This window comes from Gossypium hirsutum, chromosome A10, assembly GCF_007990345.1.
Source record: "Gossypium hirsutum isolate 1008001.06 chromosome A10, Gossypium_hirsutum_v2.1, whole genome shotgun sequence".
NCBI classification, from domain to species: Eukaryota; Viridiplantae; Streptophyta; class Magnoliopsida; order Malvales; family Malvaceae; genus Gossypium; species Gossypium hirsutum.
The window spans coordinates 99413684-99485772 of NC_053433.1; the positions used below are offsets into that span (position 1 = coordinate 99413684).

Consider the following 72089-nt stretch of genomic DNA (forward strand, 5'->3'; position numbering starts at 1 on the left):
GTATTTTTTATTATTATTTCATTTCAAATCTTGGTTACTTTATTTATCTTTTGCTTCATATATATATAACATAAACAAAGAAAAGATAAATACAAAAAAATAAAAAAAATACGTACTTTTCAGAGGTGGCCGACGGCGGCGAAGACGCGGCGGTGGACGGCGGTGGGTCGCCGGAGTTACCTCGCCGGAACCTGGACCTACAGAGAAAACAGAGAGAGAGTTTAATTTTTTTTAGAAACAAGTAACAAATGATTTTAAAACTAAAAACTTTAACTTATATAGGTATTACAAAACGACGTCGTTTTGGTCGACACCCATAAGCCCCAAAACGACGCCGTTTCACTCTGCCTGACCCGATCCGACTTTGACCCGCTAGGATCCGCGTGTTTTTGCTAATTGGGATAATTGCTTGCGCGGTCCTTCCGCATTTCCATTTCGTTTTAATCCAGTCTTTCCTTTTTTTTATTTTTGTCTTCTAATTTTAACTTCGTAGCAATTCGGTCCTTACATGAACAACGTAGTTTTGGAGGATAGGGATTATTCACTTTTCTGTCCTTCTTCGTCATTCACGTGTTCAAATTGGCCCGATTTCTTTTATCCTTTTTAATACTGCCCAAAAATTTTTGTTTTACATTTAAATTTAGTCCCTTTTTTATTGCTTTCTCTATTTTGTTATCGAATTGTCAAATTTAATATATTGTTATTTTCTATTATCATTACTATTATTACTCTTGCTATTATTATTTACCATTTTTATTATTCCTATTATTAATATTATGTTTTGCCATTTATTATTATCATGTTATATTTAGTTATATGTACATATATATATATGTATATATTTTGTCTCGTTTTTACTGTTATATGTATATATATTTACTTTTATTATTATTGTATCATTATTAATATTATTAGTACTAGTATTGATTTTCACTTAATATTTATACATATGTCTACATGTACGTATTTATGTATTGTACTAATGGTTTTCTTTTTCATATTATTATTTCTAATATATGTATATATTGTATATTTATATATATTATATATTTTTAATGTTATTTATTGTACATTTCTTTATTATTCCATGTATATATTTTTATATTTTTATACCATCTCATGTACATATTCTTGAATACTATGTTATATATATATTTTGATATTGTATTATGTATATATATTATTATTATATATATTTTATCCTTATTATATTTATTATTAATATTATTACATATACTCTGTATACATTGTATTATTTTTAACATTATTATATTTACTATTATATTTATTATTTTTAATATATTATTATTTATTACTTTATTTTCCTTACCTTATCATTATGTCATACTTTCTTTCGTATTTTTACTATTATTGTTATTATTATTATTATTTTATTTTATTTATTATTATTTTTTGTATATATTATTCATCCTATCATTATTATATTATTTTTACGACTGTTACATTTATTATATTAGCATTATTATTACTGTCATTATCATTATTAGTATTATTGTGTGTTTTCATTATATATGTTTTTATAATATTTAAAGTATTATTTCAATATTGTATTTACTATATATATTTACCCTTTTTACTATTATTATCTATCATTTTATTTTTAATATTATTAAGTTATATTTGTTTTTTTTATATTCTTTTATTATTATTATTACCATTATTAACATATATATACATATATATATTTTTATGTACATATTATTATTTTATATTATTGTTGTAAATATTTTATATATATATTTATGTACGTTCCTTAATATTTTCTTTTATTGTAAGTATTACTATTATTATTACATACATTTATTATATGCATATATATATTATTACCAAATATATCATTTTCCTTATTTTATTATTAGTACATGATTTGTTTTTATTTACTTTTTTAAATATCATTGTTATTGTTATTCTAATATTCTAGTATTCCATGTTAATATTATTCATTAATGATATCATTGTTTGCGTCGTTTATTTATTTTTCAATTCTCACTTTAGAAATATTTTTTTTCTCATGTTTTTTACTAATTTCAATAAATAAGGTAATGAACCGATTTAACATTAAGTCATTGATTTCATCGCTATGTTGGGTGAAATTCGTTGGCTCGTGTTAAAAACGGGACACCCTTTTTTTAAAAAACGAAAACTAAAATTTCTCATTTTTCAATTGAATCACGATTAAATGTCAAATTGAATTCGTATTTTTGAAAATCAAGATAACACGAGTTTAATAAAGATACCAATTTTGAGCGTCACAGGGGTGCTAATACCTTCCTCGTGCGTAATCGACTCCCGAACCTTATTTTTCTCTGAATTTTAACGTAGACCTAAACCTGGCCTTCTTTTTACCCAAAAAAATAATTCTTTTTTCTAAAAAGAAGATTTATTAGGTGTCTGATCACACCTAGAAAAGATCGGTGGCGACTCTCCTTTTTTAATAAAACCGAAAGTCTGTTTTCAAATTTTCAGTAAGTCACCTCCATTAGTGACTGAAAAGCAAAATTTTTACGTCGCTACAGCTGGCGACTCCACTGGGGACTTTTTTTGAGAGTCGAGTCGAATTAAACGCGTATTGTTAAAATTTTCAAAATTCCTTGTTCAAATTAATATTTAGTCATGATCCCAAAATTGTGTTTTTGAAAAGTCATGCATTTGCATCATGTTGTATGTATTCTTCTATCTTGTTTTATCTGGTTGTTTTCAGCTTTAAATTTTTATGGTTTTAGTTTTGGTTTAGTTTTTAAATAAAACTTAAAGGTTTGTGAGTTTCTCCCCACACACCGTGCACTTGTATTTTTGCATAACATGAGCTCTCTGCTCGGGCTCCGTCCACTTAAGTGGAAGTAAACGCTATGCCTTCGTGAGTTAACTCGTCCCTCCGCACAGGCTAGTTAATACTTCCGGGTTACATATGACTTATGCTTTCGTGAGTTAACTTGTCCCTCTGCATAGGCATAAGTAAATGTAATCCCTCGAATTGAACTCGTGAACCTGTGATGGGCTACGACCGAGGCTTCGTACTAGTCTTAGTAGACGATAGTGCGAACAATTCGAGTACTTGTCTAGAACCAAAACCGCATATAGTGAACTGTACGAGCCACCTAACTAGAGCCATGCCGAACCTTCGTCTGTTAATAGTCACCAAAATAAGTACATGGGAGAAACGCCTCTTACCTTTTATTTCTTTACACTTTTTATTTGGGTTTTTCGTAATTTTCCTCTGTTCATATTTGTCGTACTAACCAAGGTATTTGTCTTTGTTTTAATTTTGCATCATGCATTATAGGCATCATATTAGGAGGGTGTTGATTAAAGATCGGTTGTAAAAAATGAGTTTCTAATGGAAGAGTCGATTTTACAAACAACTGAGAAAAACGCTGTGGTCCGAGATTGGTCTCTAAGAACCCAGAAAGAAAAAGGGGGCAGTCTAATGGAAGAATGTATTCCCAATCTACCCGAGCACGTAACTGTGAAGGTTCATCAGAATAACCTTGATGAATTGACTCGGATTTGGAGACAGTGGGATTCGGACACTAGAGGCATCTTCATTGAAAAGTACGGGATATAGCCAGCCTGATCACCGTCAATATAGATGAAAGATTGATTCAGGCCATGATCAGATTCTGGGATCCGGCTTACTAGTGTTTCATTTTCAATCAAGAGGATATGACCCCAACCGTGGAGGAGTACGCTGCTTTACTTTGTATTGATAATGTGCAATTCTACAAGATTTATGTGAAGGAGCCCAAGCCGATAACTTTCAAGAAAAAGCTAGTAAAGTTGACTGGCTTGACCGACACATGAGCCGAGAAACAAATAAAGAAAAGAATGAAATTAGCTGTATTTCGTGGTTTTCCCTGCGGGATTTAGTCCTAAATCATCCCAATATTTTGAAGAGAGTGAATCTGTTCGCTTTGGCCATTTACGGATTGGTCATCTTCCCAAAAGTTCTGGGACATATAGAGGTTGCAGTAGTGGACTTCTTTGAAAAGTTAAAACAAGGAATCAACCCTATCCTAACTATTTTGGCTGAGACCTATAGATCCCTAAGCAGTTGTAGGAGGAAAGGGGAAGGACGCTTTATCGGATGTGCGCAATTACTTAATGTTTGGATTTTGAGCCATTTCTGGAAAGTAGAGTGCACACCATACTATATGTTTTCAAAAACCTTCGCCCCGTTAGAAGACTATCTTGAGAAAGAATGGCCAAAGGATGTCACCGAAGAGCATTGGGTTTCAATCTTTCAGAACCTTTGAGCTGAAGATGTAACCTGGAGAGCACCGTGGATCCGCCCTTCGGTTCTATTATACAAGGATGGAAACCAAGATTAGGTACCACTGCTCAGATTATGGGGGGAGTAGGTTATGCTCCGTTATTGGCCCAGAGGTAGTTTTCTTCGCGACAATTCATACCCGCCATTGGAGGATTAGCATAGTCTGAAATTGCTTTCGCAGGCGAGGGTTATATGAAAAGGGTCCGAGATACGACAAAGTCTTGAAAGAAAATTCATCTAATGGAATTGGCTCTATACGCTGATACTTTCACCCAGGATTATGATGTATGGTGAAAACAATGAGTGAATAGTCAGCAAGTCTCATCAACGAATTATACCTTCTAGAATCCTTTCTCGGAAGAAATGCCATCCGAGCTAGAAATGCCAAGACTGGAATTTGAATGAGAAAAAGCCACGATGTCACGGGACCTTAGTGCTCTTCAAGAGGAAAATTACCAGCTGAAGATTGATGTTCAAATTGAAAGATCCAGAGCCAAGAAAGTTCAAAAAGAAGCTGAGATCGTAAGAAATGACTTAAGAGATCTTCATCTGGAAAATAAGAAATTAAGAGGCATTATAAAGAATAGTGGTCTGGGCAAGTCATCAGCGGAATGGAAAGAAGAATTAAGCAACATCAAAGGCGGGATGGAATTCTGGAAAGGGAAAGCGAAAAAAGAAGAAGAAAAGGCTGCACGGGCTATGATGGAGCTAAGAAAGAAGAACGCCGAATATGAAGCTGTGTCTGACGAGGTAATGACTAGTCGATCTAAACGTCAAGAACTAAAAGAGAGGATACGGGATTTAGAAGACATGCTGCAAGATCGTCAACAACAGCTAGATACTCTCTTGGAGGCTTTGGAAGAAAAGAATAGTCAATATGATAGAGATATTCATGCTTACGAAGAGGGCCTCCAAGAAAAAGAAATGCAACTTAGCTATTTGATCAATGAAATTCGTCGGGTAGCCATGCATGTGGTACAACTATCGGAAGAAGCTGAAATTCTCATGTGCCAATTCCCTCTAAGTTGAAGATCAAACATATCAGAATTCTTAGCACGAGTAAAGAAATATGGTGATATAGCTAGGAAGTTTGTGTAATGGCTGAATCTAAAATGGAAAAATGTTTTGTAATGGACTCTTTTGATAAATGAAATGCCTAAATAGGGGCTATCTTGAAATCAACACCAAATTCTTGCATATGCATTCATGACTAACATTCATTTGACATTTATGCATTCATTCATTCATTGCATGTACATATCACCCTAATCATTCACTGAGGCTAAAACCATATAATCTAGAGCTGTGATACTACAAGCCTGGAATCACGTCACTCATATAAGACGCGTCGACAAGTTAGAGTGATGGAGGTTGAATTTAATGAAAGGATTGAGAGGATGGAAAGAATACCAAGGTAATTACAGGAACAGTTGGCAAAGTCACAACAAGAAACCAGAGATCTGATGGCGAGATCTCGAGAAGAATCACTCGAACAAAGGGACCAAATGTCCAGGATGATGGAAATGATGTCGGCTCTGGTAAAAGAAAAGGGACCTATGAACCCTAACATTGTGGAACCACAGTCAAGGGTTAACCTCGATCAGGATCTGCCTCATCCTCTAGGATTTACTCCACCACACGTCCACGCAACACAAAGAGGGTACACTCAATGGGAACCTACAGGCCTGGAGCAACGACCTGCGCCATCTGCTAATCTGGGGCAAGGAATGTTCGTATCAAACACGGGGGCTAGTCCTGCTGATCCACTCGTTCCAGATTTGGACGATCCAGCAGAGATATCCAGGTTGAAAATGGATGATCATGATGTTCAGGATAAATATAGGAGTTTAGAAGAAAGACTCAAAGCAATAGAAGGTACTGAAGCCTTCTCTGCATTGAGTGCCAAAGAGCCCAGTTTGGTGCCTGATCTAGTTCTGCCTCCGAAATTCAAAGTACCAGATTTCGAAAAATACGATGGCACGAGATGTCCAAAGGTGCACTTTGTCATGTTTTTCCGGAAGATGACCGACTATGTGAATGAAGATAAGCTGCTCATACACTGCTTTCAGGATAGCTTAGTTGGATCAGCTCTTTGATGGTATAACCAGCTGAATAGAGAAAGGATCCGATCATGGAAGGATTTAGCGTCAGCGTTCTGTGAACAGTCCAAACACGTATCCAATATGGTGCCTGACCGAATGATTCTGCAAATGATGGATAAGGAACCAACGGAGACCTTCAAGCAATACGTCCAAAGGTGGAGAGATATCTCGGCCCAAGTGGAGCCTCCAATGACTAAGACTGAGATAATGGTCCTTTTCATCAACACGTTGAAAGCGTCATTCTATGACAAGTTGGTAGGAAGTGCCACAAAGGACTTTGCGGATATTGTGATATCCGGGGAACTTATTGAGAATGCCATCAAGAGTGGAAGGATGGAAGGTTCTGACAGTTCAAGAAGGGCAGCACCCGTAAAGAAAAGAGAGCCAGAAACTCATATGGTGGGAGCTGGAAGCCACTATACTCCAAACCCGTACTCAAACCAACCACGACCGCAATATCACTCATCCCCAAACGTCTATTTTCCTCCCCAAAACCCTTACTACCAAGCACCACCTCATTACCCTTTTTACCCCGTCTACGCCACAAATAACCAAAGACCAGTCACTACGTTTCTACAGAATACCATGCCAGCTCGAAACCAACCTAAAGATGAACAAAAACCGACAAGATCCAATCCTGAAAAACCCCAGTTCACCCCAATTCTCGTGTCATACGGAGAGCTGTACCCAAAACTGTTGGAAAAATAATTAATATCCCCACATTATATGGCACCCCTGAAGCCTCCTTACCCAAAATGGTACGATCCTAATGCCAGTTGCATGTACCATGCCGGAAACCAGGGGCATTCTACAGAAAATTGTCTAACCTTTAAAATGAGGGTTCAAGGTCTTATCGATGCAGGCATCTTACAATTTGATGGTACTAGCAATACAACTAGAAATCCGCTCCCTAACCATACTGAAGGGCATGTGAGCGCGGTGACTAAAGAAGACAAGTGGCGAACCAAAAGCTACATTTCTGAAGTAAAGACACCTTTACAGAAGATATGGAAGGTGATGGTTGAAAAGGGGCTATTCTGTCACCCTTACAGAATATTTAAAGAAGGAAGTATAAAATGTCAATGTTTTTGTGACTTCCATGATATTGAAGGGCATGACATTCAGTCTTGTGAAGAATTTAGAAAGATACTTCAAGATATGATAGACAACAAGGAGATTGGGATCTTCAACAAAGAGGTCGATGAGGGAGAAGTATGAGCTTCTGATAATCAATCATCAGGTCTCCCATATAGTGCTGATTGACTATTCGTAATTTATTATGATGCAAGGAAGGAACCGGTGAAACCAAAGATGATCATTGAAGTACCATCTCTTTTCCTTTACAAGGACGACAAGGCGATACCGTGGAAATACAACATCAACATCGTCACACCTGAAGGTCAAAAATCTGAAGCTACAACTGGAGATATTGGGGAGGTAGGCCATTTTACCCGCAGTGGGCAGTGTTATTCTAAAGAGATTGAGCCGATAAAGAAGAACAATGACTGGAAGCAAAAAGGAAAGGCAGTGATGTACGAGGCCAAAGTTGAGCAGGAAACTCCACCCGTGCAAGAAACTAAAAAGCCTGTGGATGAGGAGGAAGCACAGGAGTTCTTGAAATTTATCAAGCACAGTGAATACAATATGGTGGAACAATTGAATAAGCAACCAGCACGAATCTCAGTTTTATCTCTACTATTAAATTCAGAGCCACATCGGAACGCTTTGCTGAAGGTGTTAAATCAAGCTTACGTAGCAAACAACATATCTGTTGAGAAGCTTGATAGGTGGGTGAATAATCTAAACGCTGACAATTTCATCTCTTTTAGTGATGATGAGATACCGCCAAACGGTAGAGGCTCAGTGAAAGCACTGCATATTACGACTCGCTGTAAGGGCTATATAATACCGAACGTGCTCATCGATAATGGGTCGGCACTCAATGTCATGCTTTTGGCCACGCTTTCCAGAATTCCGATGGATTTGCCCTATTTAAGGCCCTGTCATTCCATAGTAAGGGCATTCGATGGGACAAGGCGTGAAGTCATGGGAAAGATTGAGATCCCTCTAGAAGTGGGTCCCTACATTTATAATGCTGAGTTCCAAGTCATGGACATCACACCCTCGTATAACTGCCTTTTGGGAAGGCTCTGGATCTATTCTGCTGGAGCAATTCCGTCTTCTCTCCATCAAAAAGTGAAGTTTATCATGGATGGCTGTTTGGTCACTGTCGAGGGAGAAGAAGATATTGTCGCATCTATTTCTACCGATGCACCGTACCTGGAAGTGAGCAAAGATGCAATAGAATGTTCCTTTTGATCCTTTGAATTTGTCAATGCCACTTTTGTCACTGAGGAAAATAGAATTCCGGTACAAAAAATGTCAAGGAATACCAAATTGGGCGTTAAGATGACTGTGGGAAAAGGAGCCCGAGCAAGGATGGGTTTGAGAAGGTATTTGTAAGAAATAGTCAGGACTTTAAAGCCAGTGTACCACAAGGCCCGATACGGTTTGGGGTTCCAACCAGACATACGACAGAAAAGGAAATAGTTTCAGAAAGATCGAGAAAGGAGGATTGCAAGAGTCTTAGGCCGAGAATTAGAATGGGAGCCCATAACATACCCTCCTTTGTCAAAAACATTTACATCTGTAGGAATGATATACCCCAGGCAAGATAATCCATGAAGCACACTGTTATTAATTGAAAGGGGTCTTCAGAATGTCAGTATAAATGTTATTGACAAAGGAAGTGACGCAATTAAAGATGTTCCAATGATACGCCATTGTCCTCCTGGATTTGTTTTGAACAATTGGACTGCTGTGGATCTCCTTGTAGTTTCTAAGTCTTCTCCACAGTAATGCTCAATGTTAACACTCTTCTTTTTGTGTGCCCCTAAGTAATAGTAGGGATTCTTTTGTAAGAGCTTATGATTTGCTCTTTATCATTTAAATGAACATTAATGGAGATGCATTTTGTCATCGTCTTTTCATTCATAATTTTTTCCTTCTTCTCACAGCTTGTCATTGCATATATCTCACATCATGCCATGCTTGTTGGTCCCAATACTTTGATACTCCTCTATAGTTCTCTTTTCCATTCAACTTTCAAGTGCTTAGATATCAACGATATGAATAAACCCGTTACAAATCTTGAAATCGATTTCGAGAAGGCTATTTGTTTAGGAGAGTTCGAAGCTGAGGAAAATGTTAAAGATTATGTCTCGTCTCCTAATTTACTAAGAATGGTAGAACAAGAAGATAAACAGATTCTACCTCATCAAGAATCTGTTGGGATAGTAAACTTGAGAAATGAAGAAAAGAGGCAAGAAGTGAAGATTGGGACCTCCATTTCAGATAACACCAAACATGATTTGATCGCTTTGCTTCATGAGTACAAAGATGTGTTTGCATGGTCATATCAGGACATGCCAGGATTGGATGAGGATGTAGTGGTCCATAGACTCCCACTGAAACCAGAATGTAAACCCATTCAACAGAAGCTAAGACGAATGAGACCTGAAATGCTGTTGAAGATAAAAGAAGTCAAGAAACAATTCGATGCTGGTTTCCTACAAGTCTCCAAGTATCCACAATGGGTAGCTAATATAGTCCCAGTACCGAAGAAAGACGGCAAAGTACGAATATGTGTGGATTATCGCGATTTGAATCGAGCAAGTCCTAAAGATAATTTTCCTTTGCCACACATCGATACATTGGTGGATAACACATCCAAGCATTCATTGTTTTCGTTCATGGATGGATTCTCGGGTTATAATCAGATAAAGATGGCTTTGGAAGATATGGAGAAAACTACCTTCATAACGATGTGGGGAACGTTCTGCAATAAGGTGATGCCATTCAGATTAAAGAATGCTGGGGCAACATATCAGAGGGTCATGGTGATGTTGTTTCATGACATGATGTACAAAGAAATAGAAGTCTACGTCGATGATATGATCGCCAAATACAAGGGGGAAAGAGAGCATGTTGGGAACCTCAAGAAGCTGTTCGAAAGACTGAGAAAGTTCCAGCTAAAGCTTAATCCAGCCAAATGTACGTTTAGGGCTACCTCGAGAAAGTTACTAGGCTTCATTGTCAATAAAAGAGGTATCGAGGTTGATCCAGATAAAATAAAATCCATTCAAGAGTTACCACCTCCGCGCATGCAAAAGGAAGTCAGGGGATTTTTAGGGAGGTTAAACTACATCGCTCAATTCATCGCTCAACTGACCAACCAGTGTGACCCAATTTTTCGACTCCTTCGAAAACATAATCCGGGAGAATGGAACGAAGAGTGCCAAGTGGCTTTTGACAAGATAAACTGGTATCTGTCTAGTCCGCCGGTGCTAGTACCGTCAACTCCAAGAAGACCGTTAATATTGTATCTGACTGTGTTCGAGAATTTGATGGGTTGCGTACTGGGGCAACATGATGAGTCAGGGAAAAGAGAAAAGGTGATTTACTATCTCAGCAAAAAGTTCACAGAGTATGAGGCAAAGTACTCATCAATTGAAAAGTTCTGTTGCGCTTTGGTTTGGGTAGTTCGGAGGCTCAGGCAATATATGTTGTATCATACGACATGGTTAATTTCAAAGCTGGACCCAATAAAGTACATGATGGAATCACCTGCACTCTCAGGAAGAATGGCACGATGGCAGATCTTACTATCGGAGTACGACATCATCTATGTGAGTCAAAAGTCGATAAAAGGAAGCACAATAGCTGACTTCTTAGCAATTCAAACAACGGATGAATACGAGCCATTGAGATTTGATTTCCCAGATGAAGACTTGATGTGCATTACAGAAAAAGAGGGCGAGTGATCAAAAGAAAAGTCATGAAAGATGAGCTTTGATGGTGCATCAAACGCATTGGGGTATGGGATTGGAGCAGTCTTAGTATCGCCAGAGGGGAACCATTATCCATTCACTGCCAGATTAAACTTCTTCTGTACTAATAATATAGCAGAATATGAGGCCTGTATCATGGGACTTTGTGCCACAATTGAACGAAACATCAAAACTTTAGAGGTATACGGAGACTCAGCGCTGGTGATATACCAAATCCGTGGATATTGGGAAGTGAGGGATTCGAAATTAGTCAAATACAGCGATCTAGTGGCAGGACTGATCAAAGAATTCAAAGAAATAACTTTTAATTACTCCCTACGAGAAGAAAACCAATTGTCTGATGCCCTGGCCACTTTGGCTTCAATGTTTAAAACAAACAGAGAAACAGAAATAATGTCTCTTCAAATGAGCATATATAAAGTCCCTGCACATTGTTTCAGCATTGAAAAAGAGCCAGACGGACGGTCATGGTTCCATGATATATTAGAATATGTCAAGAACCAAAAGTATCCCGAAAAAGCAAACGAGAACGATAAAATAACAATACGAAGAATGGCAGTAGGATTTGTTTTCGATGGGGGCATTCTGTACAAAAGAGGAAAAGATCAAGTGCTCTTGAGATGCGTAGATGCTGTTGAAGCTAGAAAAATACTTGAAGATGTCCATGAGGGAATCTGTGGGACACATGCCAATGGTTTTACTATGGCCAGGAAGATTATGAGACTTGGTTACTACTGGTTGACGATGGAAAGCAACTGCATTAGTTTTGCAAGAAAATGCCACAAATTCCAAATTTACGGCGATAAAATTCATGCAGCCCCTTCGCCCCTTCATGTCATGACTTCTCCGTGGCCATTTTCTATGTGGGGCATGGATGTTATAGGGCCAATTTCCCTAAAAGCTTTTAATGGACACCGGTTCAGTTTTTTGGTTATTGATTACTTCACAAAATGGATAGAAGCCACTTCGTTTGCCAATGTGACGAAGACTACAGTTTGCAGGTTTTTGAAAAAGGAAATCATTTGTCGATATGGTTTGCCTGAAAGAATCATTTCAGATAACGCCTTGAATCTAAACAACAAGATGATGAAAGAAATGTGTGAGTAATTTCAAATAAAGCATCAAAACTCATCACCCTATCGCCCGAAAATAAACAGAGCTGTTGAAGCGGCCAACAAGAATATTAAGAAGATTATTGGGAAAATGACCGAGACATATAAAGACTGGCACGAGAAGCTACCATTTGCTTTGTATGCATATCGCACATCTGTACGGACATCTACAGGAGCAACTCCTTCCTTTCTGGTCTATGGAATGGAAGCTGTGTTACCTATCAAAGTTGAGATCACTTCTCTACGAGTCTTAATGGAGTTGAAGTTAGAGGAAGCAAAATGGGTTCGAGCTCAATATGACCAGTTAAACCTCATCGAAGAAAAACGTTTAAAGGTAATTTGTCACGGACAGATGTACCAAAAGAGAATGATCGCGGCTCATGACAAGAAGGTACGACCAAGAGAATTCCACGAAGGAGAACTCGTGCTGAGAAAGATTCTCCCAATACAAAAAGACTTACAAGGAAAATGAGCACCAAATTGGGAAGGACCATACGTCGTAAAGAAGGCTTTCTCAGGTGGAGCTTTGATTCTCACCGAGATGGATGGGAAGGAGTTACCGAATCCAGTGAACTCATATGTTGTGAAGAAATATTATGCTTAAAAAAATAAAATCAAGATGAAAACCCGAAAAGGGCATCTTAAAAAAAAGGGATCAAGGTGAAAACCCGAAAAGGGCGTCTTGATTACACAAAAGTTTAGGATGAAAACCTGAGAGGGCGTCCTAATGAAGTAACTTGGGCTTAAAGAGCAAGGCGATTTGAACGGTGGATCAAATGACAAGGCTATAGAATTTGAAGCATTTCTAAAAGCTCGAGATCTTCTACGCAAGAAGCCATGCTTGGAAAGATTCTTGATTAAGAAACATGGAAGAGTTCATACGTTGAAAATCTGAGCATTTGTATCCATTAAATATAATCCCCTTTTTTTCATGACGCTTTAAACTCTTCTTGGTCAACTTTCTTAGTTTGTTACTTTTGAAATAAATAAATGTGAGGTATTTCTTTGTCCCTACCTAACTATTTTCATACATCTCATTATGTGGTTTATTTACATGATAAATAGTGAAATGACACACTCTAACCAAAAGAAATGTTAAGCATTACCCGGATAAGAATTCGATAAATACAAGAGCCACAAAGCAAGGACAAAGTTCAACCAAGGGCAAAGAGTGATATTTGAGAAATGCAGATTGTTCGTGAAGCTCGAGGATGGGTACAGAGCATAAAGAGAAAGTCAAGAGCCGAAGTAATGAATGTAGATCCTCACAAAAATCGTGACGAAAAAAGACATACGACAAACATGCCTAAGGCGCATAGCATAATTATGTAGGCATAAAGGCATTTAAGACAAACATGTGCACATCATTATAACATCATGTATGACATATACAGGTACTTCAGTAAAGCAAGAGGATGTGATGATAGCTGTACTGAATCAAAGGAAAAGACATCTGAGTTCCACTAGATGACATGTTTTGGTATTTTGATGTTTTTATTTCTGTTTTCAAAATTCAACTCATATTGCGAGAAATGAGTTGAGCCTTAAGACACGTTGAGGTATTTTCAATTTTGGTCTTTCAAAAAAATCAACTCATATTGCGAGAGGTGAGTTGAGCCTCAGGACACGCTGAGGTATTTTCAATTTCTGTTTTTTCAATTTATATTTTTCAAAAATCAACTCATATTGTGAGAGGTGAGTTGAGTCTTGGCTCACGTGCTGAGCTATTTTCAATTCATATTTTTAATGTCTGTTTTTAAAGATTCAATTCATATTGCGAGAAATGAGTTGAGCTCAGGATCATATACTGAGTAAAGAATAAAGATTAAAGCTGATTGAAGACACCATATTTTGTCTCCCTGAAGTTGCAGTGGAGCTAATCGAGGATATCAGATCTTTCCCTTCTAAAAGGGGCAGAAAAGAAGACCAAAACCTTATCTCACTGAAGCGATAGAAGAGCAAATTGAAGCTGTAGAACTTATCTTTCTGAAGTTACAGTAAAGTAGATCGAAGCAACAAATATCATATCCTTTAAGTTACACTGGAGAAGATTGAAGCTACAAGGCATATCTTTGAAGATGCAGTGGATTGAACCAAAGCTACAAGATGCGGTGGACTAGAATGAGGTTACCTGAAGAAAAGAAGGGCACCAAAGAAGTCAAGACCCGGTAAGACCAGGCAAAATTGGTCTTCCTTTATGTCTTTGCTTTATTCTCGTTACACGATAATGAACAAAGAGGGGCAGCTGTTATAGGCCAATTTTGGCCTGATTATTTTTAAGATTCAAGAGTCCAATTACATTAAACCCGTTTACAACTAAAACCCAACAAATTAAACCCAAAATTTTACCCAAACCCGAATGGCCCACTAAAGCCTAAACCAACCTAAACCCAAAACCCCTAGCCCAACTATAAACTATAAGCCCAAATCAGAAAAAGAAAAGAAAAAAGAGAAACCCTAAAACTAACCCTCAACCACCCCTTGACCTTCGGCCACCTACCCCTCTGCCAAAATCCTGCTCCGCCGCTGTACCGGTCACGGGGGTGCTAATACCTTCCTTGTGCGTAACCGACTCCCGAACCCTATTTTTCTCTGAATTTTAACGTAAACCTAAACCCGACCTTCTTTTTACCCAAAAAATAATTCTTTTTTTCTAAAAAGAAGATTTATTAGGTGTCCGATCACATCTAGAAAAGATAGGTGGCGACTTCCCTTTTTTAATAAAACCGAAAGTCTGTTTTCAAATTTCCAGTAAGTCACCTCCATTAGTGATCAAAAAGCAAATTTTTTACGTCGCTACAATTGGATTTGCTTAATAGCCAAATTATTGAGGTATGTTTCGAGCCTTAAAAGACTGACAAGTTGACAAAATTGCTAGTTTGATAGTATGAATGTTTGATTGAGTTCGTAATTGCATATTTGAGTTATGAGATATGAGAATATTTGACTGAATGATATAATGTGTTGAGATGTTAAAATTATGTATGATTTAAACACATGAGATATTTGTTATATTGTGTATTGAAAAGGGTGTTATTTATGCACAATGAAAATTTACAAAGTATGTGAAATTGAACGATATTGATTGATACCTATACAATGGTAATTTGAAAGATTGGAGCACTGTTTCTATTTACTGAAAGTATGTGATTATAGAGGACATGCTGAGCATGTCAAATGAATGTGAAAAGTATTAAAATATGATTATGTCTTAAATTGTGTGACATATTGCATATGCATTGGGTTAGGATTTTGTGGTTGATGGAGGAGTCCCGTGGAGTACCAGCAGCATATTAAGTCAACATTATTCATAGTCAGTGCGCTGCACCTGGAGTATAAGGGGGATTGGCTATTTTATCGCATATTATATGTTATTGGCGATTGTATCGCACTATTTGATATCTGGCAGATTTTTTGCATTATTGATTATTTGGTGGTTTTACCACATCGAACTATGCTCATAATGTTTTGGAGTTTGGCAGACGGGTTTTGGGGAACTCGTGGTGTGTAGCAGATGGTATGGGTAGGAACCTTTTTGCATTGCATCATGTGCATGACATATTCAAATGTTATTGATTTATGCTACGCATTGTACTTTGTTGTATTAAATGGTATTGAAATTAATGATTGTTACTCGAATAAATGATGGCCTATGCTCATAAACTGTTTGACATCAATTTGATAATGACTATGTAATGACATGAAATTCTTATGATGGTTTTGTTTTCTTCTGTTGATGCTAATATGTTTCACTGTATTTGATGTTTTTGCTCGTTGAAATAATTATTCGACTCACACTGAGCTTTTCATAAGCTCACCCCTAATAGTGTTTAACTTTTCAGGTAAACCTCAAAATTAGGACTGGACTCGGCATTCGAAGAATCAACTTGGACCTCGGATTATTATTATTTTTAATTAAGTATTATTAAGTCTATTGGTTTTGGCTTATAATTTTTAATTATTTTTGGTCTGTGGCTTGGTAACTTTTCTTTTGGTGATTTTTGCATGCATGGATTACTCAACCATAATAACCGGATAATGCATGATATTAGGATTAAGTAAAATTTGATACTGTTCACTGTTCCCTAGCTTCCACTACATTGCAAAGGAACTATTTGTGGAAATCAAATTGATAAGGCAACTAATTTTCTAAAATAACTTGAAAAATGGTTTTTCCGCTGCAGTTTAACTTTGAGTTTTTTTTTTCTTAAAGAAGAGCGACAAGCAAATGGTTTTTCTAAAACAACACTATCAACAATAAAATGAATCCTAAGCATACACGACCTAATGAATGGATGCTTTTAAGCTAACTCAAAGTACAACTACGATTTTCTCAAAAATGAATTTATTTAAAGTCTTAAATAGTAACATAAGTTAGCTTAGCCATTTCGGTGGCTAATGTAGCCTTCTCAATCTAGCCATAATGTCTAGGCATGATTTGGGAGGTTATAGATATGAAGGACCATAGTTAGACTATGGAAACTAATGGAGTCCACCAAGACCTTAAACTTGGAAGGGGTATACTTTGTAAGACCATGGATAGACTATGGCAGCATAGAAAGTCCACTGGGGCGATAAATGGGTGAAAAATAAAAAGAGAAATCATGGGACAACCCGCATTAAGGAAAATGGGTGTATGGGCATGCATTAGATAACCATCGGTCGAAGGAATCCGCCAATAGAAGGGAAAATATAAAGAGGGAAAAGACTACTACAAAAGCAGTTGTAAAAGCTAGTAAAGCATATTGGCGGTGATTGTACTAGAAATAACATATGTTTTATCCCTACTTATTGGTTAATTTGTTCCCATTTAGTTACCCTTAGCATACATTTTAACATGTTCAGCTTTGTAAATTGCATTTTATAACTCAGTGAATCCTAGCCTATTTTATCCTTAACTATGTTATCTTATTGCATTAATGTTACAGCATGAGTTAATTCCAGATTGTGTCTAGAATTGTCACCGCAGTTGACAGCTGTCTAATAAGAGCCAACATAGCGTTAGCTGTCCAGTCCAGTGTAACTACCCTGTATGAACAAGGATAGAAGAATCCTGTGGGAAGGACACTTGTACTGTTGAGGAAAACATAAAAGGATAACGTAAGAAGAATGAGGGGAGGATTTTTTACTGGAGCACCATTCTCTTACCTTATTTTGAAGCTTGAGGCCATGGAAACTTGAGCCTCCTTTGCGTGAGCCAACGTGAAGACTGATGCAGATCCACTCTTGACAAGGAGATCTAAGTGCAGGACAATGGGAAATGGAGAGATTCAGTCGAGTAGCCTTGGAATAGTATTCTCCATTCGGTTTTTTCTCATTTCTTTGAAAACGCTGGTGATTACTCTATGTTTTCTACTATATAGAAGTACAATGAATGCTTTGTTAAATTTTATCTTATTAAATCTTATTTTTATTGTTTAATCTTGGTGGTTTGAATGTTCTAAACACGGAAGTGTTATTCCAATCACTAAGACTGGAAGGTGCAGTGGCAGTTAAAGCTAATAAGTATTTCAGTGGAAGTTGAGTAAGGACAAAAGGAATTTAGTCCACTTGTTCTTAATAGTGTCATATTGCCATCATCGGAAGGTGAGGTTAATGTCCATGGTTAAGTCCCAGATTAAATAAAATAGTGGCATTTGGTAAGATATAGATTAAATTTTATTGTGTTTACAATCACCTATCTTTTATACCTTGTAAGTATTTAGTATACTTCTGAAGATTCAAGTTGGGGATCCCAGTTTATCCATAGCATACTTTTATCTTATTGTTTTTGAGTTATTGCTTCAACAACTATCCTCACAATTTATCTTGTTACTATCTAGTTTTTGCACTGACATTAATAGACAAAAGACAACTATCCACATCTGTCTACTATTCTTGCATCGACAGTGTATGCTTGCACATTATTGCTGTGACATTTACAGCCAGTTAATTTTTTGGAGCTGTTGTCGAGAGTTGATGCACTAGGTGCTTGGTGTAAAGGCGAACTAAAGTTGGTATAACCAAGGATCATAGATAAGGATCCTCCATTACGAAACGTCATGGGCATTTTTGAGAAACCCTAACAGCTAGTGGTTTGTCATACATATTCCAGTTAGTTCATAAAGAAACGAGAGGTGAGTTAGAACCTATCAACAAAGAAGGATACATCAAATGACAAAATGTCTATTAGGACTATTCCACTTTAAGGGGAAACCATTAAGGAAGTATTTTTATTTAATTGAATCCTGACAAGGCGAGGTACATCTCGTGTAATGATGAAATTCACTAAGTTCATTTGAACTTATGACGGTTGTTTTGCTATTGCAAGATATACATAATAAGAGACTCGAGGAGGGATCAAGCCAGATCATTTGGAATCGAAAATTCATTTAAGTAGAGTCAAGCACATAGGAAGGGAGCACCCTTAGGAAGTCTGCCATGGCGGTGAATATATTGTAATTATGTAGTTCCTTAAGAGTGGAGTAGAGACAACAAACTTTATTTAGAAATTTATGTATATGATGTAACTTAATTTATTAATAGGTAACAAAGTTTGATTTTGAAATAGTAAGATCATAGTATAAACATTAATACGGTTCTGTTGTGATGCCCGCACCCGGATCTGGTGATTGGGTCGGGTGAGGGTGCTACAATACAACTCAAATTCTTTGACTGTAATGAAAATGACTTAAGAAGATCAAAGCTCAATGAGCAAAACCACTCTTATTGAAACAATCAGATGACAGTTTAGGTTTTAAGATGAAAAAGAAAATATCAAAAGCACAACATTAAAATCCGACCCGTCTTTAAAGGAAGCATGAAAATTCAAAGCAACCTATATCTTAGTTGCAAGCATCGGGATTAGCTAAGAGGTAAGCTTCAATGGCTTTGTAAACTCCCTCACTCCCTTTAATGAGAGCCTTGATTTCATCTTCAGTGATTACATAGTCACCAACAGTGTAAAATTTCATCGAGCTCTTGCAAACAGTTCCTCCACCTACAGCTGCCTCAAACTTATTCTCGTAGTTGATTTTCTCAAGCTTGTCCCCCAATGGCCCACCTTCAATCAAACTGTAACTGTATGAAAATTTGTTTTCATCATGTCCTCCAATCTGGTGCTTCATATATTGGAATGGAAGGCCTAAACAAATAAAATACTTGTTATCCGACATACTCGTGTTTGACCGCATTTCAAAGAGACCATAGAAAGTGAAAAAAAATGAAAGAACTAACCTTCAACAAAGTTGATCTTTACGATACTTCCAGGGCCAGGATTAGCTTCAACCTCAATACTCTTGATTGCATGAGGGGCAGCTATGGGCCAGACCTTGTCAGCTTCAAGAACGAAGGCCTTGAAAAGCCTAGCGGGAGCGACTGGGGAGGTAGACTCATAGTTATAAGAGACAACACCCATGATTCTTGGGACTTTGAGTTGAAAGAAAAGAATAAATGGATGATTGAGTGAGAGTTTGAGGTGTGAGATGATTGAGAACCAAGATGCTATTTATAGACTAATATTTATTCTCATCTTTTAATTGGATTTATATCCAACATTGTTATTAATATTCATTGAATTGGTAATAGTCAAATGAGGCAGCCAGAACTTATTAAATCGCAAATTGGTGACTAAATATTTTATCAGTTTGTGATCTCCTATTTATTTGCTTTATATCTCTTCAAAATGTATTTTTTTTAAAAAAGAAATATATAATGATAACATATATTAGATATTCATTTAATTTTAAATAAATTTAAAAATATTTTATTAGTAATTATATATTTTAGAATTAAATTTAAATCGATAAATAGAAATTCTGGTGGAATCGAATTAACCTGAAATTAAATTTGCACTATTGTTCATTTTGCTGATGAATTAATCCTTTGTCAGAATGACAAGAAAACTTGTAGAAAAGAAATAAATGAATTTTTTCATTTCAACTCCTTTTGGTAATTAATATGTAAAATTTGGACGCTTAGGATTAGGGACTTAAAGTAGGGGTGAACAAAACTTGATTCGATTCGAAAAAATCAAAAAGAAAATCGTATTTTGAGTTAATCGAATCGAGTTATTCGAGTCGACTCAAGTAGGTAATTCGAGTTCGAATCAAATTGAATTTTACAATTCGAATAACTCGAATAACATAATGGTGTAAATGCCCCTTTGGTCCCTGTCAATTTTGAAAACAAACAAATTGATCTCTCTCTCAACAAAAATTACAAAAAAAAATTCAAAATATGTATAAAAGTGCCAAAATTTATATTTTTTAAAAAATTATAATATTTTTAAAAAAAATTTAGAGAATATATAAAGAAAGTTAAAAATTTAAACATTTTCTAATATAATAATATTAGGACCTAAATTATAAGTTAATTAAATGATTGAAGTTTATCATACTAAAGTATCTGGTTTCAAATTTATGTGCTTCAACATGGAATTAATTATACTGTAATAAGATTTTAATTTGACATGTTTAATTTTTTTAATTTAACACGAAAAATTTTACTCAATTCGATTCAACTCGAATCTCCTTTTACTCGATCCTATTCAAAAAAAATTTAAATCGAATTAGGATGATAAAATAGGAGTTGTCATCTCGATTAAATGGAAAATTTTCACTCGACTCGGTTCAATCAAATGCTCACCTCTAACTTAAAGCATAACTTTTGATACTTTTTTCTAATGTGATATTTGTGCTTTTTTTTTTGTCTAATGGTACTTATTTTTTACAAAAAGTATATATTTTGCCACTTAAAGAGAACAGTGTTAATTTTTTATATTTTAATTCGAGTTTTAGAGTTTGAAAATATAAACTTTTTAGTTGAAGTGCATTTGCATGTGGAGATTCAAATTTCAAAATATAAACTTATATATGTAAGGGAGCACCCTCTGAACAGCCTTAGGAAGACTTAAACTTATCTAGAAAAGGTTTTTAATTGAATATAATATAATATCAAGTTTGTTGAAATATATACTTTTCTTTAATTCAAAAAATTTGTCTCTTATGATACCTCGAGTCTCATTCTAGAAAAGGAATAATAGTAAATAACAGTCTATTATATATTGAATTGTTTTTGACGGTAGTGAATTTGAAACATTATTTCTCAATATTATTTTAAATGAATTAAATTATTAATATTAAATATGCATAGAATCATAGGACTAGTCGGTGCTTCATGTTGAGCATTTTGGATCAGTTGATTTTTTTGACCTCAACTTCTTTTCATCTATTCCTATAACAGACTAATATTTATATAAGCATTTTCCTCTCTCTCTCTCTATATATGAAGTCATCAATTGGCAATTACCTAGACATATCTGGGATGCTTTTTTTTACTAATAAAAATTAATAACATTATTGGATATAAATCCAATTAAAAATTGAAAATAATCAAGTTCTTAAGTTTCAATTTCAGTCTATAAATACTATCATAGTTTTCTAGCTTCCCACACATCGAAACACTCGCTCACTCACTCACTCATCCATTCATTTCTTCTTCTTTTCTTTCAGCTCAAAGACAAGACTACAAAACTCCAAATAGCTTTAATGGGTGTTGTCACTTATGAGTTTGAGGTAACCTCCCCAGTCGCCCCAACCAGGCTTTTCAAGGCCTTTGTTCTTGAAGGTGCCAAGGTTTACCCCAATGCTGCCCCTCATGCAATTAAGTGTTGAGCTCGAAGGTGATGGTAAGCCCGGAAGTATTGTAAAGATCAACTTTGTTGAAGGTTAGTTACTTCTTTAATTTTCACTTTCTTTTAGCTCTTTTCTTCTTTTGGTATCTGTTTGACATGAGTATGTCGGATAATAAGTATTTTATTTCCTTAGGTCTTCCATTCCAATATATGAAGCACATGATTGGAGGACATGATGAAAACAATTTGTCATACAGTTACAGCTTGATTGAAGGCGGCCCTTTGGGGGACAAGCTTGAGAAAATCAGTATGAGAACCAATTTGTGGCTGCTGCAAGCGGAAGAAGTGTTTGCAAGAGCTCGATCAAATTTTACACCGTTGGCGATTATGTAATCACCGAAGATGAAATCAAGGCTCTCATTCAAAGGAGTGAGGTAGTTTACAAGGCCATTGAAGCTTTCCTCTTGGCAAATCCCGATGCTTGCAACTAAAATATTAATTTGTCTTTCCATTGTTATATTAATAAGAGTGGTGGTCGTCAGGATTTGATCATCTTTATGTTTATTATACTCAAAGAGTTTGAGTACGTTGTATTATTTATATATATATATATAATGAAATAAAATTAACATATAAACTTGCAAAAATAACTGGGTTTTAGCCGGTATATATTTTGCGAACATTCTACAAATTTTCTTTCATACATCCGTTGTGTTAACGAAATCTCAAGGCTTTTTTTTTTTGGTAATTGAATTAGTATTTAAAATCGAATAGAAAGAATAAAAATTGTAACACTGCAATCATGATGTAGCCATATGTTTTCAACTTTTACTTATAGCTACAATCTACAAAGAGAATTACTTACGACACTATGTATAATATTTACATTACAAATCGAAGACACAAATTGCAACTGTCAATTGAAAATCATTTTATGGGATGTCACTCTAGTTTTATACTTCCTGTCATTTCTCTCCCATTAAATATAGTCGAACATGACTAATAATAGGAAGCTAATTATCAACAAGCTAAATAAGGAATTTACTATTTTGAAAGTTGGCGGTTTTTTATATGTATTTTTTTAAATAAGTTAAGATAAAAGAAACTAGTAAAACATAAGAACCCAAGATAAGAAATAAAGATAAATATTTGATAAAAATTTGGCTTTGATTCTAGCTAGCTAATATGTTGTGCGGAAGCGTGTAAAAGAGTAAAATTATTGTACTAAAAAATCACACTAAGTTCAATTCCCAGGAAAGAGAGGTGGATCGCAAGGATCGCTTAAGTACCAGGTCTTTCCTAGCCAGAATATCCCTCAATCGTAATTTAATAGCACAATAAATCACTGCAATCACACACACAATTCATGCAGAATAATACAATAAAGAACACAAGAATTTAACGAGGTTCAGCAAATTTTGCCTACGTCCTCGGGCACTACCAAATATATTTCACTCTAAAATACAAGTGAGAATTTACAAAGAGAGAGAGAGAAAACAATGCCTTAAGTAGAGAATGGCAAGTTTGAGATAAAGAATGAGAGATGGTTATGCCTATTTATAGTTGAGGTTCAGGGATCAACTTGCAAAGTCACTTTACAATTAGGGACCATATATTGCAAATATTCAGATTTTATTATGCCAATATCTCGATACCCATATCTTTGACTTTCCAATATTTGATACCCATATCTTTGACTTTCCAATATTTGATACCCATATCTTTGACTTTCTATTATTTGATACCCATATCTTTGATTTTCCATAAATATGGATAATTCCCAATAATCTCCACCTTGAAGATTTGATTCGAGTAATCTTATCTTCACACAATTCTCTCTGCCTTTGTCAACAACACTTGATAGTGCCTTCTTCAACTGTTAAACATGCAGAATATTGATCAAGTTCAAACAATGTTCGAACTTGATTGTTGTTACCACCTTGGTCATCATATCTGCGGGATTATCTGCAGTCTTAATCTTCTGAAGGTGAATTTTCCCCTCATCAATAATTTCCCGCACAAAGTGGAAACGTACATCGATATGCTTTGTACGTGCATGATAGACTTGATTCTTTGCTAAATGAATAGCACTTTGACTATCACAATACACATTAATATGCTCCTGGACCAATCCCAAGGTTTTAACCATACCTTGTAACCAAATAGCTTCCTTTACAGCCTCTGTTACAGCCATGTATTCAGCTTCTGTGGTTGACAACGCAACTGTAGACTGCAGTGTAGACTTCCAACTTATTGGTCCTCCAGCAAGAGTAAACACATAACCAGTGGTTGATCTTCGTTTGTCCAAATCACCGGCATAATCAGAATCAACGTACCCAACAACACCTTTACCAAGTGTAGTATCCTGCTTGAACAGTAATCTAATATCCATGGTCTTATGAATATACCGTAGAATCCATTTCACAGCTTACCAATGTCCTTTTCCAGGATTATGCATATACCTGCTCACTATACTAACTGCCTGTGAAATGTCGGGTCTTGTACACACCATTGCATACATCAAGCTACCTACTGCATTAGAATACGGAACTTGTAACATGTATTCTTGTTCCGTATTTGTCGAAGGAGATAGTTGTGCAGAAAGCTTGAAATGAGAAGCCAACGGGGTACTTACAGCTTTAGTCTGCTCGTTCATGCCAAACTTCTGTAGTATCTTCTTTAAATATTGCTTCTGAGATAAACTAACTCTGCCATGATCTCTATCCCTACATATTTCCATGCCAAGGATCTTCTTAGCTTCACCTAGATCTTTCATCTCAAACTCAAGGTTGAGTTGAGTCTTCAATCTCTCAATTTCAACTTTACTCTTAGATGCTATCAACATATCATCAACATATAAGAGCAAGTATACGAAAAATCCTTCTTGTAGCTTTTGAAAATACACGCAATGATCAAATTTACTTCTTGTATACCTTTGCCCTTTCATGAACTGATCAAATCGCTTGTACCACTGCCTTGGAGATTGTTTCAATCCATAAAGCGACTTTGTCAGTTTGCAAACCCAATTTTCTTTATCAGCAACCTTGAATCCATCTGGCTGAGTCATATAGATTTCCTCTTCCAAATCACCGTGTAAAAATGCGGTCTTCACATCGAGCTGAACTAGTTCAAGATCATATTGCGCAACCAAGGCTAGCAAAATCCGAATAGACGAATGCTTCACAACTGGAGAAAATACTTCATTGTAGTCTATTCCTTCTTTCTGAGCGTTACCCTTTGCTACCAATCTAGCCTTGTATCGAACTTCATTTTTATCAGGAAATCCTTCCTTCTTTGCATATACCTATTTGCATCCAATTGCCTTCTTTCCTTTAGGTAGTGTCACCAACTCCCAAGTCCTATTTTTATGAAGAGACTGCATTTCTTCATTCATAGCTTGCTTCCACTTTACACTATCAGGGTTACCTCTTGCTTCTGTGTAAGTAGAAGGAACATCATCATCTGCAATTTGAAGTGGATAGGCCACCATATCATCAAAGCGAGCAGGCATACGAATCTCTCTTCTTGGCCTTCTATATGCAATTGAATCATGTTGTTGTAGAAGTTCTTGGGTCGAAACTTCTTCATCATTTGTTCCTTCAATATTAGCTGGATCATCATTAACCTTTTCAAGCTCCACCTGCTGCAAAGTGCCACTGGTTGTGTTATCCTTTTGTGAATCATTGTTCTTCATCATGGTTGATTCATCAAAAGTCACATCTCTACTGAAAATTATTTTCCTTGTATCAGGACACCAGAGACGGTATCCTTTTACTCCACCAGTTATACCCATGAATAATGCTTTCTTTGCTCTTGGGTCTAACTTAGATTCTTTTACATGATAATATGCAGTGGAACCAAAAATATGTAAAGAATCATAATCAATAGCAGGTTTACCAGCCCACCTCTCCATAGGAGTTTTTCCATTTATTGCAGTTGATGGCAACCGATTAATTAGATGGCACGCATATGTAACTGCCTCAGCCCAAAATTCTTTGCCCAATCCAGCATTGGACAACATACATCGAACTTTCTCCAGTATAGTCCGATTCATACGTTCTGCCACCCCATTCTGTTGTGGTGTATCTCGAATAGTGAAGTGTCGTACAATACCTTCATCATGACATACTTGTAGAAATGGATCATTCTTGTACTCAATACCATTGTCTGATCGAAGTCGTTTGACTTTTCGACCAGCCTGGGTCTCCACCATCTTCTTCCATTTCAGAAATACATCCAAAACTTCATTTTTCCTTTTCATTAGATACACCCATACTTTTCTTGAATAATCATCAACAAAAGTAACAAAATAGTGCATACCTCCCAAAGAAGCCACTTTAGTAGGTCCCCACACATCACTGTGAACGTAGTCCAGAATTTCTTTTGTATTGTGAATTGCTGAACCAAATTTTATCCTCGTCTGCTTGCCCAGAACACAATGTTCACAGAATTCCAATTTGCAAGAATTTGCACCTTTCAACAAGCCTTGCTTCGCCAAACTCTGCAAAGCTTTTTCACCAGCATGTCCCAATCGCATATGCCATAACCTGGTAGCCTCTGAATCTGCATCTTTCGTAAAAGCTGTTGATGTTGATCCAATAACTGTACTTCCATTTAAATAGTACAGATTATTCCTTCTTGTGCCTTTCATCACCGTCAATACCCCAGCTACTACCTTTAGTAATCCATCTCTCAAAGTGATTGTGAGCCCTTTAGATTCTAGGACCCCTAATGAGATAAGATTTTTCTTCAAGCTAGGTATGTAGCGAACATCTGTCAAGACTTGAATTGAGCCGTCGTGATTTTTCAATTGGATTGTACCTACTCCCATTGTCTTACAAGCGCTATCATTGCCCATAAAAACAACTCCACCTTCTAGTTCTTTAAGACTAGAAAACCAGTCCTTATTAGGACACATATGGTAAGTACATCCCGAATCCAAAATCCACTCATCTGTATGACATGCCATTGCCATGCCAACCAAGCTAAAGTCTGACTCCTCATCATGCTCTGCTACACATGCATCAGAAATAGCTTTACCCTTTTGTAACTTAGGACAATTCTTTTTCCAATGCCCTTTCTCACGACAAAAAGCACATTCATCTTTGGCAGGTCTCCCTTTGGACTTACTCCTTCTACCAGATTTGTTGCTGCGCGAACGACTTCTTACTGTTAAGACTTCTGTAGTTGTATCTCTGTGATCTTTTTTATCTTTCTTTCGAGTCTCAGATCTATACAACGCACTACAGACTGCATCAAATGTGATTGTATCCTTCCCATGAAGCAATGTGGTGGTAAGATGATCATATTCATCAGGAAGAGAATTCAACAACAGTAATGCCTTGTCTTCATCTTCAAATTTCTCATCCAAATTTAGCAAGTCTGCTAAAATTTTATTGAATGAGTTCACATGGTCATTCATCGACATACCGGGTGCATACGTGAATCGATAAAGTTTCTTTTTCATATAAAGCCTATTTTCAAGACTTTTTGTTACAAACTTTTCTTCCAGAGTATCCCACAACTTCTTCGCTGATGTCTCCCTCATGACAGAGTACTTCTGCTCTTTGGCCAAACATAGGCGAATTGTTCCACATGCCTGTCTATTGATCTTGGCCCACTCCTTGTCATCCATCTTGTCAGGTTTTTCTTCAAGGGCTACATCCAGCTCTTGCTGACATAAAACATCCAGGACCTCACATTGCCACATACCAAAATTATTGGTACCATCAAATTTCTCTACTTCAAATTTCGCATTGGTCACAGTAGTCTTTGACGATGACTTTTCCATTTTTTTCTCCTCAATCCCAACTACAGTACGTGAACAGTGCCGTGAACGATCGTATTCCCCAAGTACGAATCTAGCTCTGATACCAATTGTTGTGCGGAAGCGTGTAAAAGAGTAAAATTATTGTACTAAAAATCACACTAAGTTCAATTCCCAGGAAAGAGAGGTGGATCGCAAGGATCGCTTAAGTACCAGGTCTTTCCTAGCCAGAATATCCCTCAATCGTAATTTAATAGCACAATAAATCACTACAATCACACACACAATTCATGCAGAATAATACAATAAAGAACACAAGAATTTAACGAGGTTCAGCAAATTTTGCCTACGTCCTCGGGCACTACCAAATATATTTCACTCCAAAATACAAGTGAGAATTTACAAAGAGAGAGGGAGAAAACAATGCCTTAAGTAGAGAATGGCAAGTTTGAGATACAGAATGAGAGATGGTTATGCCTATTTATAGTTGAGGTTCAGGGATCAACTTGCAAAGTCACTTTACAATTAGGGACCATATATTGCAAATATTCAGATTTTATTATGCCAATATCTCGATACCCATATCTTTGACTTTCCAATATTTGATACACATATCTTTGACTTTCCAATATTTGATACCCATATCTTTGACTTTCTATTATTTGATACCCATATCTTTGATTTTCCATAAATATGGATAATTCCCAATATAATAATTTGGACAACTGCATGCCCCTCTTTGGTATCCAAAGTGCATATATTCCATTTCCCTCCCTCCTTGTCAATTTCAGCATCATCCCAGCCATGTATGTTGCTGAAATGAATACCATCCGGAGGGAGTAGGGGGCAAATATTTCGTTTCCCTCCCTTCTACTATCTCCCATTCACTTCCTTTAGATTATTTCTTTGAATTCCAAAAAATTCCAGGGCTCCGGAATGTCCCCTCGGAAGATTTGGGCAATTACGTCCTTTACATCATAGGGGAAGCTTTCATTCCAAGGCTTGGAACCTTCCCCCTGTTCAAAACCATTGTCCAAGTTTAACTCCTTGTAACCCTGCACCTCTTCATCCCATAAGAAGGTACTTGAATACTTTCCGGAGCGTGGCGGTTTCAAGGACTATTATCTGGTTAGGTTTACTAAGGATTACCATCCTATCAACAAAGCCCAATAAGCGATTGACGCCTTCCCCACTATGACATAACATGCATCGTTCCGTCATTGATATCTATTCCCAAGACAAAATAGTCATCTCGCACAATTAATGTCCTCTACATCCCTTCTATCTCTTCTAGAAGCGTCCCCTATACACTTTAAAGGAAAACACCGCTTCAATTCTTACAAACCATCTATTGAAAATGGCAGGTATTCATTCAAACCAACCATTGCAAAAGGCGAGTCTGCACACAAACTATCCACAAAAATTGGGTGGTTATCAATTAACTAAATTTTGAAAACAAGAGGTCTGTACAAGGAAGAAGAACAAAAGACACGAAAAAAGCTGAAGACTACCACTTGTTAATCAATGGAACATTATTTTCAATTAGCAACAATTTGGAAATGAAAAGAGAATGCATAGGCATAAACCACAACTCTAGCAGCACTATATTTTTATTTATTTTCAAGGAATTCTCCTCCGTACCCCTAATCGGAGTACCCTCACGAGGTACACCAAATGATCTAGTTCCCCCACTCATTGAATCTATTCCCTTCCCATCCTTCTCTAAATCGTCAAGGTAAGATCTCGACCTCCTAGTTGTTGGAAAAAATATGGTTTAAAAACGGTTTTCTGTCACAATGGAGAATTAAAAATTTGAAAACGGAGTTAGTTTGTGATGTTTATTGTAATAAACTTTTACTAAAAAGCACTTATGTTTTGTGGTAGACGGATCTTTGATGTTCTACCAAGGACTTATATTTGACTTAAGTTGAAATTTTTTAACACGTTACTTGTCTTCTTTTTTTTTTGTCTAATGTGGTACTTGTATTTGATGAAAAATATATATTTTGGCATTTGAAGGTAACAATGTTAAATTTTGAATGCTTAATTCAAGTTTTACATTTGATTTGATAAAATTTTATAATTAGTTAAAAATGCTAGCAATTAACTTTCATCAAATTAACCTTGAAACCCAATTTAAATCACATTGCTATATTCAAAAATAGAAAACTAGAAAGAAATTTCCTAAAAATAGCAGCCAATCCCCCTTCCCATGGTCGGCCACCTTGAGAAGAGGAATTGATGGTCGCTAAACTAACTAAAAATTCGACTAAGGCAAAGGCACCTATTGAACAGTAGTATAGTTCTGGTGAGACAGGAAATATCGTATCCACAAGGAGTAAAAGTACTAGTAATTACAATCTTTTTATTATCTAGCCTAACAATTAAGAGAATTTTTTAAACTAAGACTAATTATCTAATTAACTAAAATTATGACAGAGATTAATGTTGGAAAATTCTTTTTAGAAAACCGATGGAAAAGACAATACCTAAGGAAGAATCCACCTAGATTTCACTTATCACTTCTGGATTAGACGATTTGTTCACTTGACTTAATCTGTAGAAATCCATGATTTATGTTAATATCTCTCTCGAGACTAAAAACAACTGACTCTAGGTTGATTAATCGAAATCTCTTTCTAATTAAAACCCCTATTATCGCAATAACTCGATCTATGGATTCCCTTATTAGATTTGACTCTAATCCGGCAGATTTATGTCGTCCCATCTCTAGGATTACATGCAACTCCGCTTAATTATGAAGGATCTACTCTTAAACAGGGACTTTTGCTCCACTGAATAAGCACATCAAAACCTAAATTAATATCCTAGAATATTAAAGTAAGGATTAAAACTCATAATTAAGAATAAGACAAGTATTTATCATATAATTCAAATAGTAATAAGATCCGTCTTAGGTTTCAACTTCTCTAGGTATTTAGGGAATTTAGTTCATAGTAATAGAAAACATCTCAAAATTGGGAAAATAACAAAACATAAAGAAACTCAACGAACTTCTAAGGAAATTGAATGGAGATCTTTAGTCTTGAAGTAGATCCTACTTCCGAGCTGATTCTGATGGCTGTCCTTGAGTATTTTCTGCCTTTCTACTCTGTGTGTCCCTCTTGATCCTCTTCTAGGGTGTGTAAATAGACTTTGGAATGCCCAAAATAGCCCAAAATTATCCTTTTCAGAGTAGAATTAGACTTGAGCTCAACAGGGACACAGCTGTGTGCCACGTACGTGTGAGGGTGCACAGGCCGTATGTAATTCTGGCTTGGTTTAATGTCGACACGGCCATGACACACGGGTGTGGCCTGCCCGTGTGCCACACACAGGCATGTAGATTACCAGTATGGAAGTGCCTAGGCCGTGTGAAACACTGAATTAGGCCCAATTTGTTCGTTTTTGGCCCGTTTCTTGCTCTTTTTTGCTATCCTAAGCTCTCTGAGTATAAAACATGAAATTAAAGGATTAAAAGTATCAAATTCATTAAATCTTATGATAATGCTTCCAAAAATATGCCAAGCATAGGGTAAAAAGATGTATATATTATGGTTTATCAAATATCCCCACACTTAAGCATTTGCTTGTCCTCAAGCAAAATCCTCAACTCTCAATTAAAATAAATTCTTCTCAACTTATAATTTTCATCAATAATGATTCAAAATGATCCGCAAATAATCATACATTGAGAATATAACTAAAAGAACATCAAAGTTTCAAATAATCCAAGTTGAGCGTTTTAATCATAAAAATCATAGGTATCTCCCCTTATCTAAATAATTACCTTTAATTCCAAATTAACAAGAGTTGGCATCCTCACTAAAGATTTATTCAAATCACTCAAAGTGTTTAAGGTTCAATAATTAAGCACTCAATAGTCAAACATGAAAAGTTATTATCATATGCTTGCATGAAAAATTAAATCTCCACCACTATAAATGAAATGATACAAAAATCAAAAGGTCTTTAGCAGGGTTGTAATGGGGCTTGAGTTAAAGGTGTTGATAAAGGATAAAAAGAGGGTTAGAATCGAGATTAATTTAATAAATTACCAAACTTAGAATAATAAAGCTAATTACTGAATTACAAACAATTTCCAGAATTAAGACTATCCAAAACTAATGAAATAAGCTTTCTTTTCTCGAAATAATAACTTTAACTTATCCAAGCTCTTTATAACAATATGTAATTATATGAATATAAATATACGATTTTTTTTAAAGAATAAGAACAAGTACAATAATGGAAAGTACATAATAAGAAATAATTCAGTAACTGGAATGAACGAACATTAGTTAGCTAACTAATCAAATCAAATCTCGATAAAAAGAAGTCAATGAAAAGGGAGAAATTCTTAACGAATCAAAAATGGTTAAGTTGTGGGTTAACATTAAGGGGAAAATCAAGAAACAATGGTTAAGGCTCAAAGAGGTTCACTAAGGGTCAATTATGTGGGTAGGCTTTTTATGGGGTAAGTGGGTTAAAACCTAAGTGCCTTTATCATCTTGGTATATCAAAACAATGGTGTCGTCTTGACATATATAATCAAAGCAAGTTCAAGAATAATAAATCAGTATTGACACACTCATAAGCAACAATAAAAGTGAGCAAGAAAGGATATATACTCTAAAGGCTTAAGATCTCACAAAAATTATGGTTTTTGATGTCAATCTTGTGAATTCAGAATTTCAAGATAATACCTCAATTCAGGGAAACAACCTAGCAATTTTAATTATCAAAAGTCAACTTATCATGTTTGATTCTCAATGTCTTAAGGTTAAACAATCAATGTACAATTACCTATGATTTAATTTAAAACATATCAACAAAAATTATAAATCAATCAGAATTCACTCTAATAATAATATGAGAAAATTATTTGAGAACGAGATAAAAATTCGGGGATTTTCTAATAAACATATAAATAACCTCCCCACACTGAAGATGTACATTGTCCTCAATGTACGAAGATAGATAATAATAATATAAGCATAAAATTAGAAGAGAGGGAGAGAAGCGAAACTGCCCTGAATTTTTTGATGAAATCCTTTGAATAGTGACAGCTTGAGTTGTAGATAAGGCTAATGAAAGGCATGATTCTGAGTTACTAATAAGAAAATAAACACCACTATGGAAAAGAATTAAGGGATTACTTGATAATAACCATAAAGATAAACATAGTTCAAAATATAAAACAGAAGTCTTCAAAAAATAAATAAAAGAAAAATAAATAATAAATAAATAAAATAAATAGACTCAGAGGTCTTCATCATCAAATGCGTCAGCATCAGGAGGTGGTGGTGGTGGTGGAGGTGAGATATGGAAACACTAGCAGATCTACCGCAGAATTACCTCAATGTTGTCGAACCTCGCAAAACATTGTTGCTCAAAACGAGTGAGTCACTCGGATATATCAGTCATGGTGGCAGTAGAAGGTCGGTGACTCGGTGGTGGCAGTGGGTGTGGGTCCTCGTGAGGGGAAGGGACATCATCAGCAATGTCCTCTGGCTCATCATGGCCATCAGAGTGAACGAGTCTATACTGAGGGGGGTCGAATCAACGGTGTCGCTCTATCATCCTCATGTGGATCATACTAGAAATTCCCTGAGGAGCCATCTGACCTACTAGTGTGAGTGTCGATGACATCTCTAGAGTGTTGAAGAGGCTGAAGTGTCGAGGGAAACGAGTCACGTAGGGACCAAGACAGATGGGGCCCCTCCTATGGCGGTCCGTCTGATGGTGAAAAGCAAGCGCTATGAAGTATGCCAAATAAAAAACGTGACCAGTCACCATGTTCTAAAGATAGTATGCGTCAGTAGTGCTTACAACTCTTATGCTCTCTCTCCTACCAGTCAACGTGTGAGCTAATAAGGCGTGGATGTATCGTAGAGCCAGAGAAAGAGATGTCGCCTTCGAGCGACTCGCGTCATAATGGATCTGACTGGTTGTGAGATCGGTCCAACAGTACGAATGTGAGTAATAGATGTGACGGTGGAGGTGAAGCAAGTTATCAGCACCTATAAACTCATCGGGACGCTCATATGTCGCACTAAAAAACCAAGTCTGAAAGTGATAGTACTAGCCTCGCCATGGGTATTCATCACATGCTATAGATGGAAAGTAGTGCAAAACTCCAAGGTAAGCTCTGAATAGGTAGGCTCGATAATTGCAAAGAACCGATCCCACGGGGCTGTGGTAATAATTACGCGCACATCATCAGCCAAACGGACCTGCTCTAGCGTGGCCCAATCAATGCAACGCCCCACACCGAAAGGTCATACGCTGAAAAGCTGATATAAATCCTCCTGGTTGTTCGATGGAAATTGGAGCAAAGGGTGGCGAGTTGCAGCCGAAGCGCTTGATGAAGAGGTCCCACCAAGACCTTTCTGATTTTTAGAAGCGGGGACGACAGTCTTCTTGCCTCATGTGTTTGTCATTATGTGCCTGAAAATTAAAAGAATTTATTAGTAACAAGGCATCACCAAATATTCAATCCACATGTCTAATTAGAGAGACCCGTAATTATAAAAATATATCCCACATAGAATATGTACTAAAGAAGGTAGGGACTTAAAGAGAAAAAACTATATGCATGACTAATATAATGTTGATAAGAGGAAAAAGTGAAACAATAATACTAATTAAGCAAAAAGATGAAACAGAAAAAGTTAAATATTATTTTATAAGAACAACTAAACCAAAATAAAACATATGGATGCAAATAGGGGAAAATATTGTATTAATACTAAAAATAGCAGAATAAGATAGAGTAAAGAACAAAGATGAAAAAATCAGAAAACTACAACCAACAAAATAATAATAAAGGAATAATAATCATAATTATAATAATAATAATTAGTAATAAATATAATGAATAATAACAGTAATAATAATAATGAAGAATAATAATTAAAAATAAATAAATAAATAAAAATAAAGGGGAAAAGGGGAAACCGAATATATGAAAGGTGGTTAATCGGAAGAAAGGGCAACGGTGGACCGAGGCAAGGGTGGGTGTTGGGGTTGCTGGTTAGGGGTGGGGGTTATTGCTGAAGCGCATGCGGGGTAAGGGTAAGGGTGGTGCACGATGGCTTTTGGGGCGTGGAGTGAGCTGGTGGCCATGTGGGTAGGAGAAAAATGAGGAAGAAAAAGGAGATGGGAGAAAAGGAAAGAAAGAGGAAAGAAAGAAAGGAAAGGGAAGGAAAGAAAATGAATGGAAAGAAGAAGAGAGGGGGAGCAAGGAGAAGAGCTATGTGGTGGCCGGATTTGAGGCAGGCAGTGGCTTAGGGAAGAAGAGATCAGAAAAAAAAACAAACTAGGAAAAATATGAAAAGGGGATTAGGGTTAAATCGGGGCACGGTCGTGTGAGGCTCGTGTTGGGCCATATGGCTGTGTCACACGCCCATGTGGCTCATGGTTAGCCTTTGTTTATCGTGAAAATTTACTGCCCATTCGTCACACAACTTTAAACACTCCCGTGTGTCTCGACCGTGTGGTTCATACAGCCATATTGCACGACCGTGTGCCTCGTTGTTCGCTTCTCCCATGCCTGTATGGTATCCCCCACGCCCGTGTGTCTGAACACACAGCCATGTGCCTTGCCTGTGGAGCTCCCTGACTTATTTAAAATTTGAAAATTTAGCTCCAGTTTTCACACGGCCTAGAACACACCCATGTGTCTAGGCTGTATGGCCCACACGGGCGTGTCGCATGCTCGTGTCTCCTCTTTTGCCTATGTCTATCAAGTTTGGGTAATTTCAAGCCCTGTTTCCACACGGCCAAGGACACGCCTGTGTGCCCAGGCCGTGTGGGTCACTGTACCTTATAAAAAAATGAAAATAGATAAAATAAACGGGTTAGTGATGTTAGTACTCGGGTTGCCTCTCGAGAAGCGCTTATTTATTGTCTAAGCTTGACTCACCTCATATTTGCACGGTCATGGTGGTTCGAGGAGTTGAAGCTCTTCATCCCTGCTACCAATTTTATCAAAATAAGGTTTTAGACGAGTACTATTAACCTTTAAAGTGCCGAATTTAGAATGAGTTATCTCAATTCTACCGTATAGAAAAACGTTGAGTACCGTAAAAGGGATTTCTCCATTAGGTTTAGAAATGGCAACACGAGGGTCTGCTTCATCTAATAGTTCTTTGTCTCCAACCTTAAGTTGATTTGATTCACCTTTAAGTTTGTCATGGCACTACATTGATTCATCATGTATTCTCAGTTTCTCCTTAAACTGTGTTCGTTATTCATCTAGTTTCTCGATCTGTAGACTTTGTTCTTCATGGATAGTCTTGTTATTACATGGACTAGAACGTGGCTCATTTGTACTTCTTAAAAGTTTTTCCTGTAAAGAGGGTTGAACAACAAGGTTACTCACATTAAAAGAACTTATGTAACCATTTCGATCACTAGTCTTTTTGACAGGATCATGAGCTTGGAGTTTAATCATGTCATCGCCTACCCGAAGTATTAACTCACTTGTACCGACGTCAATAATAGTCCTAGCAGTTGCTAAAAAAGGTCATCCTAAAATTAAAGGAATGTCACTATCCTTATCCATGTCTAAAACAACAAAGTCTATTGGAAATATAAATTTTTCGATTTTGACGAGCACATCCTCAATTATACCCCTAGGAAATCTAATGGTTTTATCAGCCAATTGAACGCTCATCCTAGTTTGTTTTGGTTTCCCAAGACCTAGTTGTTTAAACATTTTATAAGGCATAACATTAATACTTGCCCATAAATCAGCTAAAGCATTGTTAACATTCAAACTACCAATTAAACAAGGAATTGTAAAACTCCCTGGATCTTTCAGTTTGTTGGGTAGCTTGTTTTGTAGAATAACTGAGCAGACTGCATTTAACTCCACATGTGATGACTCATCTAACTTCCATTTTTTTATAAGAGCTCCTTTAAAAATGTAACTGAGTTGGGCATATGCAAAAGAGCTTCAATAAATGGTAAGTTAATATGTAACTTTTTAAGTAGTTTAAGGAATTTATCGAATTGTTCGTCTATGCGGTCTTTCCTTTTTGCATTGGGATATGGTATACAAGGTTTATACTCTTTGCTTATCGGCTTCTGTGTACCATGATTCATCTCATCCTTATCATTACTTACCAAAGCTTCATGCCTTGTTTCAGATTTAGATTCAACTAAACCTTCTTCATCGCGCACAGTGATGGCATGAAGTTGCTCCCTTAGGTTAGTTTCTATGTTACTCGGCAAGCTACCTTGTGGTGTTTCAGAGACCAACTTAGCCAGCTGTCTTATTTGATTCTTGAGTCCTTGAATCGATATCTGTTGATTTTTAATTGCAGTTTCAGTGTTTTGAAAATGGGTTTCCGCCACTGAAATAAACTTCGTCATCATCTCTTCAAGGTTTGACTTTTTCTCTTGCTGGTAAGGTTGTTGTTGGAATCCTGGAGGTGGTGGTGGTCTCTGATTTCCTTGACCACCCCAAGAGAAGTTGGGATGGTTCCTCTAGCCTGCATTGTAAGTATTACTATATGAATTATTCTGTGGTCTAGAATTGTTACCCATATAGTTGACTTGTTTGTTCGTAGTATTATGGTCGTAGGCTAGGCATTCTAGATTATTTATCCCTCATCCATTTGTATCACACTACATCACCAGATACACCTACGTAGAAACACATAAGCCATCAAACTTTTTATTTAAGAGCTCTACTTGGTTTGATAACATGGTGACTGCGTTGAGGTTGAAAACACCGGTTGCTTTATTAGGCTTTATCCTCATGACTTGCCACTGATAATTATTCAGTAACATCTCTTCAATGAACTCATAAGCCTCCTCAGGTGTTTTATTATTTAAGGTTCCACAGGCCGCTGCATCGACCATCTGTCTCGTTAAGGGGTTCAAACCATTGTGGAAAGTTTGAACCTGTAGCCATAAAGGTAATCCATAGTGAGGGCACCTTCTCAATAAATCCTTGTATCTCTCTCATGCATCATATAGTGTTTCTAAATCCATCTGCACAAAAGTAGAGATATCATTCCTCAATTTAGCCGTTTTAGTCGGAGGAAAATATTTGAGTAAAAATTTTTCCTTCATTTGCTCCCAAGTAGTGATTAATCCCTGTAGTAATGAGTTCAACCACTGTTTAGCCTTATTCTTTAATGAAAAGGGAAACAATCGAAGGCGAATGGCATCGTCAGAAACGCAATTAATCTTAAAGTGTCGCAGAATTCCAGAAAATTTGCTAAACGAGTGTTTGGATCCTCGTCCTGCAAACCATCAAACTGAACAAACTATTGTATCATTTGAATCGTGTTAGGTTTCAGTTCAAAACTATTTGCTGCAATAGTAGGTCTAACTATACTCGATTCAGTTCCTGTTAAAGTAGGCTTAGCATAATCATACATAGTACGAGGGGCAGGATTCTGATTTACTGGATTTGCACAACCACAGGAGGTAGTGGATTATTCTAATTATCAGCCATCTCCTCGGTTGTAGTATGGATATCGTCCTCTCACTTTTCCTCTATGTATTGTAGATTTCGCCTTATTTTTCTTTGATTTCTACGAGCTGTGCTTTCAATTTCACTGTAAAAAAGCAAAGGTCCTGATAGGTTCCTTCTAGTCATAAACTAGAGACACTTGCCAGAAGCAATTAAAAAGAAAACTTTAGAAAAGAAAAATTAAACTAAAAACAAAAAGTAAATTGCAATAAAAGTAAAAAAAATGGCTAAAGTAATAAAAATCGAGCGTTCCTAATATCTTAGTCCCTGGCAACGGTGCCAAAAACTTGATGGTCACTAAACTAACTAAAAATTTGACTGAGGCAAGATCGCCTATTGAACAGTAGTATAGTTATGGTTAGACCGGAAATATCGTATCCACAAGGACTAAAAGTACTAGTAATTACTATCTTTTTATTATCTAGCCTAACAATTAAGAGAATGTTTTAAACTAAGACAAATTATCTAATTAGCTAAAATTACGACAGATATTAAAGTTGGAAAATACTTTTTAGAAAACCGATGGAAAAGACAATACCCAAGGAAGAATCCACCTAGACTTCACTTATCACTTCTGAATTAGACGATTTATTCACTTGACTTAATCTGTATAAATCCCTGATTTATGTTAATATCTCTCTCAAGACTAAAAACAACTGACTCTAGGTTGATTAATTGATGATCATGTAACTAACTAAAAATTCGACTTAAGGCGAGCACACCTATCGAACAGTAGTATAGTTATGGTGAGACCGGAAATATCGTATCCATGAAGAGTAAAAGTACTAGTAATTACTATCTTTTTATTATCTAGCCTAAGAATTAAGGTGTGTTTTTAAACTAAAACTATTTATCTAATTGACTAAGATTACGACAAAGATGAAGTTTGGAAAATACTTTGGGAAAAACTGATGGAGAAGACAATACCCAAGGAACAATCCACCTAGACTTCACTTATTACTTCTGAATTAGATAATTTATTCACTTAACTTAATCCATAGAAATCCCTAATTTATGTTAATATCTCTCTCGAGACTAAGAATAACTGACTTTAGGTTGATTAATTAAAATCTCTTTCTAATTAAAACCACTATTGTCGCATTAACTCGATCTATGGATTCCCTTATTAGATTTGACTCTAATCCGACAGATTTATGTCTTCCTATCTCTAGGATTGCATTCAACTCCGCTTAATTATGGATGATCTACTCTTAAACAGGGACTTTTGCTCCACTGATTAAGCACATAAAAACATGAATTAATACCCTAGAATATTAAAACAAGAATTTAGAACTCACAGTTAAGAATAAGAATAAGTCTTTATCATATAATTCAAATAGTAATAAGATTCATCATAGGGTTCATCTCCCTTAGGTATTTAGGGAGTTTAGTTCACAATAATAATGGAAAACATCTCAAAGTTTGGAAAACAATAAAACATAAAGAAACCAAAAGAACTTTTAGAAAATTGGATGGAAATCTTCAGTCTTGATATAGATCCTGGCTTTGATGTGATTCTGATGGCTATTCTTGAGTATTTTCTACCTCCAACTCTGTGTGTCCCCCTAATCCTCTTTTAGGGTGTTTATATAAACTTTTGAATGCCCAAAATAGTCCAAAATTAACCTTTTTCGAGTAGAACTAGACTTGGGCTTGACAGGGACATGATCGTATGCCACGCTCGTGTGAAGGTGCTTAAGCCGTGTGTACTACTGAGTTGATTTTTAGTCGACACGGCCATGTCCCACGGGCGTTTGGCCTTCCCGTGTGACTCACACGGGCGTGTAGATCACCTGTGTAAAAGTGCTTAGGCCGTGTGAAACACAGTTTTAAGCCTATTTGGTCCCTTTTTTGTTTGTTTCTTGCTCTTTTCGCCTTCTTATGCTCACCTAAGTATAAAACAAGAACTTAAACGATTAGGAGAATCAAATTCAATGAAATTAAGGAAAAATCATACATAAATATGCCAAGCATAGGGTAAAAATATGTATATATTACGGTTTATCATTAATCAAAATCTCTTACTAATTAAAACCCCTATTGTCGCATTAACTCGATCTATGAATTCCCTTCTTAGATTTGACTCTAATTCGGCAGATTTATATCGTCATATCTCCAGGATTGCATGCAACTCCACTTAATTATGGAGGATCTACTCTTAAACAGAGACTTTTGCTCCACTGAGTAAGCACATCAAAACCTGAATTAATATCCTAGAATATTAAAGCATGGATTAAAACTCATAATTAAGAATAAGACAAGTATTTATCATATAATTCAAATAGTAATAAGATCCGTCTTAGGTTTCAACTTCCCTAGGTATTTAGAGAATTTAGCTCATAGTAATGGAAAACATCTCAAAATTGGAAAAATAACAAAACATAAAAAACCCAAAGAACTTCTAAGGAAATTGAGTGGAGATCTTCAGTCTTGAAGTAGATCCTGCTTCTAAGCTGATTCCGATGGCTATCTATGAGTGTTTTCTGCCTTCTATTCTGTGTGTCCCACTTGATCCTCTTCTAGGGTGTTTATATAGACTTTGGAATGCCCAAAATAGCCTAAAATTAGCCTTTTCCGAGTAGAATTAGACTTGAGCTCGACAAGGACAGGGCCGTGTGCCACGCTCGTGTGAGGGTGCTCAGGCCGTGTGCAATTCTGGCTTGGTTTAATGTCAACATGGCCATGACACACGGGCGTGTGGATTACCCGTGTGGAAGTGCCTAGGCCGTGTGAAACACTAAATTAGGTCCAATTTGTTCGTTTTTCGCCCGTTTCTTGCTCTTTTTGCTATCCTAAGCTCTTCTGAGTATAAAACATGAAATTAAAGAATTAAAAGTATCAAATTTATTAAATCTTATGATAATCCTTCCAAAACCTTCCAAAAATATGCCAAGCGTGGGGTAAAAAGATTATATATTATGGTTTATCAGGAGTGAGTAGAATGGCTTTGTTAAAAATAACAAAAACAAAGCATGTTTCAAGGAAGGAGTTGAATGGTCAGTTGACAAACTTGTTGGGGCTATTTTGTAAATTTTATAAAGTTTAGGGACCCTTAATTTAATTATTCCATGGATGTTTGGCTTTTGGTTCACCGAATTTGGGGTCTCCCTTAAAAGGACAATTTAGCTTTAAAATTGAGCAGCAGGCTTGACTACTTCACTAATTTGATTTCCAAGGTACGTTAAGTCTATCCATTATCCATAATTCTAATTAATTTTAGATGTCCATAGCTAATTAATTATCAGCCCTCCTTCGTATGGCTTTTTCTACAAAACATTACTTGATAATACACTAAAATGACATACTTTTATGTGTTAATTACATATATTTTGAGTACGATCTTGCTAATTTGGGCTGTTTATGGTTTTTTATCTTGGAGGGACTAAATTAATGACAAAAGGAAATTTTGGAGCAAAAAGAGTGAATTTAAAGACAAAACGAGTCAGCATGTGAAGTACAAAAGAAGTGGTGCCAAAAATACAAAATGTGGAAGACTTGGGGCAAAATTTCAAAAAAAAAAGATTTATGGACATAAAGCTTTGTTTAAATTTGAATTTTATTTTTAGGATTGTTGTTAGGATTATTATATTGTTTAGATTTAATTTCAAATTATATCTTTTAAATATTATCATCTAAAGTTTAAATAGGAACTACCTAAGGTTTTTCATGTACTACAAATAGGGGATGGAGTGACATGAATACTGACTCGTCACTTCTGTAAAAAACTCCTTCCCCCTAAGGCTTTTAGCCCTTTAGTTTCTTTTCTTTTCCAATAAAATTTCATTTCATTAAACTTGTGTTTTTTTCTCAAAAATCATGGGTCAATAAACTAATCTAGCCCAAGGTTATCAAGACTTCTCCAAAAGAGTTCATGAGGCTTAAAACCCGCACTTAGCCCTTCTCAATGGGTATTCATCATTTCTCAGCATTACGGGATTGACGCTTTCGTCCATGTCCTTCCAAAAGTAGTCTTTTCAACTTGTACAAAGACGATATCTTTGTATGTTTTGGAAAGGTTGCACAACCAATTCGCTAACTTATTGCATCAGAGATTGTCAAGCCCAAGAGATGAAATGGTGTGGCATTCGCCAATGAGAAACGATGATCTGGTGTAAGACGGTGTCACAAAAGTGACGGTTGGCTAGAGTCAGGTTCTTCTAAATTGTAAGCCTAAAGCTTAAGTGGGGTTGGTGGTCATAGGTGTCCTCTTCCACTATAGTTGGCTTATTCGGTCATAAAGAGGATCACCTAAAAGCCTATGATTGAACCAAAGGAGGATCAAGATAAGCGGAGGTTGGAATCCTTCAATTGGAAAATATTTTTTTTCTCAATTCTAGATCTTATCACAATTATGATTTCGATCCATTTAATTTCGACTAATCCATATTTTTAATCCTATTTTATTTTAACTTTTTCCCAGGTCTGTTGTTTTTCTTGGGCATGACTGTGCCTAGGATTTCGAGAATCAAGGAGCTGTGGCAATCCAGTCCCTGAGGATTTGACCCTACTCCCCTATACTATTCTTTTTTATTATTTAGGGATAAGATATTTTTGGTGCTTTCAACGACACACCAAATTTTGGCGTCGTTGCCGGAGACTGACAATGTGCTAATCTTGTTTTTTCTATGACCAGATCTACTCTAAGATATCATGCGTTCAATTAATAAAATTAAAAGGTAGAGATTGCTAATCACAAGGAAACGAAGCTACAAAAAAGGCAATCAGAGGTGGTAGGAACTAAGAGCAAGCCATCGCCGAAAATTGAAGCAGATGATGAAGTTGAGTCTAGGGTTAACGAAAACCCTACTCAAACATTGGAGAACGAAAAAATAGGAGTCAATTACAAGAAGAAGTGCCTAACGCTAGGGTTAATGTAAATCGGAATTCGACACAACAATCTATTAAAAACATTCATTCTGATCCAATAGTCATTAATTTGAAGTAAAAATATATTAGAAGTGTATAAATAATAAAGGGTGCAGCAAAAAATTTTATATTAGAAAGTCAAGAAGTGACTTGTAAATTTTTGGGGGGCCAAACAAATTCGATCAATTTATTAATTATAATTTTAAAACTTTTAATGACCTAAAAGTTAATTTTACCAAATCAAACCCTCGATGTTCCCGATGTAGTTTTAATGTCATTTATTTGAATAATGATACAAAAGTAATGAATAATACAGTTGAAAGGAGTGTACTCAGGGGCTGGTAGTGTCACTGTGCTTAAAATGAAAATTTTTTTATTTATATCTTTTAAAATTTTAAATTAATAAAAATAAATTGTATTTTTACCTTACCTAAAAAAAAATTTGGCTTTGTCCTAACATTTATTTTGAGACAAAATCATCTTCTTCTTTTTTCATTAGTTATTATTTATTTATTATTTTTATGCAATATTTTTATTTACAAAATCATATATTAATCATATATTATTTTAAATTTAATCATATATTAATTCTGAAATAAATTAATATTATTTAAAAATAAATAGACAGAATTATATGTTTATTAATACTACTTTGCTAATAATAAATATATTTTGAAAAAGTTAATATTAATAAAACTTATATTTTATTTGATCGGGTTAATTTCAAAAATTATCGTTACATTCTTAATAAGGCGTTCAACGAAACAAACATATTAATATAATTTTTTCACGTGTTTCAGACTTATAATATTACATTCTTAACAATTATACCCTAAAATCACGTTGTATTAAAATTTTAAGAAAGTACCAGAGGCCAATATTTCTGAAAATGATATTTTTTATTATTAAAATGTTTAATTAATCTCTAAAGTGGAAGACAAGATATATTTGAGTAAATTCAAACTCACGTTTTTTGAGTTATTACAATAATAACAATATCAATCAAATTCAATTGATTAAAATTAATTAATAATTTATTTATAATAACACATTTATATTAAATTAATAGCTTATTGCTTTCGAGTAAAAATATTAATTTGTATCTAAAAACCTCCCCCTTTTTTGCACTCGTTAATAAGATTTATAAAATAAAATTTTTTCATCAAATTTAACTAAATATAACATTTTTTTTAACAATTTTATTATAAGTTCTGATAATATCTATTTTTTTATACACCGTTGGCGATTATGTAATCACCGAACATGAAATCAAGGCTCTCACTCAAAGGAGTGAGGTAGTTTACAAGGCCATTGAAGCTTTCCTCTTGGCAAATCCCGATGCTTGCGACTAAAATATTAATTTGTCTTTCCATTGTTATATTAATAAGAGTGGTGGTCATCAGGATTTGATCATCTTTATGTTTATTATACTTAAAGAGTTTGAGTACGTTATATTATTTTTATATATATATATAATGACATAAAATTAACATATAAACTTGCAAAAATAACTGGGTTTTAGCCGGTATATATTTTGCAAACATTCTACAAATTTTCTTTCACACATCCGTTGTGTTAACGAAATCTCGACGCAGTTTTTTTTTTTCGTTATTGAATTAGTATTTAAAATCGAATAGAAAGAATAAAAATTGTAACACTGCAATCATGATGTAACCATATGTTTTCAGCTTTTACTTATTGCTAAATTTGGGGACTAAGGGTGGAACAAATAGGGTGTTTTGGTAAGAATTATTTAACTTTCATGAAATAATTCAAGTTGATTTATTTGTTGTGTGTTTAAGTTGTAGTACTTTTCAGTTTTACTTGAGCCAAGTTAAAGGTTCTCTTTATTTTCATATGCATTATGCTTAATTTTAATAAAACTTTGAAGTGATGCTTCTTTCATGGTAAAATCTAAATTATATAGTGGAATAGGAACCATACTTGAAGGCAAGCATGGGCTAAGTAGGGGGAATATGATAATACTCTAAAATTACATACTTTTATGTGTTAATTACACATATATTTTGAGTACAATCCTACTAATTTGGGCTATTTATGATTTTTTATCTTGTATGGGCTAAATTGAAGGCAAAAGAAAATTTGGGGGAAAAAAGAGTGAATTTAAAGACAAAACTGGTCAGCATGCGAAATAGGGAAGAAGTGGTGCCAAAAATACAAAGTGTGGAAGACTTGGGGAAAAATTTCAAAGAAGAGATTTATGGGTAAAACTTTGTTTAAATTTGAATTTTATTTTTATGATTATTGTTAGGATTATTATATTGTTTAGCTTTAATTTCAAATTATATATTTTAAACATTATCATCAAGAGTTTAAATAGGAACCACCTAGTGTTTTTCATGTACAATAAATAGGGGATGGAGTGACATGAATACTGACTCATCACTTTTGTAAAAAACCCCTTCCCTCTAAGGCTTTAAGCCTTTTTGTTTCTTTTCTTTTCCCATAAAATTTCATTCCATTAAACTTGTGTTTTTTCTTTTTTGAAAAGCATGAGTCACTAAACTCATCTAGCCAAAGGTTGTCAAGACTCCCTCAAAAGAGTTCATGAGGCTTAGAACTCGCAATTAGCCCTTCCCAACAAGTATTCATTATTTCTCCACATTACTCGATTGACGCTTCTGTCCATGTGTTACCAAAAGTAATCTTTTCATCTTGTGCAAAGACAGTCGATTTGTATGTTTCGGGAAGGTTGCACAGTCGATTCACTAACTTACTACGTTTGAGGTTGTCGAGCCCAATAGGCGAAATGGCGTAGCATTCGCCATTGAGAAACGATGATCTAGTGTAAGACCGTCCCACAAAAGTGACGGTTGGCTAGAGTCAGGTTCCTTTAAATCGTAAGGCTAAAACTTAAGTGGAGCTAGTGGTCGTAGGTGTCCTCTTCCACTATAACTGGCTTATTCGGTCATGAGAAGGATCACCTAAAAGCCTATGATTAAACCAAAGGAGGATCAAGATAACCAAAAGCTGGAATCCTTCAATTGGAAAATCATTTTTTCTCAATTCTGCTTCTTATCACAATTACGATTTCGATCTATTTAATCTTGACTCATCCATATTTTTAATTCTGTTTTATTTTATTTTATTTTATTTCCCAGGTTAGCTGTTTTTCTTGGGCATGACTGTGCCCAGGATTTTGAGAAATAAGGAGCTGTGGTGATCCAATCCCTGAGGATATGACCCTACTCCCCTATACTATTTCTTTCCATTATTTAGGGATATTTTTGGTACTTCCAATGACACACCACTACTACAAGATCAAGCATTGAGTAGGTGAGCTTCGAGACCAATTTTCCTCATCCTACACAAAATTGTGATAAAAGGGGAAAATATGTCAAATTAGCATGTAAATAATTAAAAAATAGAAATTTGTCTTTAATTTAGTCCAATAATTACTCGTAAAAATGTGTTGAAAAGGTCTATATAATTTAGAGTTATCAAATAATTAACAGTGTCTTGTTGTATCATTTCTTTGAATTCCAAAAAATTCCAAGGTTCCAGAATGTCTCCTCGGAGGATTGGGGCAACTTTGTTCTCTATATCACTGGGGAAACTTTCATTCCAAGGCTTGGAACCTTCCCCCTGTTCAAAACCATTCTCCAAGTCCGACTCCTTATAACCCTGCACCTCTTTATCTATAAGAAGGTACTTGAATACTTTTCGGAGCGTGACAGTTCCAGGGACTACCATCCAATTGGCAAAGCCCAAGCAGAGATTGACGTGTGCCCCACTATGACATAACATGCATCGTTCCATCATTGACATCTATTCAAGATAAAATAGTCAGCCCACACAATTAATCTTCCATACGTCCCTTTTATCACTTCTAGAAGCGTCCCCTATACACTTAAAAGGAAAACACTGCTTCGGTTCTTAAAATCCATCTACCAAAAATGACAGGTATGCATTCAAACCATTCATTGCAAAGGGCGAGTTCGCACACAAGCTATGCAAAAAAAATGAGTGGTTATCAATTAACTAGATTTTGAAAACAAGAGGTCTACATAAGAGAAAAAAATAGAAGGCACGACAAAAGCTGAAGACTACCACTTGTTAATCACTGGAACATTATTTTCAATTAGCAACACTTTGGAAGTGAAAAGAGAATGCATAAGCATACAACACAACGCAACGATATAGCAAGGATAAGATAACATTTTATTAGATGATGACCATAAGGACTAAAATTATAAGGCCCTAGTAACAGTATATTTTTATTTATTTACATGGGATTCTCCTCCCTACCCTGGTCGGAGTACCCTTACGAGGTACACCAGACAATATAAACTCCCCACTCGTTTAATATATTCCCTTCCTATCCTCTTCTAAACTCTCTAGGTAAGATCTTGACCTCCTAGTTGTTGCAAAAAATCTTGTTTAGAAATGGTTTTGCATCACAGTGGAAAATTAAAATTTTTAAAACTGAGTTGGTCTGTGATATTTTTAGTAATAAACTTTTCCTGAAAAGCATATGTGTTTTGTGCGACGAGAAGGATCATTTATGTTCCACTACAGACTTATATTTGACTTAAGTTTGACATTTTTTACCGTGGTACTTGTATTTTTTTTGTTTAATGTGGTACATGTATTTAACAAAAAATATATATTTTGGCATCTGAAGATAATAATGTTAAATTTTGAGTGCTTAATTTAATTTTTAGAGTTGATTTGATGAAACTTTATAATTAGCTAAAAATAATAGCAATTAATTTTCATCAAATTAACCCTAAAACCCAAATGAAATCACATCGATATAGTCGAAATAGAAAACTCAAAAGAAATTGTTAAAATTAAGGTGATGTTTGATAAACTAAAAATTAAGTGTTGAATTTAAATTATAAAAACAAACGTTAATTAATTTGATTTTTAACGGATGCTGGTGTGGTTGGCGAGAGCAATGAAAAGATGATACATGGCATATCACGAGCTAAAGTATGTTAACAAGGCAAGCCCAATGAGTATATGTTTAAAAAAAAATTAAAAATCCTAAAATGAAATTGTACAAAATGAGGTTCAAGTGCATTTGCATGTGAAACTCTATTTATCAAAATTCAGTCTGAACTGATTCTTATACAAAAATTATTGAAAAAAAAATATTTTTTTAAAAAATAATAGTGTCGGCATCCTATTTTTTATTTTTCAAAACGTGTGAAGTTATTTTATTTTAAAAAAAAAAACTTATTAGCTCGGAAGCATTACAAAACCCACATACACATATATTATATAAAACAATATCCATATATGCATATACGTTATATATATAATAAGAACCACACATATATATTATATATAAAAAAAAAACCCACACACATGTATTAAATATAATACAACCTATATGTATTACATATATGCACATACCATTTTAGTTCATTAGCTCACCTTTACTATTATACTTTCTCACACACGCAATAAATAAATGCACAATTCGCACACAGTTATCATGTTAAGTAAATGGTTTACATCTACAGCCTGCTTATTTTATTCCTATAACCACATACTCATTTTAAATTTATGCATTTGGCTCATTAAAATCACACAACATGCATACCATACACTCAAACAAAATTGTAATGGTTTGCATCAAGAGAAATCAAGGTTCACATATTAACTAAGTAGGGGTTTTGCATATGTTACCTTAGCCTACGTATTGGAGTTTAAATGCAGTATATCACGCCACTCACCTTAGCAACCATTGCTTCAACTACCATGCTGAAGTAAGCTTTAATTTGCCATTGTCCATACTTGTAGAGGCTCTCGAATGTATTGGTACTTTTTGTACACATCAAACACATTACCAAGACATTGCTAATAGCAACAAACCCATTAAATCATTCCAAAATCATAGATCAAAGCCTCTTAACCTCTATGTCGAAAACTTAATTAGTTTTCTCGAAATAGGTGTTTAACCACACAAATCTCACTTATAAGCTCAGATTTCAACTTCATACATCCTAAATATCATCTAAATATATATTCAAACCATCAATTTCATCCAATTTCACTGATCTAATTTTTTCAAAAAAATGAAGCTTATGTGATCTTTTAAAAGGTGGAAAAACATTCAATTTGCTTAAATTCCTTAAGGATTTGTTAAATTAAGATCAAATATATTTTAATTAGATCAAAATGAGTAAGAAATCACTTTAAAACCTAAGTATATCCAAGAAACATGAGATCCACCATTTTCAAGCCAAAAATCAACTCATTTTACTGAAATATGAGGTTTCCTCACTCGATTTTTGTTCCTAAACCTTAATTAAGTTTCTAAAAAAATTCTATTTAACCTATTATTACAAATATAAACATTTAATTTTATCTAATCTCACGAATTAAAATTTCCAAAAATTAAGCTTGTGGGAACACACGAAAGGGGCAACTCGAAATTTATTAAAATTGGATACCGATCTATTAAATTGAGATCAAATGCCTTCTATATAGTTAAAAAGAGATTAGAAATCAATAAAAAATAGTAGGTTTAATCATTATTTTAGATTTCACCATTGTTGAACCAAAATTTGATTAAAAAGCTTTAAATCTTAAAAACTTTCAACATACTCAATTAAATTTTGAATTAAAGAAACAACAACCTTAATCTACTCATAATAAATCAAGACATTACCTCAATTTGAAGAAAACAGCAAGTTGTGGAACTAATTCAAAGTTGAATGTGAGAAGAATAACGACAAAATTGATGAGTATTTAATGATTTTTCTTTAAAATTGGAAGGTGTTGAGGTGTTTAGATAGCTCAAAAAACACAAAAGATGAGTTAATTTTGAGATAAAATATCAAATTTGAACTTGGAAAAAATTTCGAATCTGAAGCTAAATATTGAATGTGAAGCTAAATGGGAGGGAAGAAGAGGGTTGTTTAAAGAAGAAAGGACGATGAGCAGTTTTTTTTTTAATCAAGGGAAAATTACCTTTTCAAGACTCTATTTTTCCTTGTTTTTCAAATCAGTCCTTAGTTTAATTAAAACACATTTTTCTCAATTATTGTCAAACCCGATTTCGTTTTAAGTTATTTAATAACTCATCACCTAATCCTAATTTTCACCACCTAATTTTAGACCCAATAATCATTTTAATATTTTATCATTACCATTATTATTTATTTAATTATTTTATCCTATTTTATTTTCTATGATATTAAACTCAACTTTTCTCTTGAGCCCACATCCTAATACCTAATTCTACAAACCCAGTTTTTGGTAAGTGACATATTCCCTTCCCATTCTCTTATAAATCCTCTAGGTAAGTCTTGACCTCCTAGTTGTAGGAAAAAAATTGGTTTAGATGATTTTTTGTCATAGTAGAAAATCAAAATTTTGAAAATCGAGTTGGTCTATGATATTTATACTAATATTTTTTTCCTGAAAAGCACTTGTGCTTTTTGCGAGATGGATCCATGTCGTTCCACCACCACTATAAGAAAACAAACTTTTAGCGGCGCTTTTTTTAGCCTTTAAGTGCCGCTAAAACTATTTGTGGCGTTTTCACAAGCGCTGCAAAAATGCCGCTATAGGAAGTACCGTAAAAATTTGTGGCGTTTATCTAAAAAAAACGCCGCTAAAAGTCATGGCTTTTAGCAGCATTTGTAAGAAAAGAGCCGCTAAAAGTCATGCTTTTAGCAGCGTTTGTGGTAAAAGCAGCTTTTAGCGGCGCTTTTACCACAAACGCTGCTAATTTTGGCAGATTTGTAATGCACATTTTTTACTAATATCAACCATTTCTGCATTAAATCTAACCAAAAACAGCAAATATAGCATAAAATGCAACCAAAAACAGCAAATTTCGCATAAAAAATACAACCAAAAACATTAATTCTAAATGATACTTCAAATTTAACAAAAGATATATAATTTAATTAATAAATAAAGTATAACTCAAAATATTCTTATAATAATGTTAAATATGACAATATTAAAAACATTCTTACAACAAGAAAACTAATGTCTAAGATGGCGGCTTTTGCGACTACTGAAACATTTGCATCATATGCTGAAGCTGGAGCTGGAGCTCATCGTACTTTCTGCTCTGCTCTGCTGCCATCGCTGCTCTCTCTGCCTCCCTTGCTACTGCCGCTGCCTCCCTCTCTGCTGCCTCCGCTCTAAGTTGTTGCTAGAGTTCATATTTTCTTTAAACCTCGGCAATTTGCTCAACCGTGTTTGCTTTCATTTGAGCTGTCTGGTCTCTTAACCTCTGAACTTTAGCTTGAGCTTGACTTCCGGAAGGCATGTATTGCTGGGAGTCGGATCCAAAATATTGGGTCGGGGAAACACCAGATCATTGAAATCGAGCCCGACCGTACCTTTCAAGACCTAAAACTTCAGTGATAATTTTGTTATCAATGTTCTCAAGATTAACAGAACTATCAGTCGAAGCAATTGCTTCATACTCCGCCTTCTTCTCCTTTAGTTTCTCCTAAAAAATCAATTATAGAGTTAGAAACGAAATATATAATAAAAAGGAATGCAACATAACTTAACGTTATTTAAAACTACTAATGACGAATTAAACCATTATAATTAAACATTATAAATATTTATAATAAATCAAATTTTATTAAGTAAATTTACCATAATTTCTCCAGCTTCGGATGTCATAGGAGATCTATCTTTCTTCCTATGTGTAATCTAAAAAAGCTGAAGGTGCCCAACTTTTTGACCAGACGAGACTTCCTACAATATAGTAGTAAAAATATTATTTAATAGTAGAAAGTCATTAATATTTGAAAGAATTAATAAATTCATAATACCTCGGCTTCAACTACAGAAGCAAAACTTCTCGACCCTGCCGTGTGCGTGAATTTTTGTTTTTGTCTGCTGCTTGTTCCAACTCGCTCACAGTCCTACATAATGAAATTATTATTACGTATATAGTAAACACTATATATAAGAGTTTGGAAATACGTAATACCTCTCCTTTCTTTGAATTCCAGAATCTAACCGCATATTCCCATTGGTACTTCAGCATTCCCGGAGAGACATTTCTCAATTTTTCCTCGAGGCTTATGTCTTTCTTAAAATATAATTTTTTCAAAGTGCTTTTATGGTCTCTCCATTTTTTACCTAATGCCTTCTTAATATAATCATCGGAGACCTCTAAAGCAAATCTCTCCTAAAAAACATAAGTTTAGAATGTAAATATAAATGAAACTTAAACCAAAGTATTATAAATTGCATTCATGTTTTGTTACCTTAATATTATCGAGAGCTTGATTTTTGTTGCTATCAGGCATGTGATGCGATGATTCGTAGTTGATGGGCAACATATTGGCATTTCGTGATATAATGCCCAAATAGCCTACTAAAAGTTGAGCTTCAGATCCAACAGGCTGACCATGACTGTTTCTACTTACTTTGACATGCTCGATAGGATTTAAGTCGTATAAATCTTTAAGCAGTGTACGTCCTCGACCTCTGCGCGTCCCACCGCTTTCAGCTAAAAAACGGTATATTATTATATTAAAATTGATAAATAAATCAATAATAAAAGTCAACACATGTAAAATGAACTTAACATTACTTTGAAATTCTACAAGCTCGTCAAGTGTCTCTGGCACATTCGAAGATCCAACAACTGTCTGCTGTTCACTATTTGCTTTTTTCGAATTTGGAGTATGCTGGACAATACTTAAATCTCGTAATCTTATTCTACGCATTTTTGTTGCAATACACATAAAATAGTTGAAGTTTTAGTAACAATTTACAGCAATAATAGTACATATAAAATAGTTAAATTATATAACATGACCAAGATTAAACTTATAATATTACATATAATTACAAAATCGTAAAATCTTACTACATCAGTATTCGTAAATATCTTCATCCACATCATATCGAACCCATTGATGTTGTGTACTAGTACTAGGGATATTTTCATCTAAGTTTTGTTCTGGAAAAGGTAATGTTTCTGATCTTTCAATGATGTCATCTCTACTTCCATTACCCATGTCAAACAAGTCTCTAGGGGTGTTCCGGAGTACAACATACCAACCCTCATCAGTTGGATCTTTCGAATAAAAAACTTGTTTCACTTGAGAAGAAAATACATATGGCTCGTCCATCAATTGTTGTCCAGTGTGAATCAAGCGAGAGAAATTAACCATTGTAAAACCAAATTGATCTTTTTTAATTCCGCAAGCAATATTAACATCAGCCCAATCACACCGAAATAAGACAACTTTCCATCTGCCATAGTAATCCAACTCAATAATGTCAGTAAGAAGCCCGTAATACTCCACATTACCCTCAACCGGATTACTGTCCCTAGCACTAGCATAACTTGTAATTGAAGAATTAACAACAATTCCACAATTTTTAGTTCTCCTCATTCTCTCACGATATTTTGTATGAAATCTGTATCCATTGATAAGGAAGGCACTATATCTTTTTATTACTCTATTCGGACCTTGGGAAAGCCATTTAATTTCGTCATTGACATCCTTCCCACTCCAAACCTATTGAATCGAAAGTAAATTGAGTAATTATAAATGTATTATATAAAAACATTCTTATTTGATTAACTAAATTTCGCGATTATATGTAACTTATTAACTTCAGTTACATACCGTTTGGCTTAACCATTCATGAAAAGATTCTGTGAATAACTTATTAATCTTTCGATGTTGTAATCTTTGAGACCGTGCACGAGATCTTAAAATTTGTTTGTACTCATTATGTTAAAAACAAGTTTAATTGGTTAGAAGATAAAAAATCAAAACGATGAATATGTGAGGAAATTTTAGAACTTACTTGCGTAACATTTCAACTGAATAGTGGTGAAAAAGTACATATCGATGTGCTTGTATCCACTATATATCATCTAATTCTGCAATTTCAACTTTGCCGATTGGTTCTCCATAACTTTGGAATAAATAAATTTCAGCCAAGTTATGATCATTGAGCCCAGCATTTCTACTTGGACTATTCAATCGTGTTTCAACATCTTCTAAATATCTAGAATAAAAGGTCATGCACTCCTCTGCCAAGTAGCTTTCAGCAATTGATTCTTTTGGATAACACTTATTGCGACAATAAGACTTTAATTTGCTTAAGAACCTAAACACATCATACAATATTTATCAAAAGCTGTAACTAAATGTATAGAGGCGAATGAATAAATACTTGACAAATAAATTAGCACATTTCTATAGGATACATCCATCAATAAAAAATCAGTGCACCAAGTATTGCTTCGTGAGGGAGATGGATTACCAAGTGCACCATAATAATGAAGAAGGAAGGTGGAAAGATCTTCTCCAAATTGCATAAAGTCAAATCGGCTCGATCCTGTACTTTCTCAAGTTCTTCAACATCCAAAACTTTGTCCCAAATAGCTTTCATTATATTGGATAGTTCAATTATACAAGACGTCACGTTTTTTGACTTACAGCATCGTAAAGCAACTGGGAGTAAATCTTGCATCAAGATGTGGTAATCATGTGGTTTTAATTAATATAATCTTCAATCTTTAAGACTCACACATCGAGATATATTTGACGCATACGCATCTGGGACCTTTATATCCTTCAACACCATGCAGAACACCTCTTTCTCTTTCTTTGACATTGAAAAAATAGAAGGCGACAACCGATGTTTCCCATTCAGAAGTACTTGAGGATGAAGATCACGTCGAATTCTCATGTCAACTAAATCAAGTCGACTCTGAAGATTGTCTTTTGATTTTCCATTGACATTCAAAATTGTCCTAATTATATTCTCGCAGACATTTTTTTCAATATGCATAACATCAAGATTGTGGCGTAAAATGTTGTGCTCCCAATAAGGAAACTAAAAAAAATACTCATTTTTTTCCACAAGTCTGCCTCATTAGGATCATCCTCTTCATCAGATTCATCATCAGATTCATCCCTCGATATTCTCTTTGTTTGCGTGTTAGGTGGTTGATTCATCTTCCCAAAAATAAAGTTGATATCTTTTAACATAAATAAGATTTCAAATCCAACGGTCTACTCAGGAGCTCTTCTGTACTCTTCAGTACTGTCAAATAGAGTCCTCTGAAATCTAAATTTATGATTTCCATCTAACCACCGACGATGGCCCATGTAAGAGAACTTCTTCCCATTATACAACCACTTCGAACAAGTTTGTGCAGCACAACAAGGACAGACATAACGTCCTTTAGTACTCCAACCCTATAAATTAGCATAAGTCGGGAAATCATTAATTGTCCACAACAAAGCTGTACGTAAATTAAAGTTCTCATTTCTCAATACATCATATGTCTCAACAACCGACCATAGTTGTTTTAACTCTTCAATAAGTGGCTGTAAATAGATGTCAATATCATTTCCGGGACCTTTCTCTCCAGGGATAATAATTGATAAAATGAATGAAGATTGCTTCATGCAAATCCATAGAGGCAAATTGTAAGGAACAAGCACTACAGGCCAAGTACTTACAAAGTACTCATGATTTTAAAAGGATTAAAGCCGTCAGCTGCTAGCCCAAGCCTCACATTCTGAGGATCACTTGCAAAGCTTGGAAATTTGTTGTCAAACGATCTCCAAGCTAAAGAATCAATAGGATGCCTTAATAATCCATCATCGGTTTGTTGATCATTATGCCACCTCATAGAATCGGCCATCTTTGACGACATGAAAAGCCTTTGAAGTCTTGGTATTAGGGGAAAATATCGCAAAACCTTGACTGGCTTCTTTCTTAACTGTGCCCCACCTTCATCTGCATTCACATCTTCTGTATTCCTATTCATCCAACGAGACTTACTGCAAACATGACAAGACTGTTGGTTTTTCTGATCACCCTAGTACAACATGCAATCATTTGGACAACTATGAATTTTATCGTACCCAAGACCCAAATCTTTTATTAGCTCTTCATATCTTGACAAGACCTCGGGATTTTTGCAAACAGAAACATCTCTCTCAGAAACTCTAGCATCATTGTAAAAGAGTTTCTGGTCCACCCTCCCAAACATTTTAAGTGAAATAGACGACTACAGAAGGACAATTTTGAATATTTTGATCCCTCGTAAAGTTCTTCGTTCATTTCATTAAGTAAATCGTAGAACTTCACCACTTCTTCATTTGGCTCATCATCAGGTGCATTTGTTCCCGTTTCGCAAAAAACATTTCCACCAATATTACAATCATCGGATGCAACAAAGTCAGGTGGAAACAATTGCTCACCATGACTGTGCATATTAAATGCATCCCGCAACATACCTTCCATGTCATCTTGTCTAACATACTGGTGGTAATCAGTATCAGGATAAGCCGGGTTAATTGTTGAAGAAGTTCCATTAGATGTACACTCTCCATAGAAAATCTATTTTTATACTCCCGAATAAAGCCATCAACAATTAGATGTTCGTAGACAACTTCACGAAAATGCCAATTGATGTTGCCACACTTCTTACACGAGCAAAGAATCATATTCTCTTGGCTTGCATTTTGAAATGCAAAATTTAGAAAAGTTTGTACTCTATTTCGATAGGCGTTGCTTACCCTTGACAAATTCATCCAACTCCTATCCATTTTATAGTTCTTGAAATCTAAAGTTGACAATAATTTACACGGGTAAGTTGTTTATTTATAAGTATAATTAAGTTATGTAAGTTATGATATGATATATATTTATGTATTATGTAAGTTATGTAAATTATGTAAGTTGTTTATCTTATGTAAATTATGTAAGATATGATATATATTTATGTTGATAGGATTGTGATTTTGTTGATGGGAAAACACAAGGAAAGTGAAGAATTGGTTATTAGATTAAACTTACAAGTTTAGGGTTAATTATTTATTTTGAATTAAGTCCATCATGTGTGCTCAATTATGGTTATTTTTTATTGAGTCACATGAATGCTAAATCAACTCAAGAATGAATGGGCTAATTTTTTGAACAATATTTAAAAATACAATTTAATTTAATATTAGGTAATTTAAAAATAAAATAAAAGTAGACAAAATATTTTTCATGATTAAAATAAAATAAAATAAAATAAAACATTAAATACAATTTAATTTAATTAGGTAATTTAAAAATAAAATAAAAGTAGACAAAATATTTTTCATGATTAAAATAAAATAAAATAAAATATTTAAAATAAAACTTTAAATACAATTTAATTTAATTAGGTAATTTAAAATAAAATAAAAGTAGACAAAATATTTTTCGTGATTAAAATAAAATAAAATAAAACATTTAAAATAAAAATTTAAATACAATTTAATTTAATTAGGTAATTTAAAAATAAAATAAAAGTAGACAAAATATTTTTCATGATTAAAATAAAATAAAATAAAACATTTAAAATAAAATTTTAAATACAATTTAATTAGATAATTTAAAAATAAATAAAAGTAGACAAAATATTTTTCGTGATTAAAATAAAATAAAATAAAATATTTAAAATAAAAATTTAAATACAATTTAATTTATTTAGGTAATTTAAAAATAAAATAAAAGTAGACAAAATATTTTTCGTGATTAAAATAAAAAATTTAAAATAAAACTTTAAATACAATTGAATTTAATTAGGTAATTTAAAAATAAAATAAAATATTTAAAATAAGCACATTAAACTTGTTAAGGCTTTCTTTTAATTTGAATTTATTAATTTAACTAAACATGACTCTTTTGGTAACGTCAAGTTTATGCTTAAAATATATGATTTATTTTGAATAAAAAGTTTAACTTAAATGATAAAAGAATGATAATATTTTTGATAAAACGGACGAGAATATTTTAATAATAATTTAATTTTAATTTTAAAAAAATATAAAATATTTTATTAAATATTTGTATAGGAGATGGGACATAAGATACTAATAATTAAATTTAATAAAAATCGTGATAAAAATATAAAAATATTAAATGACAAATTACAAAAATATTAAATCCATAACAAGTCTCTGAGGATAAGCAGCATAAGCAAATTTAAAAAATAATCTAAGAATAAATAGCATAAGTTAAAAGCATCATCCATTAATGATTCATTAAAAAATATCTAAGGATAAACAAGAATAGTAATTTAAAAAATGAAAAAAAAAGAAGTAAAAGATTAACTAACCTTCTGCTTATCTAGACTTTCTGTGTATTTGAGTAGTATTTGTAGTTTGTATTTGGTTTCTTAGATCTCGAGTGGTAACTGATAGAGCAATTGAAAGCTTTGACTCTATTTGCTATTGCCGATCCGACCCTGCACAATCCAAAAATTCCAACTGATTTACCGCTGACATGGAAGAGTCCAACAATAGTAAATAAAATGAAAAACAAAAACGAAGAGAACATCATGTACTACAGCAAAAAAGGACATCATGTAACTAAAAATAAGTATCAAATTTGGATACCAAATTACAAGCTATTACATGAATAAATGTTCTACAATTTCTAAAACGTGATCACAAAGGGTTCAGGGACCCCAACATAAATATCAAAAACTGCCGAGGCATATAAAACATCAACATTGTTTCAGGACAAAAATGATTTTACTTCTTTACCTGCGAAGTAGCAGCCTTTTAGGGTATCTCAAACACTAGGGCTGAAAAAGGCCCCAGTCATTTACTTTGAAGTTTGTAACAGCTAGTTTAAAGATTTCAACCATCGGCATCAATCTAGATTGCGTCGCAAGAATGGCTATAACTGAGAACAGTTAAATATTATGTAAGATAAAATACTACAGCAAGCATGCTACAATTCAAGAGAACACTAACCTTAATAAGCTTCCCTAAATAGTATAAGTGTCCATTACTTTTGCAGAAAATGACTTCTACAAACGATGTCCTCGTTTACTAGTATTTCTTTCAAGAGAGAACTTGGTCAATGAAAAACTAACCCATTTCTTCTGGAAAATGTCTTAAGCTTTAAGCATTATAGATCCCTTACGAATTGAGTTCAATCCCACTTTAAAGCAAAGCATAAGAAAGAAATCCTATGTATTGTTCAATCCTTTTTATATCAATAGAAATTTGTAGAAAAAACAACCACCGACAAAATTTTTATTAAACTGGATGATCCAACTAATAGACTATCAATTTTCTGAAAAATAAGCTGAATTTTCATAAACCAGTTTTATAAAAGATGTACCAAGTTTCCATATGTTTCTCTCAATTTCAACAGACAAAATATACTAAATTTCAACCAATCCCAAACTACAATATAAATTGAAAAGTTTGTCAATCCTTAAAAAATTGAACGTTTCCCATTCATATAATAGAAAAAAATCAATAACCATCATCCTAGTACAAAATCGGCCATTCCATTTCCTTAACTAACAAATTCAACAATTGAAATCATAAATAATACAAGATTGAAACCATAAAACATGCATACCAAAATCCAAATTCTAAAATCACCACCCAAAGCAAAGGACAAACAAACTGAATCCAACCACAACCACATGCATCTACCCCATACATATATAGATAGAGAGAGAGGGTACAAAGCAAGATTTTTGTTTATTGAACCATCATATATTAATATTAATTAATCCATCAATTTTAGCATCTCATATTTTAACAGCCACACCATGAGTCTTAAGGATCTCGTAACTATGAGTAGATTGTCTCACCAACAGATAGCTAATAAAAACAAGAAACAAGTACAAGGTTTATCACCATTTCTATAGATTGCTGACCATACTATTATTATTGGCCACCTTATTCCTCTTCTTCTGCTTCTTCCAGCCAATTCACAAATGGCTCCAGGGCCTTCGCAAAGGTTTGCTTGCCATCATTTACGATATATTTTAAAAGATAATATATATAAATAACTGGAATAATATGGACAAGGAAAATAAAATTCAACAGCAATAAGAAACAACAATAAAGCTTGGACTAGAGAATAAGAATGAGCAAAAGGCAGTAAGAAAAATGGTTATTTAGCAGTTTACTCACACAGATATAAGCACATGCAGCAATCTCCTAAGCAATATTTATGACCTCAACAATGGGGTTGGATGATATAACAAGAAAACTAATGACATAACAAGAAAACTGAACCTTCATTTACTTATGGTTGCGGCAGCAGAGAGCGACGGCGACGCAGCAGTGAGGACGGCGGACGGCAATGAGTATGTGGTCGGGTCGCCTCAGGAGCTTCGAATGCTTAGGGATTTTGGGGAAAATTTAGGGATTAGGGGAAATGTAATGAATTGGGGAAAATCTGTTAGAGGGTGGAAATGGTAGAAATGGCTAAGTGTCGGGTATGAGGGGAGGATAAAAAGTAAGAAAAGAAAACAACGCCGTTTCAGTAACAAAAATTTAAACGTTTGTGGTACTTTTGAAACGCGCCGCTAAATCCGATCTATTACGGCGTTTGTAAGGTAGCGCCACTAATCCCCTTCCAACTCCAATTAAAATGACAGCGTTTTAGTTAAAGAGAAATGCTTTTTGTGGCATTTTTTTCAAAAATGCCAGTAATCTCCATTTTATATTTCATTTTTATTTTTGTATTTAATTTTTATTTGTTATCAATTTTTTTAAATCTAATATTTAAATATATAAAGTTTATCTACTATCTCTTAAATAATTTAATCTAAAAATTTAATCAAAATAATTTCATTCTTTTCAAAAACGCCACTAATCTAATATTTTAAGATATTAAAATTAATATTATTTCTTTTACAATTATATAAGAAATTATCTAATATATAAATTAAAAAATACTAATTTATCTAAACTCTAATCTTGTAATCCCTAAACCCTACACATAAACCCTAAACCTTGAACTCGTAACCCGTAACCAATAACCCCTAAACCTTAAACCCCAGCCCTTAAACCATAATTCATAAACCCTTAAAGTAGTAACTCATAAACCCTAAAACCCTTAACCATATACCCTAATCCGTAAACCGTAAACCCTAAACTATAAAGATAATTAATTCAATATTTAAAATTAACACTATCTCTTTTACAATTACATAAGAAATTATTTAATATATAAATTAAAAAATACTAAATAATCTAAACCCTAAACCCCTAATCCCTAATCCCTAATCCATAAACCCTGAATCATAAAACATAAACCCTAAACCACTAACCCTTGACCCTTAAACCTTACACCCCAAATCAACAAACCATTCCAACCGCCGGTCAAAATTTCTTCAAATATGTTCTTGAATTCATTCGAGACGTAAGCAAAACTCAGGTTGGAGAAGAACATGGTCCATGGGTTCCCTTTATTGGAACTATGTTTCTATTTATTTTTGTTTCTAACTGGTCGGGTGCTCTGTTACCTTGGAAAATCATACAATTACCTCATGGAGAGTTAGCCGCACCCACGAATGATATAAATACTACTGTTGCTTTAGCTTTACTCACGTCAGTAGCATATTTCTATGCGGGTCCTTCAAAAAAAGGATTGGGGTATTTCAGTAAATACATTCAACCCCCTTAAACCATAATCCCTAAACCCCATAATCCATAAACCTTAAAATGATAACTCATAAACCTTAAACCCTTAATCATATACCTTAAACCATAAACCCTAAACTATAATGATAATTAATTCAATATTTTGAAATTAATACAATCTCTTTTACAATTATATAAGAAAATATTTAACATATAAATTAAAAAAAATCAGCCATATACCAAAAATATTTAAAATTATTTTAAATAATAGTATTTTAATTTTTTTCATTTTTAACAAATATTTTTCTATGTTTTTACTTTCAAAATCTTCCTACGTGTCATTATTTTTTTTTGAAGAATTTAAATATTCAATTAAAAATAAATTATATTTTAATATAAATAAACCAGTTAAATTATAAAAAAAAAGATGAAAAGATTTTTTTCAACCGCTATAGATTAGAATTTTCGGCGTTTTTCATAAAAGCGCCACTAAAAGCTCTATATAAGACGATGCCGTTTCACAAAATCTTTTTGCAGTGTATCAGTATTAGCGGCGTTTATTAAAAAGCGCCACTAAAGGTGTGCATATAGCGGCATTTCTTAGAAAAGTGCCACTAAAAAGCTCAATATGAGATGATGCCGTTTTGCAAAATTTTTTGCGGCGTTTATGCACACCTTTAGCGGCGCTTTTTAGAAAATGCCGCTAATACTGATCTATAACGGCGTTTTTAAGAAAACGTCGCTAATGCCATTGAAGCTCAGCTAAAACGACAGCGTTTAGCGTAAATTTTGTGGCGTTTGTTTATGAAGCGCCGCAAAAGGTGAACCTATAGCGGCCTTTTTTTGAAAGCGCCGCTAATTCTTGATCTTTAGCAGTATTATTAAAAAACGCCATTAATGCTCAATCTTTAGTGGCTTTTTTCTTTAAAAGGCCGCTAAAAACGATGCTAATAACCTATTTTGCTGTAGTGCACGGACTTGTATTTGACTTAAGTTTGATGTGGTATAAGTATTTGACGAAAAATATATAGATTTTGGCATTTGAAGATAACAATGTTAAATTTTGAGTGCTTAATTTAATTTTTCGATTTGATTTGATGAAACTTTATAATTAGCTAAAAATAATAGCAATTAACTTTCATCAAATTAACCTTAAAACCCAAATGAAATCACATCGATATATTCGAAAATAGAAAACTCAAAAGAAATTGTTAAAATTAAGGTGATGTTTGATAAACTAAAAATTAAGTGTTGAATTTGAATTATAAAAAAAAAGGTTAATCAATTTGATTGTTAACGGATGTTGGTGTGGTTGGCAAGAGCAATGAAAAGATGACACATGGCATATCACGAGGTTAAGTATGTTAACAAGGCAAGCCAAATGAACTTATTTTTTTTATTTTTCAAGAAGTGTGAAGTTATTTTTTTTAAAAAAAAACTTATTAGCTCGAAAGCATTACAAAACCCATATACACATATATTAAATAAAACAAGATCCATATATGCATATACATTATATATATAATCAAGAACCACACATATATATTATATATATAACAAAACCCACACATATGTATTATATATAATACAACCTATATGTATTACATATATACACATACCATTTTAGTACATTAGCTCACCTTTAATATTATGCTCTCTCACACACGCAATAATTAAATGCACAATTCACACACAATTATCACGTTAAGTAAATGGTTTACAGCTACAGCCTGCCTATTTTTTTCTATAACGACATACTCATTTTAAATTCATGCATTTTGCTCATTAAAATCACACAACATACATACCCTACACTCAAACAAAATTGCAATAGTTTGCACCAAGAGAAATCAAGGTTCGCATATTAACTAAGCAGGGGTTTCGCATATGTTACCTTAGCCTACATATTGGAGTTTAAATGCAGTATAATATGCCACTCACCTTAGCAACCATTGCTTCAACCACCATGCTGAAGTAAGCTTTATACTTGTGGAGGCTCTCGAATGCATTGGTACTTTTCATACACATCAAACACATTACCAAGACATTAATAATAGCAACAAACACCATTAAATCATTCCAAAATCATAGATCAAAGCCTCTTAACCTCTATATCGAAAACTTAATTAGTTTTGTCGAAATAGGTGTTTAACCACACAAATCTCACTTATAAGCTCAGATTTCAACTTCATACATCCAAAATATCATCTAATTATATATTCAAACCATCAATTTCATCCAATTTCACTGATCTAATTTTTTCAAAAAAATGAAGCTTATGTGATCTTTTAAAAGGGGGAAAAACATTCAATTTGCTTAAATTCCTTAAGGATTTGTTAAATTAAGATCAAACATATTTTAATTAGATCAAAATGAGTAATAAATCACTTTAAAACCTAAGCATATCCAAGAAACATGAGATCCACCATTTTCAAGCCAAAAATCAACTTATTTTACCGAAATATGAGGTTTCCTCTCTCGATTTTTGTTCCTAAACCTTAATTAAGTTTCTAAACATTCTATTTAACCTATTATTACAAATATAAACATTTAATTTTATCTAATCTCATGAAATTAAAATTTCTAGAAAATTAAGCTTGTAGGAACACACAAAATGGGGGACTCAAAATTTATTAAAATTGGATACCGATCTATTAAATTGAGATCAAATAACTTCTATATAGTTAAAAATAGATTAGAAATCAATAAAAAATAGTAGGTTTAATCATTATTTTAGATTTCACCATTGTTGAACCAAAATTTGATTAAAAAGCTTTAAATCTTAAAAACTTTCGACACACTCAAATAAATTTCTAATTAGAGAAACAACAACCTTAATCTACTCATAATAAGTCAAGACATTACCTCAATTTGAGGAAAACAACAAGTTGTGGAACTAATTCAAAGTACAACGTGAGAAGAATAACGACAAAATTGATGAGTATTTAATGATTTTTCTTTAAAATTGGAAGGTTTTGAGGTGTTTAGATAGCTCAAGAATCACAAACAATGAGTTAATTTTGAGATAAAAATATCAAATTTGAACTTGGAAAAAATTTCGAATCTGAAGCTAAATATTGAATGTGAAGCTAAATGGGAGGGAAGAAGAGGGTTGTTTAAAGAAGATAGGAAGATGAACAGTTTTTTTTTAATTAAGGAAAAATTACCTTTTCAAAACTCTCTATTTTTCCTTGTTTTTCAAATCAGTCCTTAGTTTAATTAAAACACATTTTTCTCAATTATTGTCAAACCCGATTTCATTTTAAGTTATTTAATAACTAATCACCTAATCCTAATTTTCACCACCTAATTTAAGATCCAGTAATCATTTTAATATTTTATTATTACCATTATCATTTATTTAATTATTTTATCCTATTTTAATTTCAATGATATTAAACTCAATTTTTCTCTCGAGCCCACATCCTAATACCTAATTCTACTAACCCGGTTGTTGGGATGTGACATATTCCCTTCCCATCCTCCTGTAATCCTCTAGGTAAGATCTTGACCTCCTAGTTGTAGGAAAAAAGCTGGTTTAGAAACGGGTTTTTTTTCACATTAGAAAATTAAAATTTTGAAATCTGAGTTGGTCTGTGATATTTATACTAATATTTTTTTCCTGAAAAGCACTTGTGCTTTATGCGGGATGGATCCATGTCGTTCCACCACGGACTTATATTTGACTTAAGTGTGATGTGGTACAAGTATTTGACGAAAAATATATATTTTAGCATCTGAAGATAACAACGTTAAATTTTGAGTGCTTAATTCATGTTTTAGAGTGGATTTGATGATACTTTATAATTAGCTAAAAATACTAGCAATTAACTTTCATCAAATTAACCCTAAAACCTTAATGAAATCACACCGATATATTCAAAAATAGAAAACTTGAAAGAAATTGTTAAAATTAAGGTGATGTTTGATAAACTAAAAATTAAGTGTTGAATTTGAATTATAAAAACAAACGTTAATCGATTTGATTGTTAATAGGGGCTGGTGTGGTTGGCGAGAGCAATGAAAAGATTTGGCACTCTATTTATACTTGAGCTCTCCCAAAACCGACGGTCAAGATACATTTACATCGACGAACGAGATTAACCATATCCCATGATTTAAGGGATTTACAAGATATTGCCATATCAAATCCTATCTAATATTACAAGATATGATTCCCTCTATTTTTTAAGATTAGTTACCATAGTTGCCTAAGTTGTCATATCTTCGCTATCGGGCCAACCAAGCTTCAATCTGACAAGCTTCTCCAACAGTTCCTTGAATCTGGCCAGCTCTCGTGGGCCAAATGATCCCCATCTAAGCAATAGACCTCCATCGGATGCATTTGGCGCGATGGTCACGGGCTTCGAACTCTGACCCGTGACATTCTCCACCTCCCATTCTCGCAACGTCCTCGTTGCGACTCCCGAATGGCACTGACTTGATTCATCTCGGATCCCACTCGTTGCCAAATGATTTTATATTTAATAAAAGAAGTAAAAATCCTGAAATGGAATTATACAAAATGAGGTTAAAGTGCATCTGTATTTGCACGCGAAACTCTATTTATCTAAATTCAGTCTGAATTGATTCAAAATATTATACACAAATTATTAAAAAAATCTTTTTTTAAAAAATAATAGTGTGGACATCCTATTTTTTATTTTCCAAAATGCGTGAAGTTATTTTATTTTTTATTTTTTCAAGAAAATGGTTTGGGCATCCTCAGATTTTTTTTCTTTAATGTTTTCTGTCTCGTCTCTTAATTCACTTGAAAAAGAAATAGTCCTAAACTCTATTCTATGTATTCACGCCAGTACGGCTGCACCCTTAGGAAGACTTGGACTTATCTAGAATGGTTTCTTTTTTATTATTATTAATTGAATATACATATATCAAGTACGTTGAAATATAAAATTCTAATATTTTGTTTCATACAATACATTCAGTTTCCTTCTAGAAAAGGAATAACACCAAATAAACGGTCTATTATTATGTATTGTTTTGTTGATATTTGTATTCACACAAAGAATTTTGATTTTATGGATTCGATTTTGTGAAAATTGTAATGAAGTTAATTTAAAATAAAGGTGACCAAATCATTATTTTTCAAATAAGAAATTGGATCGAGATTTATATATTGAATTGTTTTTGACGTTCTAGAGTAGTGAATTTGAAGTATTATTTCTCAATATGATTTTAAATGAAGTAAATTATTAATATTAAATATGGATAGAATTATAGGACTCGTCGATGCTCCATGTTCAGCATCCTGGACCAGCCAACTTACTACTTTTCATCAATTCCTATAACAGTTAATACTTATATGAGCATTTTCCTTTCTCTCTCTCTATATATATATATATGAAGTCATAAATTGGAAATTTCCTTAGACATATCTGGGATACTTTTTTTGACTAATATATATATATAACTCCAATCAAAAATTGAAATAATCTTCAAGTTCAGTCTATAAATAATATACTAGTTTTCTAGCTTCCCACACATTAAAACACTCACTCGCTCACTCATCCATTTCTTCTTCTCTTCTTTCAGCTCAAAGAAAAGACTTGAAATAATTTTAGAATAATGGGTGTTGTAACTTATGAATTTGAGGTAACCTCCCCAGTCGCCCCGACCAGGCTTTTCAAAGCCTTTGTTCTTGAAGGTGCCAAGGTTTACCCCAAGGCTGCCCCTCATGCAATTAAGAGTGTTGAGCTCGAAGGTGATGGTAAGCCAGGAAGTATTGTAAAGATCAACTTTGTTGAAGGTTAGTCACTTCTTTAATTTTCACTTTCTTTAACTCTTTTCTTCTTTGGGTATCTGTTTGACATGAGTACATCGGATAACAAGTATTTTATTTCCTTAGGTCTTCCATTCCAATATATGAAGCACATGATTGGAGGATATGATGAAAACAATTTGTCATACAGTTACAGCTTGATCGAAGGTGGACCTCTGGGGGACAAGCTTGAGAAAATCAGCTATGAGAACCAATTTGTGGCTGCTGCAAGTGGAGGAAGTGTTTGCAAGAGCTCGATAAAATTTTACACCGTTGGCGATTATGTAATCACTGAAGATGAAATCAAGGCTCTTATTCAAAGGAGTGAGGTAGTTTACAAGGCTATTGAAGCTTACCTCTTGGCTAACACCGATGCTTGCAACTAAGATATTAATTTGTTTTTCCATTGTTATATTAATAAGACTGGTGGTCTTCAGGATTTGATCATCTTTATTTTTATTATACTCAGAGTTTGAGTTGTATTATCTTTGATATATATAATGAAATAAAATAAACATATAAGCATACAAAAACAATTGGGTTTTACCTCATTTATACTTTGAAAAGACAAATTTTCTTTCATATATTCTTTGTGTTAGTAATATCTCAAGCTCAACAAAGTTTGTTTTTTAGATAATCGAATTTTTATTTTAAATCCAAAAGAAAGCATAGAAATTACTACAGTGTAATCATGGTGTAGCCACATGTTTTTAATTTTCGCATATACTACGTGATTATATATAATATTTACATTATAAGTACTGAAAATCATTAGTTGACTGGTTTGATCGTTAATGGTGCTAATGTGGTTGATGGCAGCACGAGTAGATGACAAGTGACATGATGTGGGAGGAATGATAATTTGGCATGATCTATACCACATCAACAAAAAAATACGTTTTAAAAAATAAAAAATAAAAATTACATCTTGAATGCACTTAGAGAAAAGGTTGTCTAGATTCATTCTAGATAAGTGAAAAGCTATAAAAAGAGAATAAATAAAAATATTAATAATCATTTAGAAATTCTAAAAAATTAAAGTTATTGATAATTTATAAAATTATAAATTTAATAACACAACACATTTAGAATGAACCTAAACAAAGAGTTGTTTAGTTTCAAATGAGCTAGGACAACCATCTTTCTTGTTAATTAATAAAAATTAAAGTTGGCAATTCTTGTTCATTAAGGAACATTTCTTGTGACTGCATTCAGTAAATAATCAAAGTGTGTTATTTGGTTAATGTCTTAAGTTTTTAGGGGGAAAATTTAGAGGAGAGTTATATAGATCTTAGTTACTAAATTGATGAGTCCAATATAGAGAGTGTTAGAGGTTGAAATCACATATTGTACGTACTGCTAAGGTAGTAGATTATATTTCTGGACAAGACCCCGCAAACATAATAAAACCAAACCAAGTAAACATATTGTGTGTTGTTAATTTTTTTTTTTTACCTTGTTCTTACTCAATGCCTCAATTTGCTTGGATTCAACACTGCTTGAATTCACTTGCAAGTATGGTTTAATAACTTTCAATCTTAAATATTCAAAATCGTCAAATACCTCATTAAATAAATTGACTTGCATCTTCTTAGGAAAAAGCAAAAGAATAAATCATTAACTAAATCTGGTCTTTTTATTCTAGATATCTCAAGACAAAGTGACTATTTCAACTATAATGCCACATTTTAAATGTGATTTTCCTCAAATCATACCAAACTTAAACAAGTACCATATCATACCAATTCACACACATTTCACATATGAAAAACACATTCAAACTATTCACAATCATTACATTTAAAACATCATATTATCATAGAGACCGACAGATATCAATGCAAGCTAAAACATACAAAAAACCATCAAAATGAGAGAGCTAAGCCCAATTTCATAGATACTATCTTAGTTCTCTCTATAAATACTATCTAGTTCTCTATCTTCCCACACATCGAAACACTCACTCAATCACCAATTCCTTCTTCACTTCTATCAACACAAAGAAAAGACTTGAAAAGTCCGAAGTGATTTTAGAATAATGAGTGATGTCACTTATGAGTTTGAGGTAACCTCCAAGTCTCCCTAGCTAATCTTTTCAATGCCTTTGTTCTTGAAGGTGCCAAGGTTTACCCTAAGGTTGCCTGTCATTCAATTAAGAGTGTTGGCACGAAGGTGATGATAAGCCTAGAAGTATTGTAAAGATCAACTTTGTTAAAGGTTAGTTAGTTCTTTAATTTTCAGTTTCTTTGAACTTGAAGCTGCAAATTTTCATGTCCGGAAGATCAATTGACTTGCGATGAATTTTTGGATGGTTGATTAGAGCAAAATTGTTTTCTTGTGATTTTTATTAGCAGTTTTCTTCTTGATTCTTCAAGCAGTCATAGGAATCCATTCTTCATCCTTTAATTTACAAAAGATTATTTCTTGGAGAGTTTATTAGAGCCATTAATTGAATTTTTTAGTGTTTATGTCTTAAACGATTCAATTGGGCACTTATTCATCTATCCATCATATCCATCGATTTATTCGATCAATCTTCCACTTTAGAATTTCCATTTTATTTATTTATTTATTGTTTAAAATTTTTATTTATTGTTCCTAATTTTAAATATTTATTTTGAATTTCCATGATGAAAACAATTTGTCATACTGTTACAGTTTGATCGAAGGCAGACCTTTGGGGGACAAGCTCCAGAAAATTAGCTATGAGAACCAATTTGTGGCTGCTGCAAGTGGAGGAAGTGTTTGCAAGAGCTCGATCAAATTTTACACCATTAGCGACTATACTCGATCAAATTTTACACCATTAGCGACTATGTAATCACTGAAGATGAAATCAAGGCTCTCATTCAAAGGAGTGAGGTAGTTTACAAGGCCATTGAAGCTTACCTCTTGGTTAATATCGATGCTTGCAACTAAGATATTAATTTGTCTTTCCATTGTTATATTAATAAGAGTGGTGGTCTTCAGGATTTGATCATCTTTATTTTTGTTATACTCAAAGAGTTTGAGTTGTATTATCTTTGATATATATAATGAAATAAAATAAACATACAAACTTATAAAAATAATTGGGTTTTACCTCGTGTATATTTTGTAAAGACTCTACAAATTTTCTTTCATATATCCTTTGTGTTAGCAAAATCTGAAGCTCAACAAAGTTTCTTATAGATAATTGAATTTTTATTTTAAATCCAAAAGAAAGCTTAAAAACTGCTACAATATAATCATGGTGTAGCCATATGTTTTCAATTTTTACTTATACCCCACAATCTACGTCACTATGTATAATATTTACATTACAATTCGAGATTACACAATTGCAATAGTCAATTTAAAATTATTTTATGGGGTTTTCCCTATAGTTTCACGCTTCCTTTCCTTTCTCTCCCAATATATATAGTTGTACATGAGTAATAACATAAAGTTAATTGTCAATCAGTTGAATTTGGAATTTACTCTTTTGAAAGTTGGCAATTCTTTATATGTATTTTTGAAACAAATAAAGAAATAAAGATAAATATTTGATAAAAGAAACTAGAAAAACATAAGAACCCAAGATAAGAAATATAGATAAAAATTTGATAAAAATTTTGGCCAAAAAAAATCTTTGGGCTTTGGTTCTAGCTAATAATTTGGACGATTGCAAGTCCATCTTTGGTATTCAAAGTGCGCATAGCAACATATCTTGGAGATTGGTTTGGATTTGTATAAAGGATATCAACTTCCCAACTTTGGCAAGACTAGATTAAGTAGATTAAACTTGGAGGTGTATCTTGAAGATTAAAGACTTACATGAGTTTATGGAATATATTCTTTGTGCTTATTGTCTTTCTGGGTTTATAGAAGATTGATTGTGATTAATATAGTATGCTAGCAAGTTTTGATTCCTTATAAATTAAGGAGAATTGTATAGGTGATGTATTGAATTAAGTCCACTTATTCTTGTTCATTAAGGAACATTTCTTGTGATTGCATTGAATGAAAAATCAAAGCGTGTTACTGATCTACCATAATTCGGTGTAGCATATTGAACTAGTTTTCACACTTTAGGAGCTTGAATATAAGTACTTTTGTTAAGTTTTAGTCAAATTATTGTAATTTTATTTACATTCAATAAAATATGTAATTTGAGTCTTTTATTGACCTTAGGGGTCGAATGAGGCCTAAGGGTGAGCTAATATGCTTTGTGAGAGTGCAAAAAACCATTAGAAGGTGCGCTAACTCGATACTAGTCGTTGCGTTGCAACATGTAGGGTTAAATGTTGCAACATAGGGAGCATAATAGAAGAATTTCAAGACTACCTTCAATGTCATGACACAGCCTGAGGATGTCGCAATACACCCTTGAAGATACCCTGAATGTAACGCCCCAAAATTCTTATATTTAGATTGTGCAAGTATGTCTAATAATTAGATTTGGTGTGATGGTTAAATGCCTTGAAAGTTTGTTTAAGGTCCTAAGTTTGACTCCTTTGTTTTGAATTCTTCCTCTTAATTTTGGCATTATGTCAAGCTTGGGCCTTATAGCTTATCTTTTATTTTCACAAGTTTGTTGACAGAATGAGTCTGCTGGTTTGGTGGTAAGGTGTTTGTTAGCTTACCCTTTGGTCTTGTGTTGGAATCTTGTGTTGTGCAAGTTTGGAATATTTTTCCTTCGATTTTGTTTGAGTTGGTAATTTTTTGTATATCTCATCTCTAGGAGCCCAAGTACGGTATACACCCCCAAAATAAAGAGCCTTGAGTGTTAGAAGAAAAGCACGTATACCTAGAAAAATTAATTGAAGACCAAAAATTGTAGACATTTTATTTCTATCTTTCTATATATAACCGAAAATGGAAA

At 33.9% G+C, this 72089-nt stretch overlaps 2 protein-coding genes, 2 long non-coding RNA genes, 1 other non-coding gene and 1 pseudogene across 5 annotated transcripts; 3 read left to right on the forward strand and 3 right to left on the reverse strand.

Annotated features, from left to right (window-relative positions):
• Positions 1-19025: 19025 nt before the first annotated feature.
• Positions 19026-19766, reverse strand: LOC107895969 (major pollen allergen Bet v 1-E). Its single transcript, XM_016821150.1, has 2 exons — positions 19571-19766; positions 19026-19478 (listed from the first exon to the last, which is right to left on the reverse strand). Exons 1-2 carry the CDS (start codon positions 19749-19751, stop codon positions 19180-19182), a joined length of 480 nt encoding a protein of 159 aa, XP_016676639.1. The 5' UTR covers positions 19752-19766; the 3' UTR covers positions 19026-19179.
• A 2039-nt stretch (positions 19767-21805) lies between these two features.
• LOC107895970 (major pollen allergen Bet v 1-F/I-like) lies at positions 21806-22514 on the forward strand (annotated as a pseudogene).
• Positions 22515-37666: 15152 nt separating this feature from the next.
• LOC121208894 (small nucleolar RNA R71) lies at positions 37667-37773 on the forward strand. Its single transcript, XR_005904017.1, has one exon. It is a non-coding gene; the product is annotated as a small nucleolar RNA R71 (small nucleolar RNA).
• Positions 37774-50972: 13199 nt separating this feature from the next.
• On the reverse strand, positions 50973-51966 carry LOC121208461 (uncharacterized). Its single transcript, XR_005903511.1, has 3 exons — positions 51874-51966; positions 51695-51796; positions 50973-51539 (listed from the first exon to the last, which is right to left on the reverse strand). It is a non-coding gene; the product is annotated as an uncharacterized lncRNA (long non-coding RNA).
• A 6058-nt stretch (positions 51967-58024) lies between these two features.
• LOC121208462 (uncharacterized) lies at positions 58025-60340 on the reverse strand. The gene is made up of 2 exons (XR_005903512.1): positions 58612-60340; positions 58025-58310 (listed from the first exon to the last, which is right to left on the reverse strand). It is a non-coding gene; the product is annotated as an uncharacterized lncRNA (long non-coding RNA).
• A 6609-nt stretch (positions 60341-66949) lies between these two features.
• LOC107895962 (major pollen allergen Bet v 1-F/I) lies at positions 66950-67779 on the forward strand. Its single transcript, XM_016821146.2, has 2 exons — positions 66950-67234; positions 67334-67779. The coding sequence occupies exons 1-2, from the start codon at positions 67054-67056 to the stop codon at positions 67630-67632; spliced, it is 480 nt and encodes a 159-aa protein (XP_016676635.1). The 5' UTR covers positions 66950-67053; the 3' UTR covers positions 67633-67779.
• The last annotated feature ends 4310 nt before the right edge of the window (positions 67780-72089 follow it).

What these genes read in the sequence shown, in the direction of transcription:
- LOC107895969 (XM_016821150.1), bottom strand. Translation starts at nt 19,751, where the DNA reads ATGGGTGTTGTCTCTTATAACTATGAGTCTACCTCCCCAGTCGCTCCC. An exon ending in AAAGATCAACTTTGTTGAAG is followed by an intron (nt 19,479 to 19,570) that starts GTTAGTTCTTTC and finishes TTATTTGTTTAG; the next exon opens with GCCTTCCATTCCAATATATG.
- LOC107895962 (XM_016821146.2), top strand. Translation starts at nt 67,054, where the DNA reads ATGGGTGTTGTAACTTATGAATTTGAGGTAACCTCCCCAGTCGCCCCG. An exon ending in AAAGATCAACTTTGTTGAAG is followed by an intron (nt 67,235 to 67,333) that starts GTTAGTCACTTC and finishes TTATTTCCTTAG; the next exon opens with GTCTTCCATTCCAATATATG.